Source organism: Juglans regia, chromosome 6, assembly GCF_001411555.2.
Source record: "Juglans regia cultivar Chandler chromosome 6, Walnut 2.0, whole genome shotgun sequence".
Classification (NCBI taxonomy): domain Eukaryota; kingdom Viridiplantae; phylum Streptophyta; class Magnoliopsida; order Fagales; family Juglandaceae; genus Juglans; species Juglans regia.
The window spans coordinates 36,340,476-36,412,564 of NC_049906.1; the positions used below are offsets into that span (position 1 = coordinate 36,340,476).

The 72,089-nt window shown below is 38.2% G+C and overlaps 5 protein-coding genes across 5 annotated transcripts in view; all 5 read left to right on the forward strand.

The window, feature by feature from the left end:
- Positions 1-7,440: 7,440 nt before the first annotated feature.
- Positions 7,441-8,283, forward strand: LOC108982794. The gene has a single exon (XM_018954257.1). It carries the CDS (start codon positions 7,441-7,443, stop codon positions 8,281-8,283), a length of 843 nt encoding a protein of 280 aa, XP_018809802.1.
- Positions 8,284-12,672: 4,389 nt separating this feature from the next.
- LOC108982795 lies at positions 12,673-13,278 on the forward strand. The gene is made up of 2 exons (XM_018954258.1): positions 12,673-12,856; positions 12,944-13,278. The coding sequence occupies exons 1-2, from the start codon at positions 12,673-12,675 to the stop codon at positions 13,276-13,278; spliced, it is 519 nt and encodes a 172-aa protein (XP_018809803.1).
- Positions 13,279-33,356: 20,078 nt separating this feature from the next.
- On the forward strand, positions 33,357-34,521 carry LOC108982796 (probable disease resistance protein RPP1). Its single transcript, XM_018954259.1, has 2 exons — positions 33,357-33,876; positions 34,466-34,521. Exons 1-2 carry the CDS (start codon positions 33,357-33,359, stop codon positions 34,519-34,521), a joined length of 576 nt encoding a protein of 191 aa, XP_018809804.1.
- Positions 34,522-45,327: 10,806 nt separating this feature from the next.
- On the forward strand, positions 45,328-50,460 carry LOC108982797. Its single transcript, XM_035690806.1, has 2 exons — positions 45,328-46,402; positions 50,366-50,460. Exons 1-2 carry the CDS (start codon positions 45,328-45,330, stop codon positions 50,458-50,460), a joined length of 1,170 nt encoding a protein of 389 aa, XP_035546699.1.
- A 19,396-nt stretch (positions 50,461-69,856) lies between these two features.
- LOC109018793 (disease resistance protein RPP2B-like) overlaps positions 69,857-72,089 on the forward strand; it is a 2,994-nt gene continuing 761 nt past the window's right edge. The window contains exons 1-4 of the mRNA XM_019000977.2: positions 69,857-69,965; positions 70,449-70,736; positions 70,826-71,896; positions 72,006-72,089. The exon at positions 72,006-72,089 is cut by the window's right edge and continues 761 nt beyond it. Coding sequence (XP_018856522.2) covers positions 69,864-69,965; positions 70,449-70,736; positions 70,826-71,896; positions 72,006-72,089 — 1,545 coding nt within the window. The 5' untranslated portion in view covers positions 69,857-69,863. The remainder of the gene's footprint in view (positions 69,966-70,448; positions 70,737-70,825; positions 71,897-72,005) is intronic.

A 72,089-nucleotide genomic window follows, 5' to 3' on the forward strand; every position in this document is an offset into this window, starting at 1 on the left:
TAAAAGAATTCCTTCTCTTCACATATCCACTTTTGCAAGCCACTTTGACTTTCAGCCCATACATCACTTGCAGCTGGACATGTCCATAGTACATGACATACCGTTCTTCCTCCATACAGCAAGTTTGGCATGTGGCCACCTCAATAATATTCTTCTGGATCAAGTTCTTCTTCGTAGGCAATATATTGTTCAATGCCTTGTACACAAACTGCTTGGTAGAGTTAGGAACATTAAGCCCCCATAACCCCTCCCATACTTGTTTCTGTTTCTGTCTAATCGAGCATTCACCATGGTCTACTTTTTCCATGTCAGTGCCTAGGTGGTAAGCACTTCTCACAGAAAACTTTCCAACATTAGTGAAACCCCAAAAACTTTTATCATCCTCACCATACCTGCTGAGTGGTAGACTGCAGATCTAAGCAGCCTCTTGCTAAATATTTCACAAATCAGCCTCTCATTCCAGCAATGAATGTCCTAAAAAACAAGAGAACTTACTTTTGCATCAGCAGCTAGGATACTAACTAGTGATCTCACTTGAAAATTTACAGAATTGGGAAGCCACTTATGATTCCAAATTGATATCCTCCTACCATTACCCACACTCCACACCATACCTTCTTTGATCAGATCTTGTGCATCCAATAAACTCTTCCACATAAAAGATGGATTATAACCAAGCTTTGCCTCAATGAATTGGCTTTGCTTGTAATACTTTTCCTGGGAAATTTTTGCTGCCAATGAGTTAACATTCTGTTGAAGCATCCACCCTTGTTTGTTAAGCATAACCTTATTAAAAATATTAACATCCCTAAACCCCATTCCACCTCCCTTTTTGTTTTCACCCATTTTACCCTAGCTCTTCCAATGAATACATTTTCCTTCCTTCTTGTTGCTCCACCCAAACCTTGCTATCATGGAATTAACCTCATTGCTCAGCTTCCTTGGAAATCGAAACACATTCATGGTATAAGTAGGAATAGATTGTAACACCGCCTTGATCAGAACCTCTGTTCCTGCACTTGATAGAAAAGAGTTTTTCCAGCTATGAATTTTCTTCCATATCCTGCCTTTTATGCTTTTAAAAGTTCCATACTTTTATCTCCCAACAATAGTTGGAAGACCAAGGTATTTCCCATAATCTCCACATATCACTGCACCAGCCTCTTGTAAAATATCCCTTTGATTGAGTATACTTGTGTTGGAGCTAAAAATGATAGTTTTTTTTTGTCTATTAAGCATTTGGCTAGAAGAATCTTCATAGACCTTCAGTATATCAAGTATTTTCCTCCAATCCTCTTTACTTGCTCTACTAAAAATCTCACAATCATCTACGAAAAGCAAATGAGTGATTCTGGCCCCTCCTCTAGCAGCAACTACACCCTTCATTTTCCCTCTAGCTTTAGCAAAACTCAGTAGTGAACTAAGACCTTCTGCACATAGAATGAAAAGGTAAGGAGACAAAGGGGTCTCCTTGCCTCAATCCTTTTATTGGGATAAATCTCTCACCCTCCTTTCCATTTATCGAAACTAAGTAAGAAAGAAATTCCACACACTCCATTATCAGTTGGATCCATTTTTCACTAAAACCCAGCCTCCCCATTATTGACTTCAGAAAGTTCCACTCGATTCTGTCATATGCTTTTGACATATCAAGTTTTAATGCCATGCTTCCTTCTCTTCATTTCTTCCTTGTCTTCATAGTGTGTAGTATTTCATATGCCACCATAACAGTCTCAATAATTGATCTACCAGGTACAAAGGCACTTTGGAAACTATAAATTATATGGGGTAATACATGCTTAAGCCTATTTGCTAATACCTTAGCTATAATCTTGCACAAGACATTACATAAAGAGATTGGTCTAAAATCATTCAAAGATATTGCCAAATCAATCTTTGGAATTAAAACAATATTACTTTGATTCAAGGAACTAGGCATACCTCCCCCATTTAGAAGTTCAAACACTGCCTCACACACTTTGGGACCCACAACTTCCCAGTGATGCTGGTAGAAATCTACTCCAAACCCATCTGGGCCAGGAGATTTAAAAGGACCCATTTGTTGTAGGGCATTAAATGCTTCTTCATAGGTGAAGGGAGCCTCTAGGTAAGCATTCATCTCCACTATCACTCTTTTGTCTATGCATTGTAAACATAACTCAATAACAGCTTCCTTTGGATTGGAGGATGTATAAACCTTCTGAAAATGATTCTGGAATGCTAGTGCAATTTCAGCCTCTCCAACTCTCATGCTTCCATTATAATCCTTCACTTTTTTAATAAAATTATGTTTTCTTCTCTTTGTAGCACATGCATGGAAGAATTTGGTGTTCCTATCCCCTTCTTGGTACCAATGCCTTTTTGCCCGTTGCCTCCATATGAGATCCTCTTTATGCAGCAATTCACCCATTTCCTTCTGTAATTGTATTATTTCCGCTTCATTGTGTTGATTTTCTTCATCTTGCTACTGTTTAAGTATCACAGACTTTTCTTTTAGTTCTTTTTCTGAAGCTGATCTGAAGCCTTTACTCCATTTCGCCAAAACCACTCCACTAAGTTTGAGTCTTTGCTGAGTTTCTCTTGCAGGATCTTCACATGTATCCTCCTTCAACCACACCTCACTTACTAATTTCTTACACCCTTCATCCTTGCCCCAAGCCACTTCATATTTGAATGAATTCTTATGCCCTCCTGAGCCTGCAATCTGTTGCCAGTATGGAAAGAACAAAGGTATATGGTCTGAACTTCTAGCAACCAGAGTTTCTAATTTAATTGAGTTAAAGCAGTCCAACCATCCACTATTTGCTAACCTGCTATCCAATCTTTCTAATATAAAAGTTGAATCTTTGTGTCTGTTGCACCAAGTAAAGTTTGAATCAGTCCATCCCAAATCATATAGCTCTCCCTTCTTTAAAACCTGTTTGAACTTGTTCATTTGAGCTACACTTCTCTCATTTCCTCCTCTCTTCTCATCTTGTGTTAATATTTCATTAAAGTCCCCACAAACAAACCAAGGCATGTTATCCCATGATTCTTGCCTCTTACTAACCTTAGGGTGCCCATAAAAACCAGAAAACTACCACTCAAATATCTCCTGATCAGCCTTTATCCTTGCATTAACATGAAATCTAGAGTAGGATTGATTGGTCACCCCTATCTCTTGCTTCCACATTAGAACCAATCCTCCACTTCTTCCCAATGGATTAACCACAAAGCAGCCCTCAAATTTCAATTTTCTCTTAAGATATTCTCATCTATATGAATATACCTTAGTTTCTATCAAGAAAACTAAACCTGGTCTCTTCTCCTTCACTAGGCAGTGAAGGTCATGAACTACACAAGGGTTACCAAGCCCCCGACAGTTCCAACTTAACGTTTTCATTGTTCTTGGCAGCGCTGCTCAATAGCCACCACCAAGTTAACATTTGCAATGGAGCAATCCCCTTCCCCATTGCCTTTAAATCTCTTCTTTCCTTCCTCATTCTCACAACTTTCTTCTTCATTTACTAATCCCCTTTTTTTAGACATGGTAAAAGATTTAGTATAAGTAACCACACCTTTCTCCCTTGCACGTTTCTTCCACCCTCCTTTGTTGCTACGGAGCCTCCTCCCATTGTCCAAAGAGTCATTCTCAACACATGTCTCAGGATGGTTTCCTCCATGACTCAGGCTCTTATGTACCTTCCTTTCATTTCTTAACGTTGCTTTAGACTGAGCAATATTAAGTTGGGCTGATCCCAGGCCCAGGCCCAGGCCTGAGCCCATCTCAAGCTCGGAACAACCTTCCTCGTCAGCCAAATTTAAATTCTGGTTGACACATCCCGATTCCTTCTCCTCAGTATCTCTCATCTATTTTTTACACTTATCTCCAACCCCTTCATCCTTATCTAAACCACTCCTCTTATTTTCCATCATATCATTCCCCTTCTGTTGAGTACACTCTACAAATTCAACACTCTCATCCTCATCCAAACTCAAATTTGAATTAGAATTAGCTCCTTGAATTTCGCCATTTTGTTCGCCCAGAGCAGTTTCTGGTTCCCCCCTCCTCTGGTCTCATCTTCCACCTCTCGCCCCATCCCCATTACTAACCTTTCCACTATAGTAACTCCTCCTTGAATATGTTGCCTCCGCACAAAGCCATGAGCCAAATTGCTGAGTTTTTTCTGCATGCTGAGCCACACTTTCACTTTTTGATGTACAGCCTCCTGCTTCGTGAGCTATATACCCACACATAAAACAGACTTTTGGAAATTTTTCATATTTAATGGGGATCCAGAATTTATCACCATTCACACCAATCATTCTACCTCTGGGCAATGCTTGGTGCAACTTCATTTCAATCTTGATTCATAGGAACTTTCCCCACCCTATCCCATCATCCAGGATATCTACTTCTAATACGTTGCCAATTGTTTTCCCGATCTGCACTCCAGACACTCGATTCATATATGCTATGGCAGATTGTGAAGTTGCACTCAGAACTCTTCACAGTCAAACTTTATTTTATTTGGCTGGTTAAGCCCATCAAATAACTCTAAAGCAAACAAACCATTATCAAACAGCCATGGTTTCCCAGCTAACACCTTATGCTTATCTGTATGTGTAGCATAAGTCACTGTAAAGATATTTGCTCCACACTCATGGAACACTGCCTGCTTACTAATTCTCCAAACCTTATCCATTGTTGAGGAGATCACTTCCTTGCTTACAACGTGATCTGTAAACAACTTCCCCACCAAACTTCGATCACCCTTCTCATTTGTTTTAGTCACCCCTTCTAGTTCCAGATCTAGCACACTCGCCTTACTCTCTGTTAATCGCAAGTTACTCCATCTCTCTTGTATATCATCCATTTTCTATGACTTGAAAATCAGCCCAAGCAATAGATCTCACTAGTTTCCATCTTAAACTCCACCTCATACCCTTAGGGAGAGAACAAGAGAAGACCTTAGAAACCTCAAACCAAACCATAACTTATAATCTTAGTCATGATAGAAACTTCACCGCTCGTTCTAAAACTTTAAGCCAATAAAATAACTTAATTTAATCATTTACATTTATCTTACCACTCATTCTCACGTATGAGCTAAACTCCCCCTAAATAATTGGGTCTAACACGTAGAACATTTAATTAAATAGGTGAAATGTAGAGTTAGGGTTTGAATTTAAAATTTTTTTATTATAATACTAGGCGAAATCACATTCATTCCAAAATGTTAAACTGATTTGAAGATGTAGATTTAATCATGTATATTTGTCTTAACAAAGATTGGGTCAATCATTATATAATTTATACCCAAACAGCACAGACGGTAGGCTGAATTTAAATTCACTTTATAATTTTAAAAAATAAATTAATATATGTACAAATGTGTTTATATGAGATGATAGACGGCTCAGGTATATAAATATAATCTTAAAAATAGAGCTGCCACAATTCGGTATTTAATCTGAAAGCATATTGTTACAAATAATTGAACATTTTATTTTATTTTTATTGGTATTTAATGTAAAGCAAGTATTTGATTTTTACTTTTATTGGCTCCAAGAATGTTGCAGGATCTTTACAGGCTCCAAGAACATTGCTCCAAGAATGAATCAATCGCTCCAAGAACGTTGCTTTCTTCTTGAAAGTTCTTCTTGAGACTTCGTTTCTATTTTTTACGTAAGGATGTATGGCAGCTGCTGAGAACGTAGGTTGACGTCTGTTCGTGGATCTCGTATCAGTGGTTCCTCAGCCTCTTCCAGAATTGTTTGTGGCGAACCGTGTGCCGAAATCCAAGGATGGTGAAATTTTCTTTCAGTTCTCTAAGGAGGAAATTCATCGCTCGGCAGAACCTTTTAGATTTTCCATTGTCTTGAAATTTCTTCGGAACCGTCCTTCCTTGGATGCCATTTGGGAATTTATTCAAAAGCGCTGGAATCTTGATGGCATTCAAGTTGTTTCTAACATGATGCATCCTCCGAACGTGTTTATAAGAATGACTTCGGAAGAAGACTGCATGAAGGCCCTTTCACGTGAAGTTAATGATATTGACGAGATTCCATATCGTCCATTCCACTAGAGTCCAGATTTTAAGGAAGAAGAAGAGCCATCTATTGTACCGGTTTGGATCGTCTTGCCAAGTTTGCCTCCTAACTATTATCATGAGTCTTTTCTTAAAATTCTTACTGCTCCAATAGGTAGATTTATTAGACGTGATAATCCTACTCGTTGTGCCACTCGTACCGACGGTGCCCGTATCTGTGTGGAGATTGATGCTGCAAAAGAGCCATTACCTCATTTTTGGATTGGGACTCCTGGACTGGGGTCTAGCCGCAAACAAGAGATAATTTATGAAACTCTGCCGGCATTCTGTTCCAAGTGCAAAATACAAGGGCATAATGCAAGAACATGTCGTGCTAGGAAAAATATTACGGGAAGAAAGGTATGGGTTCGACAACAAGGACCTGTTTTGGAAGAACCTCTTGTGGAAGAACCGGTTGTGGAAGAATCGAATGAAACTATAAATCTTCCAGTTGTTGCGGAAAAAGAAGTGGAAGCAAATCAGGATTCTAAGGCAAATTTGGAAATAGGTGATTCCTCCACACCTTTGATTGAGGAATTGGAAATGGAAAAAGATCATGGTGAGTCTCCTGTTATTGAGGTTCCTGCGGAGGAAATAAATAATAAGGAGGTGGAGAGAACTGACGTAAGACTAGAAGGTTCTTCTCAGTCGAAGGAGTTGGACACGAATTTGAGGGAGGTGGAAGTAGTTTCTTGTACTGAGGAGAGGGAGGTTGATAAATTGCAGGAGGAAGAGGTTTTCTTGGAAGAGGGGTCAGTGTCTGATCCAGAAATAGAGTTACATGCGGAAGTCTTTCTGCAGGATAAGGAATATCACATGGAAATAGTGGATGAAGTTGGGAAGAGAAAATACCATAAGAGGCAATTTGAGAAAATTAGGAGTTCCAAGAGGGTGATCACTCGTGCCAAAAAGTTATCTCAGTGACAGGGTCAATATTAGTTTGGAATATAAGGGGAATAGGTACTTCTAAGGGACGGTTAAAGAGTCTGCTGAATAAATACAAACCGAAGGTGGCAATGCTGTTGGAATCGTTTCAGCGTGTTGATAAAATTCAGATGTATATGAGGCTGTTTCGTTTTTATAAGGTAATTACTAATGAGGAGTTTAGTGGGAAAATCTGGGTATTTTGGAAAACTGAAATGGACGTGCAGTTGGTCCGAATGGGAACACAGTATTTGTCTTTACGTATAGACGACGGGTCTTCACATATTTTGGGAAATTTTATCTATGCTAAGTGTAATAGATATGAAAGGCAGCTGCTTTGGGAGGAGCTGAGTTCGGCTAGAATGGGTGTGGAGCCTTGTTTGTTTGCTGGAGATTTTAATATAATTCGTTTCGGATGTGGAAAGGTCCAAGGACAAGAGCTGCAATGGATGAATTTAATAGATGGATTCACCAAGGCAGGTTGATTGAAATGAATTCTCAGGGGAGAAAGTTTTCGTGGTGCAATGGTCAACATGAACTATCTAGAGCTTGGGCTAAGTTAAATAGAGTGCTTCTTGATGCAAAGTTGCTGATAGCATTTTTGAATGCACGTTGTTTGTATTTATCAAGGTCAACGTCGGATAATAGTCCCATGTTTATAGAATTCCTGAAAGATCTTTTTACTTATGGTCCCTCTCCATTTAGGTTTCAGCAAATGTGGATTGAGCACCCTGATTTTATGAGCTTTGTACAGATGGTGTGGTATGAACCAATGGTAGGTACGGGTCTCATGAAATTAGCTAGTAAACTTAAAAAGCTTAAGGTGGCTCTACGTGAATGGAACAAGAGGGTGTTTGGGCAAACCAATACTCAGATTGCTATTCTTGAAGAGAAGGTTGAGGGGCTTGAGCACTCGCTGCACAGTAATTGGGATAATGAGGTTGAGAGGGCGCTTGTGAGGTACTCTACTGAGTTGTCTACTTGGAGGCGAAGGGAAGATATAAGATTGGCTCAGATGGCTAAAATTAAGTGGAGAATGGAAGGTGATCGTAACTCAAAATACTTTCATATTTGGTTATCCAATAAAAGGCATAGGAAAATTCATAAGTTGAGATCTACGGATGGGTTAGAGTTCAATTCACCAGAAGAAATTCATCTTGGTGCCGTTGAATATTTTTCAGAGTTCCTACAAAGATCAAATCAGCAAAGAGAGTTGCCGGATTTAAAAAACTTAATTTCACCGGTTATTGAAGAAGAGGATTGTGTCTGGCTTAGTTGTATCCCCTAGTTAGATGAAGTTAAAGAGGCTCTCTCGTCTATTCCTATAAATAGTTCTCCAAGGCCAGATGGTTTTGGTGCGGGATTTTTTATGAGCTACTAGGAGGTGGTAAAAATCGATGTTTTGGGAGCTATCTCAGAATTGTTTCTATCTAAAAGTCTTCCTAGATTTTATTCGGCTTCCTTCATTGTGCTTATTCCGAAGGTAGATGTGCCTTCGGAGTTTGATAAATTTAGGCCGATAAGCCTTGGCTCAGTCTTCTATAAAATTTGCTCTAAAATTATTGTGAATCGTCTGACAAGTTTTCTTCCCAAATTGGTATCTTTTGAGCAATGAGCTTTTATACCTGGGAGGAGTATATTTGAAAATATTAGTCTTACTCAGGAAATGATTCATTCATTGAAGAGAACGTCACAATGTGGTAATATTATGATTAAAGTTGACATGGCAAAATCATATGATCGGGTGGAGTGGAATTTTTTGCTGGAGGTATTGAGGTGTTTTGGTTTCCCTCCTCCTTTTTGTGAACTAATTCATACTTGTATTTCGAATGTATGGTACTCTGTGATACTAAACGGAACAACGAAATGATTTTTTCAAGGGGCTCAGGGACTACGCCAGGGGGATCCCCTATCGCCTTATCTCTTTATTATTCTTCAGGAGGTACTATCTAGACTTTTAAAACATAGCTTTATGACAAAAAAGATTGGAAAATTTTCCCAAGCTAGAGGCACTCCTCATATTTCACATCTTATGTACGCTGATAACATTGTGATTTTTCTGAATGGAGGAAAGAAGTCGGCGAGGGAACTGTTATGGGTGTTTGATAAGTATGAATTTAACACCCCGTATTTTAGTATATTTTTACTAAAGGATTATTTTTATTTATTCAAAAAAATTTATTCTCTTGTTTTAAAATTATTGGATTTTTAATTGGGTTATTTTTATGATTTTTAGTTTACGAAATTATTTTTGAAGTGCTTTCCCTAAATTAATTATTTTTATGCGTTTAAATTTCTCTTCAAATTATATTAACTTATTGTTGGGTTTAATTATTTATTTTCATGTTAATCACTACATTTGAATTATTTTATTTCACTTGCTGTTTTAAAATTGTTTCCATTGGATCATTTTGTGATCCAAGATGTGAGAATTGGACCTCATTTCTTTCCCTATATTTTCTCTTTCTTCTTTTCTTTTCTTCCTTTTTCTTTTCTTCTTTTCTTTTCTTTCTTTTCTTTCCTTTTTCCCTGGTTTCTTCCCGCACGACGCACCTTCTCCACCCAGCGCTGCCGTGAGCCTGCGGTGATCAACACCGCCCAGCCCCCCAGCTCCCCTAGCCACCGGCGACCTCTCCCCTCCAATCTCAACCCTCCTCGCGCCGCCGTTAGCCCCCACGCACCACACCAAGCTGCGACACTCTTTGCGCCGCTTCGCCGCCGTCGCACCACCATTGGCTGACATTTCTTCACCACATCATCCTCGACCTCCTAGCAACCCAATAGACCCAACCCCAGCTCCATCACCGGTGAAACACATCCAACTCCATTTCCGTTTTGGGTACTTTTGCACTTCAACCACCATTTGCGCCGCCACCCACGGCCAACCCTCACCACCACTAGCTTCACTGACATCCCTAGGCCCTACCCTATCAATCTCGGGTCTTCGTTTTCACCAGTTCAAAAGTGGGTATTTGAGACCCACGGCAACAGTGCATTTGACACTGTTCTGCAGCTGCATTTTCACTTCTTGCACCTCCGTGATCCTCCGGAAATTGCTATAAAGCGCTGTAAGTATTTTCCAAAGAATTCTTGTAAATTAATGTATTTTTTCACTAACACATTACACTGTATTTGGACTATTGATTGGTTTTGCCGGACTGAGTCCGAGGAGTACGAGGGTCGGATGGATTGGTGAATGGAGTTGTTTGGTTGGATTTGTTTGGGTTGTTTATTGATGGTTGTTGATTAGTGTTAGTACATGTACATTTCATGATTTCATGCATGATCATGTTTGTAAAGGAAAACTGGGTTTTTGTGTATTGCATTCATGTTCATGTGTTTATTGAAACTGGGTTTCATGTGTGAGAATATTTTTGGGTGCATGTGTATCATGACCACAAGTCGAGATGGGGCATTATCTCGGTGGAGCTCCTCTGGTCACTCGGGAGCGTAATATACTGAGTGACGTCCCCTGGATTGTCGCTGGGCAACAATGGATCGGATGAGATGGCCTCGTGTCGACTCCGTGGTCCTTCTGCTAGCAGGGACTAGAGGACGCTTGGCCACGTATGCGTTGGGCGCGGAACTGGGAGTTGCTCGTTGCGTAGAGGATGCTTGTCCACGTACGCACCGGGCGCGGAACTGGGCATCGCTACGAAGCCAGGGTATGTTGATGACCCATAGGGGAGATCATGGTGCATACATTAAAAATGGACTATTTTCTGGGAAAATAGCGTGTGTTGGATTTTGTGCATACCATTTTTTGGGAAAATGTGTTATGGATATTTTTGGGCCAACTGGGATTTTGGCGTGTGTTGGAAATGTTCATTTTCGAAAAAAATGATATTTTGAGATAAAATGTGTATTTCATCATATGCATGCATATTGGTTGCATTAAATGCATTTATTCTTGAGGGTTGTTTGGTTTATACTTACCCACGGTACCGTGTTTGGTAACGCAAATTTTGATGCAGAGGAGGATGAGGGCGAGCCTGAGGAGACGACTCCTCCCGACGAGTGATCTGGGATCACTTGCTTAGCTATTTTATTTTAATGTATTTTATTTTATTTTTGGATGACTGTATAACTGCTATTTAAACCTCTACTGATACTTAGATTGTTTTTAAATTCTGGTACTTAGTTGACTAATCCGCTGCGTTATTTTTGTACACTGTTGCATGTACACATACTTGGCACTTTCGTTGGGATGCGTGACCGTGTTGTCATCATCCGGGTGTCTCGATCCCCATGTTCCTGTATATGGGGGGTCGGGGGCGCCACAATGAAGATTGGTCATAATAGAAAATTAATAAAGAAAAGACAGCAATATTTTATTCTCCAAAAATTTAGTTGGTCCGAAAGAGAGCTCTTAAAAGGCTAACAGGGTTCTCAGAAGGCTCGTTTCCTTTTAAATATCTAGGGGTTCCATTGTCTTGGGGCGTCTTAAGCATGAGCATCTGAAGGAGATGGTTAACAAAGTCTGGAACAAAATCAGAGGTTGGAAAATGAAAATCCTTTCATCGGGAGGATGGTTGATTCTTCTTCGGCATGTGCTTTCTAGTATGGCTTTACATATATTTGTGGTGTTGCAGGTCCCTCAATCAATTATTAAAGAGTTAAATCGCATGATGAGCACATTGTTTTGGGGTGAGGTGAATGGTAAAGTAAAGAAAAAGTGGGTGGCATGAGATAGTATTTGTAAGCCAATAGAGGAGGGTGGAATGGGTTTGCGTAATTTGGAGGACATGCAAAAAGCATTGCATATGTGGTTTGCATGGAACTTAATTCAATGAGAGTCTCTATGGGCTAGGTTCTTTAAAGGAAAATATGTGGGCTCTTCACCTTGGTGTCTCATTGATAGGAAAAAAGGAACGAGCTTTTGGAAAATGATTGTTAAAAGTATCCTAATGTCCTTAATAATGCAAAATGGAGAGTTAGAGATGTGAACATTTTATTTTGGTACGATAAATGGAGAGATGGGGGTCCATTAATTGATGAGTTCCAGATAGTGGGTAATCCAATGCTTAAAGTTAAAGAGTGCAAGTTGTCCAATAGTTGGGATGTGGAACTGTTGAGTATGATAGTGGGACAGGATAATTTGGAGGAAATTATTGAGGCTTTGGCCGTATGTAAGGAAGGGTCTAATGTATTGATCTGAATGAAGCATGAAAGTGGGAATTTTTCTACTAAATCCGCTTGGGATTGCATTCGAATACAAGGTTCTAGTATGAAGTGGCATCCTTGGATGTGGCATAAGTTGCTCCCACTTAAGATTTCAGTGTTGATGTGGAAAGCATGGAACATGGCTTTGAACGTACATGATCGTCTTCGACGTATTGGAATCCCGATAGTTTCTCATTGTGATTGTTGTGACGAAGGTAAGTATGAAGACCAAAATCACGTACTTTTCGAAGGTGAGTTTGCAAAGGAATTATGGTATTATTATGGAGCTACCTTTGGTCTTCCTCTTGGTCTTACTTGGAGGGAGACGGTAATAATTTGGTTTCGACGTACGTCCTCAGTATCTCAAGTGGGGCTCATAGTGGGGCTTCTACCTTCCATTATTACTTGGCACCTTTGGCATAGAAGATGTATTGCACGCATGGAGGGTAGTATTGAGTCTATTAGTTCGGTCTGGCTTTCTATTAGAAGTTGGATGCGTTTAGTAAGTCGCGATATGAAAAAGGGTAGTAAATGTTCTAGACATGACTTGCAGATTTTACAGATATTGAATATTCCGGCTTTGGTTCCTGATAGGAAGTTTATAAAGCTAGTTGTTTGGCAAAAGCCAGCTCAAGGGTGGTTTAAGTTGAATACAGACGGTAGTAGTCTTGGTAACCCAGGTTCTTCAGGAATGGGTGGTATTATTAGAAATGATCGAGGCCATATGGTTTACGCCTTCAATTCTTATATTGGTTAGGGTTCAAATAATAGAGCTGAATTGTTAGCTGTTCTGCAAGGTCTCAAAGCTTGTAAGGATCTGGGGATTGATTTTGTGGAAATTGAATTAGATTCTCAAGTAGTGATCTCGTGGTGGAATAGGCGAAGGTGTGGGGTGTGGTACCTGGAAGATTTTTGGGAAGAGACTCTAGCATTTATGGATTCTATGGTGTGCATAGTTAGACATGTTTATAGAGAGGGAACTAAAGTTGTTGATTGGTTGGCACGGAGTGGTGCGACTGGATTGAACTCTGAATGGAGACTTCTCAGGGATGTGCCTAGGTTGCTTCGAGGATTAATCCGTTTGGATATACTGGGTTTGCCATCTTTGCGTTGCTGTTAGCGTCAGTAATAGTTTTATGGTTTTATGTGGCTTTTTGGTTGGATTGGTAAGTTTTTATGATTTTATGTTTTTGAGTTAACATTGTTTGTGATTCTTTTATAGGAATGGTTTTCTTGCTAAGTATTTTAGTACGTCTTGTCTTGATGTAGTTTTCTTTCGGTTAGAGGCTTTCAGTAATTTTGGCACCTGGTTTAGGAACTTTCTTGCTTATCTTGTAACTCCAGGTGTCGGTTTGTAACCACAGTTTTCCTCCGCCACAAGTGAGGGTTTATTAATAAAATTTGGGATAGAGTCACTCATAAACAGGTGAACCTTGACTCTTCTATCAAAAAAAAAAAAATAGCACCCATATACACGTTTTTGAGCTTTTGAAGAACGTGCTTACGTAAAACACACGTTCATAAGGAAATGATCATAGCATTAAAGCCCGTAATTTCTTGCATGGTTGTTAACCAGCTGGTTAATTAGCATGGCTGACGTTGTTGCCAAGAAGTTGCCGATCGATAAGTTTCTCTTATTTCTTTGACCCACTTTTGAGATATTTATGGGGAAATTAAGGCCAAATGATAAGACGAGTTAGATGAGAAATCTGTGAATAATAATGAAATAATTTGTGAATAGTAATAAAATTATTTAAGCTAAGATGTTTTATTTGGTTTTGAAAAAATATAGAGAAGAAGTTGAATAAAAAATTATAAAAAAAATATTGTTATAGTAAAATTTTTATTTTGAAATTTGAAAAAACTGAACTTTATGTTTTTTGTATTTTGTTCGGAAGTTTGAGGAAATTGTAATGATTAAATAATAATTATATAAAAAAGTTAAAAATTTAAAAATTTAAAATTAAAAAGTACTTATATTTGAGTTGTGTTTAGATATTGAGATGTGATGAAATAGGTTTAGACCATCTCAACATGAGACGAACAGGGCATTAATGGTGTGTCCTATGGATTAGTACTTCAATTGTGTACATTCCATATTAATTTTCTCCATCCTTAATTCAGACCAAATTGATCAAGTTAATTAGGACCTCCTAAAACATCTTTTTGGGCAAGCCAATAATGTTGTTTCAAGAACACAGAACCCATACAACTTCTTATCCCCTGTAATTTTATTGGCATGAATTCCAACTCAAAGGAACTCAATCTCACATCTTATCCAATGTTACCTAGCAAGTGTTGTTTCATAAATTGACCGTCTAAACATCAACGCTGACCCTTAGGAAGTTGCCATGATGTTCCATTCTATCTTGCGCACTCCACGACTGCAAATCCATTTTTTTTTTTCAAATTTTTCAATTTTTTAGCAGTAGCTAGTGCTAATTTAGTGCTTTCATATCGAACCAATCACATTAAGTGGCATTGAGAGTCACAAAAGAATTATCATTAGGGAACACATGTTCCATATTTTCTATGACCTTTAGACCAAATTGCTCAAGTTTAAGGTCCTACACGAGGAACTTCCTTATAAATTTACTGACAACTAAAAACTCAAAAGGAATTGCATCCCCCGTTCTCACCTTTCTTTGACCCACTCCTCTATAATTGCACCTCTTTCGTGAACATTAATCACGCATATAGAGAAGATGGCCTTACAAGGAGCTTCTTCCTCCCTCTCGTCCTCTTCTTCTTCCATCCGTCCGTGGACTCATGATGTATTCTTGAGTTTTCGAGGTGAAGATGTTCATCAAAAGTTTAATTCTCATCTATGCCATGCTTTGCATCAAAGGGGGATCAACACTTATATAGACAAGAATCTTGACAAAGGAGAAGCAAATTTTGTCAAAACTTTTCAAAGCTATTGAAGGATCAAGGATCTCAATCATCGTCTTCTCTAAAAACCATGCAGAGTCTCGATGGTGTTTAGATGAGCTATTGAAGATCCTTGAATGTAAGGAAATGGTAAAACAAATTACTCTACCCCTGTTCTACGACGTAGATCCATCGGTGGTACGACATCAAAAAGGGAGTTTTGGACATTAAGGATTCGCCAAACTTAGATATAAGCTCAAGGATGAAGTAAATGTTACAAAGTAGGAGGCAGCTTTGGAAAAAGTCGCCAATTTGTCTAGACTCGAATTAGGGGACAAGTATTTTTAATGAGTTGTGCTTATATATAATGTTAAAGAGAAATTTATGGGGAAAATTTAGACAAATCCATGATTTGAGAGTGCAGAATTGATGAAGATCATATGGTGTCATACTAAACTATTTGATATTTATCAATCTTTTCGACATTGAGTTTTATGTATACCATACTTAAATTAGAAATCTTTTCTTACTGAGGGATTTAATATCATACATGTTGAGGAATAAATCTCATATTGTCTGTAGATAAAGTCTTGGGCATGTTTATTATGAATAATCAATCATCTCTTGTAGAACCGGTTTTATGTGATGAGTTAGGCCCATGAATTTCTTCATGGTATCAGAGCCTGCCATAGGACAAATGGGGGCCTACACTACTCACCCCAGGACAAGGACTAGAAAAAAATACTGGCCTACACGTGAGTGAGGGTGTTCAGGAATAAATCTCATATTGCCTATGGATAAGGTCTTGCGCATGCTTATAAGCAATTAGAACCGGTTTTATGAAATCAGTTAGACCCATGAACTTCTTCAGTACTACCACATTAATTTCAAATGAAGTTTATAGGAGAAACAAAATAGAAGAACATGAAAAAATATAAATCAAAATCTTCTCTGTGTTTTTTGTTTTCATTTTGTCCATGTATAATTAAGAAAAAAAATATGGAAATTGTTTATTTTTGGATTCTATAAAGAATAAGCAAAGGCTTTTAAGCATCAATTTGTTTAGAGATAAAGACTAAAAAACACTCTTAGTTATAATTAGTTTCAGAATTAAGGGAGGGACAAATTTGAGAATGGAACAAAAAAGTAGTTAAAATGTTGAATAATTCATATAAAGAATGAAAAATGTCACTCTGAAAAGAGCACGAGGAAGATTCTGGAAGAAGAAAGGCTACCTTTGACATGGTAATCTAATACTGTCATTTTGTCATGGAGAAGAAAAGAGAGGAAAAAACAATATTGTAATTAAATTATCTTTATGTGTGTATTGGAGTGAAAAGTCATAACTCTTTACATTTGTCGTCTTTTGTATTGATAGGAATGAATCAGAGTTTGTTCAGGACATAATCAAATGGGTGGACTCAATAATGATAAATCATACAGTTTTTAATGTTGCTAAGTATCCAGTTGGAATAGAGTCTCATGTACGAGACATTTATCAGCATTTAAGCATGGGAAGGAATGATATTATATGTATGGTAGGGTTATTCGGAACTTGTGGAATTGGTAAGACAACTATTTCAAAATAGCTCTATAACATAATTTCTCATAAATTTGAAGGAAGTTCTCTCATAAATTAGAGAAACTTCAAAACAAGTAGGAGGTTTGGTTCAGCTACAAAATGCACTTCTTTATGAGATCTTGGGAATAAGTTTGGATGTTTGTGATATTGACAGAGGCATTAATGTGATTACCTAATTCTTGATGAGGTAGATGACTTGGTCCAACAATAAACATTAGCTGGAGCTCATGATTTTTTTGGTTCAAGAAGAAGAATCATCATAACAACAAGAGATTGACATTTATTAAATATCTCTAAAGTTGATTCTAAATATGAAGTAAAGAGATTGGACCAAAATGAAGCTCTTGAGCTCTTTAGTTGGCATGCTTTTGAGGAAGATAAACCTATTGAAGATTATGTGGAACTTTCTAAGCAAGTAACACAATATGTTGAGGGCCTTCCACTAGCTTTAACAATGCTAGGCTCAAATTTAGAGGTCAGAGTATAAATCAATGGAGAAGTACATTGGATAAGCATAAAAGAATTCCTAGCAAAAATATTCAAGAAGTACTCTATATAAATTATGATGGATTGGATGATATCGAGAAGGAGATTTTTCTCGATATTGCCTTTTCTTTTTCAATGGACAATGCCTAGGTCATGTCGTTAAAATATTAGACAATTGTGGTTTCTCTCCAGACTATGGTATCAAAAGGCTTAAAGATAAACGTCTCATTACAATTACTATTTACAATACAATGTGGATGCACGACTTGCTACAAGACATAGACTTTCTAAAAGGAATCATGCAAACAACTGGGCGCACATAGTAGATTATGGTTTTATGAAAAGGTTCGCTACGTAATGAAGAAAATGCAGTTAGTTCTTACACTAAATGCTCTTTTAATTGAACACTACCTACTAGTGAAACTTAAATGAAAAGTATTGAATTTCTTTAATAACAAAAATCAAAGAACTGCATATTAAAAAATTTAAATCATAAATGTATTGATAGATAATGTGATCATTTTTTTATATTTCCAACTTAAAGTAATATATTTAAATCATCATACTTAAATGTCCTTCGTCCAACGTCTTTAAATATACATAATGATCCCTTTCCAAAGAAAAGAATGAGTATATTCTCTTGTCTTATATGAATGAATAGTTAATAATGCAAGTAAATTTGAAAAAAGACACATTTTGAAGGTGATTAAATACTTTTGGATAATAATGGATATTATAGTTTTGATATTATAATTTTATTAACTGCTTATAAACAAAGACTTTAATGATCTGATTTTACTGGCACACTTACGAATTGTCTCATCAGGGAACAGACAATGTTGAGGGGATAAAAGTGGATCTACATGAGTGTCGTGGTCATGACATGATAAGCTTGAGTCCCAAAGTATTTGTGAAGATGAAAAGACTCAAATTTTTTATGATGCTATTGAGATATTTGTCATGGGGCAATTAAATTGCAACAAATCCAGAATCTGGCATCGGGAAAATTAGTAAAGATGAAATACCATAGAAAAGGATAAATATTTTATGTTTATTATTATTTTTGGAATTGACCTTTATGCAAAACATAAAAAAATTAATTTACAAATCCTTTCTGGGGATTTAATATCTACTACCACTACCAGTACATTACTTTCACATAAAGTTTATTGAAGAAATAAACGAACATGAAATAAATAAATAAAAATACATATTTTTCTTTCTTTTTTCCCTTTGTGACGTCTTTCAATGAATAGCAAGCAAAAGCAAAGGAATAGATCAGTACTATATATATATATATATATATATATATATATGGAATTTCGTCCATCAATTAACTGTTCAATGAGAGTTGGAAAAAAATAATTAAGAAAAAGGTGGGAATTGCTTATTATTTGGGTCATATAAAGAATAAGATTTGGACTAATGACAAGGAAAAAAAAAAAACAGCTTTAAATAAGTAGTGGTGTTTAGTTTCAATTTGTTTCTCGATATAAAGACTCACAAATACTCTTAAATTATACGTTTCAGATTTAATATTAAAATTAGTTAAAAAATATGCTCTAATTAAATACATACAAAAGAATGAAAATGTAAGTCTGACAATGGCACAAGGTCACGACAAATGCACACTCTAATATGAAAATATTCAAATTTAAGGAAGGAAACATAATATACACTCAAATCATATTCATATGTCATTTATTTGTGAATTGTCTAACTCTTTAAATTTTTTTCTGTTTTTTATTGATAGATGATGAGTCAGAATTTATCAAAATTATCATTCTGTGGGTGAACCCAAAAATAGTAAACCGAACATCTTTAAGCGTTGCCAAGCATCCAATCGGGATAGAATCTCGTATACGAGACATTTAGCAGCGTTTAAGTATCGAAAGGAATGATATTATACTTGTGGTAGGGATATTCGGAACCAGTGGAAATTGGTAAGACAACTATTTCAAACGATATTTATAACCAAAGTTCTTCTCAATTTGAAGGAAGTTGTTTCTTGTGAAATATTAGAGAAACTTCAAAACAAGCGGAAGGTCTGATTCAGCTGCAAAATACACTTCTTTCCGAGATCTTAGGAAGAAAATTGGATATTAATGATGTTGATAGAGGAGTCGGTGTAATTTGGCATAGACTTCAATCTAAAAAGAGTCTACTAATTCTTGATGATATTTATGACATGGTCCAACTAGAAAATTAGCTGGAAATCGAGCTTGGTTTGGTTTCAGAAGTAGAGTCATCATAACAACAAGAGATCAACATATACTAGATAACTCTAAAGTTGATTCAAAATATGAGGGAGGACTTTGGATGACAATGAAGCTCTTCAGATGTTTAGCTTGTATGTTGTCGAGGAAAAAGAACCGTTGAAGGATTACGTTGACCTTTCGAAACAAGTAACAAAATATGTTCAAGGTCTTCAACTAGCTTTTATAGTACTAAGTTCGGATCTAAAAGGTCAAAGTATACATCAATGGAAAAGCGCATTGGATAAGTATAAAAACATTTCCAACCGAAATATTCAGAGAGCACTTCTAATAAGTTATGATAGTTTGGAAGATAGTGAGAAAGACATGTTCCTTGATATTACATTTTTCTTCCAAGGAGTACATTTGGCTAAGGTCATGGAAATATTTGATAGTTGTAGTGTTTTTCCAATTCAAGTATCCAGAAGCTTATAGACAAGTGTCTAATTACTATTAATTATAAATGTATTTGGATGCATGACTTGCTACGTACAAGATATGGGTCGAGAAATTGTTGGAGAAAAATCATCCAAAGAATGCAGCAAATGCAACAGATTGTGGTTTCATGAGGATGTTCATCAAGTGTTCGAAGAAGATATAAGTTCTCTGGCTTTAAAATAGTGTGTAATATTAATTGATAAGCACAGAATACTAGTTGTTGAGAGTTCCAAAGTATTTGAAAGGATTGCTTCGCACGGATAAATTGTCATTACCTTATCTGAGAGGTCTTTGAGTCGTTGGGCTTTTATATCATTGTTGGTTTTTTAGTTTTATTTTGGGGAGTTTTGGGTGTTTTTGTGGCATATTGCTTATTATGTATTTTTTTTCCGATATGCTTGTTTTGTTATCATGGTATTCCTCCGCCACAAGTGAGGGTTTTTATTATTAATAAATTTGAGAAGGGGTCACTCTTGAACATGTGGCCTTAACTCTTGAAAAAAAAAAAAAAAGCAGAGAATACTAGTTTTCGTAAAATATCTTAAGCAACTTCATGGAGTTATATAAAGGGCCAAACAAAATTAAAGGAATACTAGTATATTTACTTGAAGGCGATGAGGATATAAGCTTGCATTCAGAAGCATTTCGACGTATGAAAAGACTTAGAGTCTTTATAAATCGTAATGCATATTTTTCTTGTGCACCCAATTATATCTCGGACAAATTAAGAGTACTAGATTGGTCTAAATATTCTTCACAGTCATTGCTGCATAATTTTCAAAGGGAAGAGTCTCATTGTCTTTAGAATGCAAGATAGCATCATCAATGAATTAGGGGACAGATTCTAGACCAAGGTATGTACAATTATAATCATCAATAATTTTTTTTTTCTTTTACAAAATTTGACAACCATGGCTTTCGAGTTTTGTAGTCACTTAATAGAAATTATGGATCTTTAAAGCACTTCTAATTTGAAGAAATTGACTGTCAAATCTTCTCATAGACAAGTTAAGGTGCATGATTCTGTTGGATCCCTAGAAAACCTTTCTTAGCTGAGTTTTGAGGGATGCTCTAAAATCTGAATTTTTTCAAGAAGCCTCAAGTTGAGATCTTTATGTGTGCTTAATCTTGGGAATTGCTTAAGCCTCCATGATGTTCCTGAAATCGAGTGTAAAAATATAATCTTTAAGGACATTGGTTCTAGTTGGCACTACAGAAGAATAACTACCTTTATCCATCGTGAACCTCATTGGACTTGAGGAATTAAACCTATGGTACTGCAAAAACCATATACGTCTCCCAATTGCTTTGATCTAGTTGCAACATTTACACCAGCTTTGTATTGGTGGTTGTACAAATATTGAAAAGAAGATGAGGGATGATTGGCAATCCCTTGATCTGCCCAATGATTCTACAACAATGGAAGACGAGATATCAAATTAAAGCAATGGGAGCACTACATTACAAGTATCGAATCTTCAAATAATTGTTTCCATTAAGAATCAAATTTCTTTCCACTTATAGTTTATGTACCATGTTTAATTCCTCGGCTAGTTTGCATCTTTTAGATCAATCTCAGACTGAAATTGTTAGCCTTTCCATGAGCATCAAATGATTCATTAAACTAACTGATCTTCACTTTATCTTTTGTCGTAAACTTGAAGAAATACCAGAGCTTCTACCAAATATAAGAGATGGGAATTTTATGGGATGCAAGTCACTAGAAAGATTCGGAGAAATATAAAAAATATTGGAATTCAATGGAAGCCACATCAGATCACTTGGAATAATTGAATTGAAAGGCTGCAACAAAATGCATGTGAATATGTGGAATGATAAAGTGCAAAATCCTTTATTGCGGAAGGTATGTATGTGTGATCTCATTTTTAATAGCATGCATGACTCAAATTGAATTGATGATGATGATGATGAGTACTGATTTAACTGGGAGTGTATGAATATGATGCTACTTTGTTTTCAAAAAATCATAATCCAGACTGGTTAAGTTATGTTTATGAGTTTTTAAAAGATAATGAAATGGTGAAGAAGCCTAATGATGATGTCGGATCGAGGAAAAAAGAAGAGTGGGTAATAGATATGGGAGGGCTACACTATTTGGAGGAGATAAGCGAAATTTACATGTTGTAATATTTTTTAAAGATTCTTGGATAACCATTTCAGGTTGGGGGAGTGATATTGGTGATGTTAAGATATCCAATAACAGATCAAATCGTGTATGTTGTATTCAAGAAGGGGTACAATTGATTAATATGGATTGGTACAAAGGGGAAAATTGGACTTGATATCTTGTATGGGTGGGGTACACCAATTTACTAGTGGTGGGCAGCAGGCAACCCCACTCCGTGCATGCGGGGGTAGGGCCCCCTGCCCTGCATCTAGGGCTCCTAGCGAGGGCAGATGACGGGGAGGGCCCAACCCCGTCCCGCATTTCCCCCGCCCCGCCCCCATTTTTACATATATATATATATATATATATATATATTATATACATATATAAACATAAATATATATTTATATTTTACAAATTGTGTATATATAAATATATATTACAATTTATTATACTTGTTCACAAAATATGTATTGGCAAATTTAAAAATACATAGTTTAAAAACTAATACACTATAATTTATACAAAATATGCGCTAGCAAATTTAAAAATTACATAGTTTTTAAATTATAGTCATATTTTCAAAATTTAAATTTATAATTTAGATCTAAAAATGTATTTTTAATTTCTTTTACACTTGTAAATAATTTTTAAATAAAATAAATGTAGTACTTTTTTTTAAGTGAAAATAGGCGGGGCGGATTGGGAATCCGCCCCGCACCCCTCCCCAGCATCCCTGGGGCGGGGGATGGGGGTGAAAGCCCCACCCCTTGCCCCATGCAGGGTAGGGTGCGGGGAAGGGGTGCCCCTGCCCCGTAGGGGGCGGGTAGCACCCCTACAATTTACAATATTTTCACCTGAAGTATCTCAATCATCATTATGGGATAGTGCCATTTTATGAAAGTTACAGAGCCAAAGTGGTATACAAGAATTAAAGGAGAGCAAAAACTCTAGATCAACAGAAATTCAATTAATGATAATCCCAAGTAAATAAGTGGCCCTGTTCATACTGTGTTTTGGTTGGGATATCTTTCATGTGTGTTTTTGGGAAGAATAATTTTATTTGAAAGTCTTTACATCACCATTCACATAACATAATTTGATTTATAAGATCAAATTTTAATTTTTCATAAAGCTCATATTGTTGTGCCTTTTTTACTTTTTGAAAGTTTCTATTATCAAATCGATGCAGAGAGCACACCATCAAAACATAAATTTTAAATTTTGAACATTACAAATTAAATCTTACCATTTAAGTGATGTAAATTGTATGTTTTACAGACTATCTTGAGATATAATAACTTTTTTTTGGTCTTAGAAAGTAACGGAAAAAAATAATACGCAGAGAGAAGGAACAAAATTAAAATTTGATCTTATAAATCAAATTATGTCATGCGAATGGTATGTGATGTAAAGACTTTCCAATAAAATTATTCTTCCCAAAAACACACATGAAAGATATCCCAACCAAAACACAGTACGAACAAGGCGACTTACTTACTTGGGATTATCATTAATTGAATTTCTGTTGATCATGAGTTTTTCCTCTCCTTTCAGTCTTGTACACCACTTTGGCTCTATAACTTTCATAAAATGACACCATCCATAACGATGATTGGGATAAAAATGAACTTACAAATTGTCCAAAACCGTGAGGTCAAAAGATTGTAAATTGGAGTACCCCACTCATACAAGTTATCCAATCCAAGTTTCCCCATTGTACCAATCTATATTAACCAATTGTACCCCTTCTTGAATACAACATACATGATTTGAGCTTTTACTGAATATATTAACATCACTAATATCACTCTCCCAACCTGAAGTGGTTATCCAAGAATCTTTAAAAAATATTGTGACATATAATACAATTCCGCTTATCTCCTTCAAATAGTGCTGCCCCTTCATATCTATTACTGACTCTTCTTTTTTCCTCGGTCCGACATCATCATTAGGCCCCTTCACCATTTCATTATCTTTCAAAAACTCATAAACATAAATTAACCAGTCTAGAATATGATTTTTCAAAAACAAAGTAGCATCATATTCATACACTACCTGCTAAATCAGTACCATTATCATCATCATCATCATCATGAATTCAGTTTGAGTCATGCATGCTATTAAAAATGAGATCACACATACATACCTTCCACAATAAAGGATTTTGCACCATATCATTCCATATATTCACATGCATTTTGTCGCAGCTGTTCAATTCAATTATTCCAAGCGATCTGATGTGGCTTTCATTGAATTCTAATATTTTTTATACTTCTCCAAATTTTTCTAGTGACTTGCCTCCCATAACATTCACATCTCTTATATTTGGTGGAAGCTCTGGTATTTCTTCAATTTTACGACAAAATCTCAAGTCAAGATTAGTTAGTTTAACGAATCCTTCGATGTTCTTAGGAAGGCTAACAATTTCCTTCTGCGATAGATCTAAGCGAAGCAAACTGGTGGATGAATTAAACATGGTAAAAAAACTATATAGTGGAAGAAATTTGATTCTGAATGGGAACAACTAATTTGAAGATTTGGTACTTGTAATGCAATGCTCCCATTGCTTGAATTTGATATCTCGTCTTCCATTGTTGTAGAATCATTTGGCAGATCAAGGGATTGCCCATCTTCCCTCATCTTCTTTACAATATTTGTACAACCGCCAATACAAAACTAGTGTAAATGTTGCAACTAGATCAAAGCAATTAGGAGAGGCATAAGGTTTTTGCAGTACCATAGATTTAATTCCTCAAGTCCAACGAGGTTCCTGATGGATAAAGGTATTTCTTCTACTACAGTGCCAACTAGAATCAATGCCCTTAAAGATTCCATTTTACACTCGATTTCAGGAAGATCATGGAGGCTTGAGCAATTCCCAAGATTAAGCTCGCATAAAGATCTCAACTTGAGCCTTCTAGAAAAAATTCGAAGTTTAGAGCATCCCTCAAAACTCAGATTAGAAAGGTTTTCTAGGGATCCAACGGAATCATGCACCTTCACTAGTCTGTGATAAGATTTGACAATCAATTTCTTCAAATTAGAAGTGCTTGAAAGATCTAGATTTTTTGTTAAGCAACTACAAAACTCAAAAGTCATGGTTGTCAAATTCTGTAAAAGAAAAGAAAAAAATTTGAATGGAGTTTACTAAATAATTTAAAGAAAAATAATATTATTGATGATTATAATTGTACGTACCTTGGGCTTGTATCCGTCCCCTAATTCCTTGATGATGCTATCATGCATTCTAAAGACAATGAGATTCTTCCCTTGAAAATTACATGGCAATGACAGTGAAGAATATTTAGACCAATCTAGTACTCTTCATTTGTCGGAAAGATAATTGGGTGCACAAGAAAAATGTGCATTACGATTAGAGTCTTTTCATATGTCAAAATGCTTCCGGATGCAAGCTTATCTCCTCATCGCCTTCAGGTAAATCTACTAGTATGCCTTCAAATTTTTTTTGGCCCCTTATGTAAGTGCATGAAGTTGCTTAAGATATTTTAGGAAAAATAGTACTCTATACTTATCAACTAATATTAAACACTATTTTAAAACCCGAGAAATTCTTTTGTAACTCTTACCATATCTTCTTCGAACACTTGATGAAGATCCTCATGAAACCACAATCTGTTGCATTTGCTAGGTTCTTTGAATGATTTTTGTCGAATAATTTCTTGACCCATATCTTGTAGCAAGTCATGCATCCAAATACATTTGTAATTAATAGTAATCAGACACTTGTCTATAACCGCCTCTGGATACCATCAATTGGAGAAAAACCGCAACTATCAAATATTTCTATGACCTTAGCCAAAGGTTCTCCTTGAAAGAAAAATGCAATATCAAGGAACATGTCTTTCTCACTATCTTCCAAACTATCATAACTTATTTGAAGAACTCTCTGAATATTTCGGTTGAGAATGTTTTCATGCTTATCCAATGCGCTTTTTCATTGATATATACTTTGACCTTTTAGATCCGAACCTAGTATTGTTAAAACTAGTGGAAGACCTTGAACATATTTTGTTACTTGTTTCGAAAGGTCCACATAATCCTTCAACGGTTCTTTCTCCACAAAATCATACAAGCTAAACATCTGAAGAGCTTCATTGTCATCCAAAGTCATCACCTCATATTTTGAATCAACTTTAGAGTTATCTAGTATTTTTTGATCTCTTGTTGTTGTGATGACTCTACTTCCTAAGCCAAACCAAGCACGATTTTCTGCTAATTTTTCTAGTTAGACCATGTCATTCACATCATCAAGAATTAGTAAAATCTGTTTAGATAGAAGTCTGTGCCAAATTACACCAACTTCTCTATCAACATCATTAATATCCAATCTTGTTCCTAAGATCTCAGAAATAAGTGTATTTTGTAGCTGAATCAGACTTCCTGCTTGTTTTAAAGTTTCTCTAATATTTCTCAAGAAACAACTTCCTTCAAATTAAGAAGAAATCTGGTTATAAATATTGTTTAAAATAGTTGTCTTACCAATTTCCATCGGTTCCGAATATCCCTACCACAGGTATAATATCATTCCTTTTGATACTTAAACGTTGATAAATGTCTCGTATACGAGATTCTTTCCCAATTAGATCCTATCCTAGAGTGGTCAAGGCATCCTCCCGCTACATTCTTATCGCGAGTGTTACGCGGTCGAGACATCCTCCCGCTACACACTCATTGCCAGAGTTACGTGGTCGAGGCATCCTCCTACTACTCTCTCTTGGCAAGAGTTATGCAGTCGAGGCATCCACCTGCTACACTCCCATGACCAGAGTTACATGGTCGAGGCATCCTCCCGTTACACTCTCATCCGAGACATCCTCTTGCTACACTCTTAGCACTAGAGTCAAGCCGTGGAGGCATCCTCCCGTTATAATCTCATCGCTAGAGTTATGTGGTCGAGACATCCTCCCGCTACAATCTCATTGCCAAGGTTCATATCATACAGTCTCATACCAAAGTTACATGGTTGATGCATCCTCTCACTACACTCCGATTGCCAGAGTTACGCGGTCGAGGCATCCTCTCGCTACACTCTAATCTCCAAAGTTACGCAGTCAAGACATCCTCCCACTACCCTCTGATTGCCAGAGTTACTAGGTCAAGGCATCCTCCTACTACACTTTGATCGCCAGAGTGACGCGATCAAAGCATCCTCCCGCTACATTCCTATCGTGAGAGTTATGCGGTTGAGGTATCTTCTCGCTACACTCTTAATGCCTGAGTCACGCGGTCGAGGCATCCTCTCGATACACTTTGATCACCAGAGTGACGCTGTCCAAGAATCATCCCGCTACACTCTCATTGCCCTAGTGGCGCAGTTAAGACATCCTCTCGCTACACTATTATAGCCAGAGTCACATAGTCAAGGCATCCCCCCGTTACACTCTTATCGTGAGAGTTATGCAGTCAAGGCATCCTCCCAATACACTCTCATCACCAGAGTTATGCGGTTGATGCGTCCTCCTGCTACACTCTCATCGTCAGAGTTACACCGTCAAGGCATCCTCACGTTACACTCTTATCACTAGACTTATGCGGTCGAGGCATCCTCCTGCTACACTCTCAACACCAAAGTTACGCGGTCGAGGCATTCTCCAGCTACACTCTCATCTGAGGCATCCTCTAGCTACACTCTTATCACCAGAGTCACACCGTCGAGGTATCCTCCCGCTACACTCTCATTGCTAGAGTTACATGGTCGAGGCATCTCCTGCAACACTCTCATCGCCAGAGTGACGTGGTTAAGGCATTCTCCTGCTACACTCTCAACACTAGAGTCACGCGGTTGAGACATCCTCCCACTACACTCTCAACACTAGAGTTACACGGTTTAGGCATCCTCCTGCTACAATCTTATCGCTGGAGTTATGCAGTCGAGGCATCCTCATGCTACACTCTCATTGCCAAAGTTACGTAGTTGAGGTATCCTCCTGCTACACTTTTTTCGCCAAAGCTACGTGATCAAAACATTGTCTAGCGACATTCTCATTGCCAATGTAACGCGGTGGATGTATCCTTTCACTACACTCATACCGCCAGAGTCACACAGTCGAGGCATCCTCCCGCTACACTCTTATTGCCAAAGTTACATGGTTGAGGCATCCTTCCGCTATGGTGTTGGTCATGATGTTGTGCACAGGGACAATAGCGAAGGTATTGGAGGACCAGATCTCAGAAACTGAGTAAGTCGATCACTCTCCCTCTTCCGCTTCCTCTATGAAATTCGGTACAGTATTTTCTCAGAAGTACACCTTCACCTCCTCTCTTTTCGATTTTGCGTAACGCATTTTCCGCCATTCCTTCCACTTTTGGATTTTTCAAATACCTGTATGTGGCGCCCCTGACCCCCATGTAAGGGAACACAAGAATTGAGACGCCAGGATAATGACAATACGGTCACGCATCCCAACGAAAGTGCCAAGTGTGTGTGTACATGCAACGGTATACAAAAACAATGTAGCGGATTAGCCAACTATGTACTAGAATTTAAATACAATCTAAACATCAATAAAAGGGTTTAAATAGTTATACAGTCATCCCAAAATAAGGTTTAACACATGTCCCAAATAACAAATGAGTGATCTCAAATCACTCCTCGGGCAGAGCTGACTCCTCAGGCTCACCCTCATCTTCATCTGCATCAAAATCTGCGTTACCATAAAACGGTACCGTAGGTAAGTATAAACCAAACAATCCTCATGAATAAAATGCATTTAATGCAACCAACATGTATGCATATGATAAAATATGCATTATTCTCAAAACATCATTTTCTCCGAAAGTGAATATTTTCCAACACACGCCAAAATCCCAATTGGCCCAAAAATAATCCGTAAAACATTTTCCCAAAAAATGGTTTACACAAAATCCAACACAAACTATTTTCCCAGAAAATAGTCCATTTTTAACGTATGCACAATGATCTCCCCTATGGGTCATCTGCACACCCTGGTTTCGTAGCGATGCCCAGTTCCGCGCCCAGCGTGTTCATGGCCAGACATCCTCTAGTCCCCGCCAGCAGAAGGACCACGGAGTTGGCACGAGACCATCTCGTCCGATCCCATTGTCGCCCAGCGACAATCCAGGGGACGTTACTCAGTATATTCCGCTCCCGAGTAACTAGAGGAGCTCCACCGAGATAATGCTCCATCTCGGCTTGGGGTCATGATACACACGCACCCAAAATCCATTCTCACATGAAAACCCAGTTTTCATAAACACATGAACATAAATGCAATACACGAAAACCCAGTTTTCTTTACAAACATGATCATGCGTGCAAAATGCAATATACATGAACAACACAATATCCAAACCAACAATTACCAACTCAATCAATCACACAAACAACTCCAATCACCAATCCATCCTACCCCCGTATTCCTCGAACTCAGTCCGGCATGTTCAACCAAATACAGTGAAATGAGTTAGTGCAAAAATACATTTAAATCACGAAAGTTCTTTGGAGAAATACTTACAGTGCTATATAGTAATTTCCGAAGAATCACGAAGCTGCAAGAAGTAACTTTTGAGCAACGTAACAGTGCAAAAAGCACTGTGGCCGTGTGTCTCAAATACTCACTTTTCAACGGAGACAAACGAAGACCCAAGAATGATAGGGTAGGGCCTAGGGATGTCGGTGAAGTTAGTGGTGGTGAAGGTTGGCCGTGGGTGGCATGGGCGGCGGTAGAAGACCAAAAACACCCAAATCGGAAATGGGGTTGGAAGTGCTTCACCGGTGACGGATCAGAGCTGGGGTTGGGTCCAATGGGTTGCTAGGAGGTCGAGGATGATGTGGTGAGAAGATGGTGGCCAATGGTGGGGCGACGGCGGCGCAGCAGAGGAAAGAGTGCCGCGACTTGGAGAGGCTCGTGGTGGCTAACGGCGGCGCGAATGGAGTTGAGATCGGAGGGGTAGCGTTGCCGGTGGCTGGGGAAGCTGGGGAGCTGAGCGGTGTCGACCACCACCGGCGCACGGCGGCGGGTTGGGGGAGAGGGGCGATGCACGAGAAGAGAGAGGGAGGGAGTGCGCGCGCCGGAAGGGAAGAACCAGGAAAAGAAAAAGAAAAGAAAGAAAAGAAAGAAGAAAAAGAAAAATGAAGAAAAAGAAAAGAAGAAAGAGAAAATGTAGGAAAAGAAATGAGGTCCAATCCTCACATCTCGGGTCACAAAAATGATCCAACAGAAACGATTTTAAAACAGCAAGTTAAATAAAATAATTTAAACGTAATGGTAAAGTAAAATTAAAATAATTAAATCTCACAGTAATTAATTTAGAATAAAGAGATTCTAAACGTATAATAATAATTAATAATAAGAAAGCACTTCAAAATATAATTTTCACAAAATTAAAAATCATAAATAAACCTACTAAAAATCTAACAATTTTAAAATAAGAGAATAAATTTTTTAAATAAATAAAAATAATTTTTTAATAAAAATATATTAAAATACGGAGCGTTACATTGAGACTTAAACCATCGTCCGTAATTTTATTTTTTCAATCTGGGACTCGATAGGAACAGCTTCTGCGAAAGTTACAGCACAGAACACTGCTCCTCATTTACTGTCTTTGCAGGCTCCATTATTGAGTGCTATTTTTCTTCTTTTTTTTTTTCACCAAGCTTTCGTAACTTTGTCCCCCACGTTTATTGTCTATATTGGTTATGATGACAGAGTACACTAGAGGCTTGAATCATGAATAAACTAATTTGCAAGGCTATGACGTTGTGAGTCTCCACCACTGTGGCATGTTGCAGGCGCGCGCGCACACACACAGAGAGAGAGAGAGAGAAATCCGAACATTTTACCCGCCCCGAAAGGTTCAGATCGGGCCGGAATTTTGTAGTGATTCGGGTCGGGTAAAAAAATGTTGGGCGGGCCAATGTGCAGGCCTAGTTCCAACATATTTCGATCCCTCCACGCCGAACGTCAAAATCAAACACCGGCCATTAAGATTGTTCTATTGAATTTCTTGTATGAGCTTTAGACTTTTGAGATTTCTTGACGTGGGAGCATTGGGGATTTATCACATCAAAGGAAATTAAGAACGTTGGCCCAAAATATTAAATATGATGCTGTAGTAGTACTAACTATGGCCCAAAAAAGGCTCGTTTGTTTTCAAAAGTAAAACTTAAAATTTTAAAAATTTTTTATCTCATCATTATAATTTTTTTAAATTTTTTTATAAAATAAAATAAATAATTTAATTTTTTCAAATTTTAAAATAAAAATAATATTAAAAAATATATTCTAATAATATTTTATTCAACTTTTTAATTTTAATCTCAACTAACCTCAATTCTGAAAATAAATGACCCTAAATATGAGGGAAGTTATCCATTGGTGTTACAATAAGTTTCTATAAGATGCAATCTAACATTGTAAAAAAAGAGAAAAATCACCACTCGTGTGTGTTTAAAATCCTATCAGTCAGAATGGGGAAATGGAAAAGGTGGGGCAGCTTAATGCTTATCCCTCCAATGAAGGGAACTTAAGTATTATACAGCAGGATGAAATTTATATAGATAATAGATATAACTATTCTGCCAGATTCTTGTTTCTGTTTTAGCCTTGCCATTCTTGAGGGCTCATGTGGTTTGTTTTTTTATTTTTTCAAAAACTACTATTTATATTTATAATTTTACGTGTATAATCATATATGCTATCGTGTTAGTTATAAAAATTACAAAGATTTTAAAACTTGAATTAAAAAAAATTGATAATATAGAAGTAGATATTCAATAGGCATAAAATGAAACTACATATATATATATATATATATATATCACTATTTTTTATTTTTTTAATCTGAAAGTACTGCAATGTTCTAATTTAGCTTAGTACGGCCTTACTTTCCCAACTTTAGCTGTCGCCCGGCTGATTTACCGACTCGTGAAGCTTAATTCAGCTGAAAAATACGGAAGATTTGATCTCAATCTTATCGTACAATGTCAAAAGAAAGTGTTACGGTTACAAAAAAATATATATTATATAAAATAATTTTATAAATTGAGGTAATTTTGTGTTATTTATTAAAATTATTTTATTAATATAATAAATCATATCAAGTCATACTAATTTATAAAATTACCTTTGTGTAATCCATTTATGTTTAGAGTATTTCTCATGTCAAAAACAATTGAGTTACCCACGGGTTTGGAATTGCGAAGGTTCAGATTTGTTGTAAAGGGAAATGACTTGTACAGTTTTAAGATGTGTAAATTTCACAACACTTCGTAATTCTTTAAAAAAAGTGGGGCACACTTAGGGGTTGTTCGAAAGATAAGATAGTTTCATCACATTTCATTTAATCTCTTCTCAAAATTACCTAATCATTACAAAATTGTATCCAGCATTTACCATTTCAACAATGATTAATGTCACTACTAAAAATAGGTGAGTAGTATAATTAACACTTTGAAATTAAGTTGATAGGAATAAGTAGTTTTAATAATTTATATTTATCTTAACACTTCATACGCGTGAGCAAATTCTCTCTTAATAAGTAAGCCCAATACATATAATATTTAATTAAATTGATTAAGTATAGAGCTTGAGTTTGAATTCAGGATTTTTGCTCTAATATCATGAAAAATAATCATTCGTTCCAAAAACTTAAGTTAATATGAAGAAGTAAATTTAATCATTTATATTTATCTTAATAAGAACTAGATCAAACATTATATCCAAATAACACAGTCGATGTGCTGAAATTGAGTTAACTTTATTCTTTATAAAAAAATCAATTTATATATGTACAAATATATTGTATGATACATGGCCTAGGTATATACCAATTTATATATGCAACAATTCGGTATTTTATGTGACAGCATATTATTACAAATAATTTAACATTTTATTTTATTGTTGGTAAGTCAACTAGCACCCTATATACACGGTTTTGAGCTTTTTCAAGTACCTTCACACGTTAAAAACATGTTCATAAGGAAATGATCGTATATAGTATGCATAGAGCATTGAAGTGGCCTAGTTAAAGTTAAATTTTGGCCAAATTATAGTAGTTAAGTTGCTTAAAAATCTTCTACACCAAACTCAATAAATGTACAGTATATTTGGCCTTTTCCTTTTTCACGGACCAAATTTGACCAAACCAAATGACTAGCCAAATAATTTTCCTCCACAAAAAATTACTGAATTTTGCTTATAATAATGAATCATGTCACAACAATTGATTGATTTTACTTCTAATAAATATATCATTACCTTTCAAATATATTATTCTTGGATCCACATACGCCGTTTCCGAACAACCATTACTATCAATTTCTAGACTTTAGATTCTTCTTTAACTCAAAAGGAATTACATCCCCAGTTCTTTCACCTTTCTTTGACCCACTTGGTCTCTATATAATTGCACCTCTCTCGTCAACATTAATCACCCATACAAAGAAGATGAGTTCTTCCAAGGCCTTACAAGCTGGATCTTCTTTCTCGCTTTGTTCCTCTTCTTCTTCTTCCATCCGTCCATGGACTCATGATGTATTCTTGAGTTTTAGAGGTGATGATGTTCGCCAAAAATTTATTTCTCATCTATACGCTGCTTTGCATAAAAGGGGAATCAACACTTACATAGACAACAATCTCGAAAAAGGAGAGGAAATTTCACCAGAACTTCTCAAAGCAATTGATGGATCAATGATTTTTATCGTTGTACTTTCTAAGAACTATTCTGATTCCAGTTGGTGTTTAGATGAGTTATTGAAGATCCTTGAGTGTAAGGAAACGGTAGAACAAATTGTTTTACCCCTATTTTACGATGTAGATCCATCAGATGTACGACATCAAAATGAGAGTTTTGGAGAAGCATTCACTAGAGTTGAATACAAGTTCAAGGCTGACAAAGTAAAGCTTACAGAGTGGAAGGCAGCTTTAGAAAAAGTAGCCAATTTTTCTGGATTCGAATTAGGGAAAGGTATTTTTATAAAAATATATCATATATAAATATATATATATATATATATATTATATATGTTTATATATGATGTTCAAGAGAAGTTTATGGAGAAAATTTAGACAAATCTAAGATCTAAGAGTTTACAAATTGTTGAAGATACGGTGCCATGAAAAACTAATTTATATTTATCAGTCTTTTCGGCATTGAATTTTATGCATACTATACTTAAATTAGAAATATTGTCTTACTGAGGGATTTAATATGGTAATACCATGTGATTAATTTCATATGAAGTTTATAGGAGAAAGATAATAGAAGAACTCGCAAAAATACAAATTGAAATCTTTTCAAAATTAAGGGAGGGACAAATTCAAGAATGGAACAAAAAAGTAGTTAAAATGTTTAATGATTCATATAAAGAATGAAAAATGTAAGTCGAAGAAGAGCACAAGGAAGAAGAAAGGTTATCTTTGACATGGTAATCTACTACTATCATTTTGTAATGGAGAGAAAAAGAAAAAACCATATTGTTACTAAATCATCTTTATGTGTGTATTTATGTGAAAATCTTAACTCTTCAAATTTCTTTTGTTTTTTATATTGATAGGAATGAATCAAAGTTTATTCAGGATATCATTAAATGGGTGGACTCAAAAGAGGTAAATCGTACATTTCTTAAGGTTGCTGAGTATCCAGTTAGAATAGAATCTCATGTACGAGACATTTATCAGCATTTAAGTATGGAAAGAAATGATATTGTCTGCATGGTTGGGATATTCAGAACTGGTGGAATTGGTAAGACAACTGGTGGAATTGGAATAAACCGGTTAACAAAGGCTAATTTGAAGTATCGCAGTGGAAATAAACAAAAGAAAATAATAACAATTACACACAAACACCAAGATTTAAGTGGTACAACTCAATGTGAGCCTATGTCTACTGGTAGGGTCAGTATAATGGATTTCACTATTAACAAAGATGGAGTACAGAATATTTAATATAAAACTTCTTCTCAAAGAAGTTAACTCTCGTACGCTCTCAACTCTCAAATATCACTACCACTCAAATAACGATTGAAGACAAAAAATGAAAACGTCGTTTCATATTTATAGTAAATGGCGTGGATCCTAATCTGAGAACATTCTTTCAAGTGAGCATCAAGCAGTGCTCTAGCAAACAATAGGGTTTGGCACCCAGCTCGAGCTGAATGTCGGGTGTTGAGTGAAGTCTCTGATTGACATCCCGCTCAAGCTGACTGTCAAGCAGGTGTCGAGCAAAATCTTTGTTTCCTCGATATTGGTATCCCGCTCAAATTGTTTGGATGCACTCCGCTCGAGTTGAAGAAACACTACTCGAGCGAACATACTGTAGAGGCACTTTTTCAACTAGATTCAAGTCACCTCTCAACAAATCTCCACCGTGGCTTGAACTCTACCAAGCCTTACACAAAATCCTCTGATCATAGATTCGACCCCCTCCACCAAATCCCCTAAGGGAATCACAAATCCCAAACACCAATCAAGTCCAAACATAGTTTGAACTTGTATGCCGCAACTAGCTTAGTCATCATATCTGTTGGATTCTCAGTAGTAGTAATTTTCTAAATCTCTACAATACCATCTGTAACAATATTTCTGAGAAAATGATACCTGACATCAATGTGTTTCATTCTCTCATGATACATTTGATTTTTGGTCAAATGTATTGCACTTTGACTGTCACAAAATACTGAAATCCCATCCTGTTGTATTCCCAAGTCACTTATTAGTCCCTTCAACCAAATGGCCTCCCTAACTGCCTTAGTTGCTGCCATGTACTCTACTTCTGTAGTTGATAAAGCAACAATGGATTATAGTGTTGCTTTCCAACTAATAGCAGACCCACACAAAGTGAAAACATAACCTGTCAATGATCTTCTTTTATCCAAGTCCCCAGCATAATTAGAATCAACATACCCAATAACTCTGGAACTTAAATCAACATCTCTATCAAATATTAAGCCAAAGTCTGAAGTCCCTTTCAAATACTTAAGTATCCATTTCACAGCCTGCCAGTGAGTCATACCTGGATTAGCCATGTACTTGCTTACGACACTTATTGCCCATCGCATACATAATGTTGCCAACTGCACTGGAATAAGGAACACCTGTCATGAACCGTTCCAACTCGTCTGTCTGAGGAGATAGGGAACCCCTGTAGAAAACTGAACCCTACACTATTTTCCAAATACGCAAAGTTCACAAAATTCAAGCTTTTGTATCTTCGGGTCACATAACAAACTTGCTTACTTAGAATAGATATCCCATTTTCACTCATATGTCTCAAATGCATATGCCGCAAACGTGTGATATCTGAGTCTATATTATCTGAAACAGATACTACAGTTCCACCTATCACCGTCTTATCTCCTCTCGTTACAACCATAGCTCCACCTTCACCGGTGTACTTAAAACTCAAAGAATCCAGAGTGCCCAAAGAAATAAGATTCTTTTTCAAATCTGGGATATGTCAGACGTTAGACAATGTCCTGATAATCCCATCAAACATCTTTGTCCTAACTGAACCAATACCAGCAACTTTACAAGCCATATCATTCCCTAACAAAACGAAACCACCGTTGACTGACTCATAATTAATGAACCAATCCTTCCTAGGACACATGTGAAATGTAAAAGTTGAGTCCATGACCCACTTGTCGTTGAAGCCACTTCTGGAGTCACTAATTACAAAGACAATATTTGAGCCATTAGACTTTTCATCAGCATTGCTAACAGCATTAGAGGAATTAGTATCTTACTCTTTGTTTTTCAATTTATTACACTTATTCTTGTAATGGCCAAACTTATGACAGTAATAACATTTAACATTTTCCTTGTTCAACTTTGACTATAAACTACCTTTGGACTTACATCCACTGTTTCGAATCTTGTACCGTACCGGTCGGTACGGCCGATATTCTTCGTACCGGCCGTTTGGCCATACAGGTACCATATCCGTTTCGTATCGGCCAGTACCAGCCTCAATTTTAGCTTGTACCAGCCTATATTTCGGCTTGTACCAGCCGATATTTCGGGCTTTGTTTCATTTTTATTTTTTTTCATTTTTTCAAACCACAACCTTATTTTTTAACCCCCAATTCAGACTAGACTATTTATAATTTATATATATATATATATATGTATTTATATATAATTTATTCATATATCGACTATCTCGAAACGGTACTGGTACCGGTACCGAAATATTTCGTTCCAATGCCTTGACCTGTATAGTGTCCAGTACGGTATTCAAAACATTGCTTACCCCTCTTCTTCTATGAACCCCTATCACTGGATCTACCCCTGCTAGAGGAACCCTTAACAAACAAACCACTGGCTTGTTCATCAGTGCCCTTTACATTCAACTTATTTCTCAATTTCTTAGAATTCAAAGCAGATTTCACATTTGCCAAAAAATAGTGTTTCTACCATATCACATGGAATTCACAAAATTTTCAAATTACATGGGCAATGAACACAAAACAATTAATGCTTGATGTTCTTCTTCAAGCTTAATGTCAATATTCCTCTGATCCATAATAATTTTATTAAATTCATCTAAATGTTCAGAAATATGAGTACCTTCCTTCATTTTTAAAGTGTATAACTGTTGCTTTAAATACAAACAATTGGTGAGAGATTTTTTCATATACAAACTCTCAAGTGCCTTCCAAAGACTAATAGCAGTCTCCTCATCAACAACCTCCCTTAATACACCATCTGATAATGACAAAAGAATAGTATTATATATCTTTTCCTCTTCTTCTTTTGAAGGTGTAGGAGAATCATCATACACCTCTTCTAGTACCTTTGACAAGCCCTATTGTCGTAGTAAAGCCTCCATCTCGATGCGCCATAAACTGAAACTGTTCTGACCGTCAAATTTCTCTACTTCAAACCTCACCATAGCCATCCCTCCAGATCTCGCACAGAGCCACGCTCTGTGTAACACCCCGTATTTTAGTGTATTTTTATTGAAGGATTATTTTTATTTATTCAAAAATTTATTCTCTTATTTTAAAATTGTTGGATTTTTAGTGAGTCTATTTTATGCTTTTTAAATTTGTGAAAATTATATTTTGAAATGCTTTCTTATTATTAATTATTGTTATACGTTTAAAATCTCTTTATCCTAAATTAATTACTGTGGGATTTAATTATTTTAATTTCACTTTTGTGGCGCCACCAATCCCCCTTATATAAATACACGGGGATCGAGATGCCCGAATGGTGACAACACGGTCACACATCCCAACGAAGTGCCAGTGTGTGTACATGCAACAGTGTACAACAAAAATAACGCAGCGGATAGTCTTATAAGTCAACTAAGTACCAGAAATTTAAATACAAGTATCCAAAATAATTTATCTTTAAAAATTTATATAGTCATCCCAAATATATTACAAAAGATAAATATATAAAAGACTAGGATAATAATATCGATACACGAGAGCAATCCCAGATCGCTCTCCCCATGGAGCCAAAACCTAAGACTCATCATCCTCATCTGCATCAAAAGCTGCGATACCATAAAACGGTACCGCAGGTAAGTATAACCCAAAATAACAACGTAATATAAATGCATTAAATGCGACCAACATGCATGCATAAAAAGAATATACATTTCTCTCACAAACATCGTTTTCCCTGAAAACGATTAATTTCAACACACGCCAAAATCTCATTCGGCCCAAATTATCCGTAAAATACTTTTCCAGAAAATGGTTTACGCAGAATCCAACCATTTATCGGACACTGTAGGCGGGACTCACAGGCGGGACTCTACCACCATCCCTACTTACCACCATCCCTACCGCGTGCACCGTAGGTGGGAATCACAGGCGGGACACAACCACCATCCCTGCTTACCACCATCCCTACCGCGTGCACCGTAGGCGGGAATCACAAGCGGGACTCTACCACCGTCCCTGCTTACCACCATCCCTGCAGTTCCTTTCCACACAACGGATACATAACAGAGCACTGTAGGTGGGAATCACAGGCGGGACTCTACCACCGTCCCTGCTTACCACCATCCCTACTGCATGCACCGTAGGTGGGAATCACAGGCAGGACACAACCACCATCTATGTTTACCACCATCCCTACTGCATGCACCGTAGGCGGGAATCGCAGGCGGGACTCTACCACCGTCCCTGCTTACCATCATCCCTACAGTCTCTTTCCCTTTTTTCTCAAATCAATCAATCCAAACAAATCCAATTTCTCACACATGAAATCATAACTTTTCCAAATCACACATGCACATGAATGCAATACACGAAAACTCAATTTTCTTTACAAACATGATCATGCATGAAATATTGATATGTACATGCACCAACACTAATCCATAACAATCAACAACCAATAACCAATTCAATCAAGCAACCAAACAACTCCAATCACAATTCCATCCGACCTCCGAACTCCTTGGACTCAGTCCGGCATGTCAAACAAATACAGTGTAATATGTTAGTGCAAAAATACATTTAAATTACGAAAGTTCTTTGGAGAAATACGTACAATGCAATATTGTAATTTCCGAAGGATCACGGGTGCGCACGAAGTGGAAAAATAGCCGTCGAACAGTGTAAAATACACTGTGGCCGTGGGTCACAGATACCCACTTTTCAACGGTGACAAATGAAGACCCAAATTTGATGGAGTAGGGCCTAGTGAGGTCGGTGAAGCCAATGGTGGTGGTGGTTTGCCGTGGGTGGCGGCGCAAGGGGTGGTTTTAGGCCAAAGATGCACAAATCGGAAATGGACTTGGTGGGGCTTCACCGGTGACGGATCGGAGCTGGGGTTGGGTCCATTGGGTAGCTGGGAGGTCGGGGATGAAGTGGTGAAGAGATGGTGGCCGGTGGTGGCGCGACGGCGGTGGCGCGAGCACAAGGAACGCCGCGGCTTCAAGGGACTCGTGGGGGCTACCGGCGGCGAGTTAGGGGCTGAGATTGGTGGGGGTTGATGACCGGCGAGAGGGGAAGCTGTGGTGGTGGGCGGTGCCGGTCACGGGCGGCTCACGGCGGTGGGCTAGGTGGAGAATGGTGGCACGGCGAGAGAGAGGTTGAGAGAGAAAATCGCGCTGGAAGAGAGAGGGAGAGGAGAGAAAAAGAAAAGAAAAAGAAAAGAAAAGAAAAGAAAAGAAAAGGGAAAAAGATAAATGGAGGGAAAAAAAATGAGGTCCAGTCCTGACATCTTGGGTCACAAAATGATCCAACGGCAACGATTTTAAAACAACAAATCAGTTAAAATAATTTAAACGTAATGATACAATGAAAATAAAATAATTAAATCCGCAATCAATTAATTTAAAAGAAGAACAATTTAAATGTACAACAATAAATAAATATTAAGAAAACATAACAATTTAATTCTCACAATTTAAAGATCATAAAAATAACTCATTTAAAATATCCGATAATTTTAAAACAAGAGAATAAATTTTTGAATAAATAATAATAAATCCTTCAATAAAAATATACTAAAATACTGGGTGTTACAACTTTACCATTACGTTTAAATTATTTTATTTAACTTGTGGTTTTGAAATCGTTTCCGTTGGATCATTTTTGTGACCCAAGTTATGAGGATTGGACCTCATTTCTTTCCCTACATTTTTTCTTTTCCTCTTTTCTTTCTCTTTTCTTTTTCTTTTCTTCTTCTTTTCTTTTCTTTTTCTTTTCTTCTCCTTCCTTACCTCCCGCGCGACCCAGCCCCCTCCCCTCTATAACACCCCGTATTTTAGTGTATTTTTAATGAAATAATTATTTTTATTGATTCAAAATTTATTCTCTTGTTTTATAATTATTAAATTTTATTTGGGTTATTCTTAGGATTTTTAGTTTACAAAAAATTATTTTTTTGAGTGCTTCTTTAAAATTAAGTATTGTTGTGTTAAATTTCTTCTCGAATTAAATTAATTTATTATCGGGTTAAATTATTTATTTTAATTATAACCATTGTGTTTGAAATACTTTATTTCATTAGCTGTTTTAAAATCGTTTCCGTTTGATCATTTTTATGACCCAAGATGTGAGGATTGGATCTCATTTCTTTCCCTACATTTTTCCTTTTTCTTTTTTCTTTTTTTTTTCTCTTTTCTTTTCTTCCTTTTTCTTTTTCTTTTTTTTTCTCTTTTCTTTTCTTCATTTTTCTTTTTCTTCTTCTCTTTTCTTTTTCTTTTTGTGGCACCCCCGACCCCCTTTAAATAAAACACGGGGATCGAGACGCTCGGATGGTGACAACACGGTCACACATCCCAACGAAGTGCCAGTGTGTGTACATGCAACGGTGTACAACAAAAATAACGCAGCGGATAGTCAACTAAGTACCAGAATTTAAGTCCAATGTAAACATCAATAGAGGTTTAAATAATAGTTATACAGTCATCCCAAAATTAAAATACATTGCATTAAAAATAAAGTAGTTAAGCGAGTGATCCCAGATCACTCGTCGGGCGGAGCCGTCTCCTCAGGCTCGCCCTCATCCTCCTCTGCATCAAAATCTGCGTTACCAAACATGGTACCGCAGGTAAGTACAAACCAAACAGTCCTCAGGAATAAAATGCATTTAAGACAACCAACATGCATGCATATGATAAAATATGCAATATTCTCAAAAACGTCATTTTCCCCGAAAATGAATAATTCCAACGCACGCCAAAATCCCAGTTGGCCAAAATACCCGTAAAACATTTTCCCAGAAAATGGTTTACACAAAATCCAACACACGTTGTTTTCCCAGAAAATAGTCCATTTTTAGTGTATGCACCATGAGCTCCCCTATGGATCATCCGCACACTCTGACTTCGTAGCGATGCCCACTTACGCGCCCAACACGTTCGTGGGTACATCCACTACACAACGAGCGATGCCCAGTTCCGCGCCCAGCGCGTACGTGGCCAAGCATCCTCTAGTCCCCACCAGCAGAAGGACCACGGAGTCGGCACGAGACCCTCTCGTTCGATCCCATTGTCGCCCAGCGACAATCCAGGGGACGTCACTCAGTATATTACGTTCCCGAGTGACCAGAGGAGCTCCACCGAGATAATACCCCATCTCGGCTTGGGGTCCGTGATACACACGCACCCAAAAATATTCTCGCATAAAATCATGACCTTTCAAATCACGCATGAGCATGAATGCAATACACGAAAACCCAGTTTTCTTTATAAACATGATTATGCATGAAATAATGATATGAATATGCACCAACACTGATCTAACATCCATCAATGAACAATCCCAACAAATCCAACCAACCCATCAACAACCAATATCCAATTCAACCAAATCAACCAAACAACTCCAATCACAAATCCATCCGACCCTCGAACTCCTCGGACTCAGTCCGGCATGCTAAATAAATGCAGTGAAATGGGTTAGTGCAAAAATACATAAAATTCACGAGAAATCTTTGGAAAATACTTACAGCGCTATAAAATAATTTTCCAAGGATCACGGGTGCGCTTGAAGTGGAAAAATAGCTGTCGAATAGTGTAAAATATACTGTGGCTGTGGGTCACAGATCCCCACTTTTCAACGGTGACAAATGAAGACCCCAATTTGATGGAGTAGGGCCTAGGGAGGTCGGTGAAGCCAATGGTGGTGGTGGTTTGCCGTGGGTGGTGGTGCAAGGGGTGGTTTTAGGCCAAAAATGTCCAAAACGAAAATGGAGTTGGATATGCTTCACCGGTGAAAGATCGGAGCTGGGGTTGGGTCCAATGGGTTGCTAAGAGGTCGAGGATGAAGTGGTGAGAAGATGGTGGCCGGAGGTGGCGCGACGGTGGCGCTGGAGCGAATGGTGGCTGCGGCTTTGAAGGGCTGGTGGTGGTTAACGGCGGCACGGATGGAGGTGGAAATGGAGGGGTGGCGTCGCCGGCGGCAGGGGAAGACGGTGGGATGGGCGGTGTCGACCACCGCCGGCTCACGGCGGCGCTGGGTGGGGGACGAAAAATGGACGGAAGAGACGAGAGAGAGATCGCGCGCGGGAAGGAAGACCAGCAGGAAAAAAAAGAAAAAAAAAAAAGAAAAAAAAGAAAAGAAGAAAAGAAAAAGAAAAGGAAAAGAAAAATAGAGGGAAAAGAAATGAGGTCCAATCCTCATAACTTGGGTCACGAAAATGATCCAACGGAAACGATTTTAAAACAGCTAGTGAAATAAAATATTTCAAACACAGTGGTTAACATGAAATTAAATAATTAAACCCAATAATAAGTTAATTTAATTCGAGAAGAAATTTAAACACATAAAAATAATTAATTTAAAGAAAGCACTTCAAGAATAATTTTCGTAAACTAAAAATCATAAAAATAACCCAATTAAAAATCCAATAATTTTCAAATAAGAAAATAAAATTTTGAATCCATAAAAATAATTATTTCAGTAAAAATACACTAAAATACGGGGTGTTACACTTTTTCTTCTTCTTTCCCTTCCCTCCCGCACGATCTCTCTCTCTCTCTCTCTCTCTCTCTCTCTCTCTCTCTCTCTCTCTCTCTCTCTTTTTCTGTCTGTTGCTCATCACCGCCGTGAGCCGGCAGTGGCCGTCACCGCCCAGTCCGTTCGCCTCCCCTGCCGTTGGCGACCTCACCCCACCAACTTCACCTCCATTCGCGCCGCCGTTAACCACCAGCAGCCCTTCAAAGCTGTGGCGTCACCTTCGCTCCAGCGCCGCCGTCGCGCCACCTTTGGCCACCATCTTCTCACCACTTCATCCTTGACCCCTTAGCTACCCAATGGACCCAACCCCAGCTATGATCCGCCACCGGTGAAGCTCCACCATCCACATTTCCATTTTGGGTATTTTTAGCCTTAAACCACCCCTTGTGCCGCCACCCACGGCCAACCACCACCACCACTAGCTTCACCGACCTCCCTAGACCCTACCCTATCAATCTTGGGTCTTCGTTTGCCTCCGTTTGAAGGTGGGTATTTGTGACCCACGGCCATAGTGTATTTTACACTGTTATGTTGCTCATACGTCACTTCTTGCAGCTTCGTGATCATTCGGAAATTGCTATATTGCACTGTAAGTAATTTCCAAATAACTCTTGTGATTTAAATGTATTTTTGCACTAACACTTTACACTGCATTGGATTATTAACTGTTTTTGCTGGACTGAGTCCGAGGAGTACGGGGGTCGGATGGATTGATGATTGGAGTTGTTTGTGTGATTGATTGGATTGTGTTGACCTTGTTGATTGTTGGATATTGTTGTCGTGTTGTGTTCATTGCAATTGCACGCATCTTCATATTTGTAACTGAAAACTGGGTTTTCACATGATTGCATGCATGTTCATGTGTTTATTTGAAAACGGGGTTTTCATGTGAGAAATGATTTGAATATGCTTGAAATGTTTGGATTGACTGGTTTGAGAAAAAGGGAAAGAGACAGTAGGGATGGTGGTAAGCAGGGACGGTGGTAGAGTCCCGCGTGGGATTCCCGCCTACGGTGCACGCGGTAGGGATGGTGGTAAGCAGGGATGGTGGTTGTGTCCCGCCTACGGTGCACGCGGTAGGGATGGTGGTATAGTCCCGCCTGTGAGTCCCGCCTACAGTGTCCGATAAATGGTTGGGTTTTGTGTAAATCATTTTCTGGGAAAATGTTTTACGGATATTTTGGGCCTAATGGGATTTTGGCGTGTGTTGGAAATAATCATTTTTAGGAAAAATGATGTTTTGAGAGAAATGCATATTTCTTCATATGCATGCAGGTTGGTCGCATTTAATGCATTTTTATTACGTGGTTATTTGGGTTATACTAACATGCGGTACCGTTTTATGGTATCGCAAATTTTGATGCAGATGAGGATGATGAGTCTTAGGCTTTGGCTCCATTGGAAGAGTGATCTGGGATTGCTCTCGTGCATCGAGATTTATTATCCTACTCTTTTATGTATTTACCTTTTGTAATATATTTGGGATGACTGTATAACTTTTTAAAGATAAATTATTTTGGATACCTGTATTTAAATTTCTGGTACTTAGTTAACTTATTATATTATCCGTTGCGACTTTTGTCGTGCACTTTTGTATGTTGCACACACTTGGGCACATTTTGTTGGGATGCGTGACCCATGTTGTCACCATCCTGACGTTTCGATCCTCGTATTTTTATATAAGGGGGGTTGGGGGTGCTACAGGTGGTATCAGAGCAGTTCGGCTCTGGGTAAAACCACGTGTCCCTTAGAATAATACCAGAAAATATATTTTTCTTATTTTGAAATAATTTTTTTTTAAATGTGGTAAGTTAAATTATTTATTTTTGAAATAAGTGTGATATATTATGGGGCTATTGTTATTTATTGTATGTTAATCAATGTTATTTAATTCTATTTTATTTTATTGTATTTTTGGTGTTGCCTTGGGTCTTGTTTGATTATCCGGGGATTAAGCGAGGTTAAGGATTGTTCTGGACAAGAAAATGGTGAGACCAAGGAGGCCAACTGATGTGCCCGAGGATGACCTACCAAGGGGTGATGGAAATTACGCCATGGCCAGGGTGTTAAATAGGATGACGGAGTTCCTCCAACAGAATTTTCGGCCACAGCAAGGAGAACAGTACAGGGTGATGCAGGCCGGGTGCACCTATGAGCGCTTCTTAGCGCATAGGACCCCTACCTTTACTGGTGAAGAGGATCCATTACGGGCTAGAAGGTGGATTCAAGATCTGGAAATAACGTTTGAAGTCTATGGATGCACTGAGGCCCAGATCGTATTATATGGAAGCTATATGCTGCAAGGTGAAGCGCCAAATTGGTGGGAGACTAAGCAGTCACTCTTAGAAATGGAGTTGGGATCCTTGGCTGCTGTGTCTTGGCAGTGTTTTAAGAAAGAATTTGATGACCGATTCTTCCCTGTTTCGGTGAGACGACAAAAGGCTCGGAAGTTCAATAATTTGGTTCAAGGAGACATGACTGTCGAGCAGTATGCATGGAAATTTATGGAGCTTGGACGGTTCGCTCCTCACCTCATTGCTACTGAAGAGATGCGGGCTGAACGTTTCCAAGAAGGGTTGCTCCCTCAAATCCGCAGACAGGTCGCGTGCCTGGAAATCCAGAACTTTCAGAGGTTGGTCAATGTGGCCTCTATTGCTGAGCGAGAGCAAGGTGCTGTGGTAGGCTCCCCTTCGGGTAAGAAACGACTTAACGTTAATGGTGAAGGGAGCAGCTCTGGGTCGCCACAGAAGTTTGTGCAAAGGACTGGGGCCCGAGTGCAGGCAGCCTCCGGCATACGTATGGGGGGCCGAGCTCCAGTTTGTGGCAGATGTAACAGAGCTCACGAGGGTGAGTGCCGTCAGGGTAGGAACCAATGTTTTGAGTGCGGCCAAACGGGACACTTTTATCGTGAGTGCCCTGGTCGGATCCAAGGGAATCAGGGTGGTCATCAAGCTGGTAGAACTAATCAGAGACAAGTAGTTCAAGCTCGGATGTATGCGGTGACTCCTGGTAGTGCTGACGACGAGATTCCAGAGACTCAGGACGCTGGAGTTATGGCAGGTATGGGTCTAATCTTACCTTTTGTAATGGATGCCATGTGTGGTCTATTCTCGGGTTTTGAAAAGTTATACAAGCGGTACCCATGCTCGTTGGGTGTTAGAGGTCGTGTGATTTTATTAAGTGTGTTCTGGTTGCATCTGGTATCCTGTATTAGCGTGATGATTGGCTCTACAAATTTCGAGGACGAAATTTTTATTTAAGGGGGGGAGAATGTAACACCCCGTATTTTAGTGTATTTTTAATGAAGGAATTATTTTTATTAATTCAAAATTGATTCTCTTGTTTTATAATTTTTAAATTTTATTTGGGTTATTCTTAGGATTTTTAGTTTATGAAAAATTATTTGTTTTAGTGCTTCTTTAAAATTAAGTATTGTTGTGTTAAATTTCTTCTCGAATTAAATTAATTTATTATCGGATTAAATTATTTATTTTAATTATAACCATTGTGTTCGAAATATTTTATTTCACTAGCTGTTTTAAAATCGTTTCCGTTGGATCATTTTTGTGACCCAAGATGTGAGGATTGGACCTCATTTCTTTCCCTACATTTTTCCTTTTTCTTTTTTCTTTTTTTTTTTCTCTTTTCTTTTCTTCCCTTTTCTTTTTCTTCTTCTCTTTTCTTTTTCTTTTTCTTCTTCTTTCCCTTCCCTCCCTCGCGATCTCTCTCTCTCTCTCTCTCTCTCTCTCTCTCTCTCTCTCTCTCTCTCTCTCTCTCTTTTTCTGTCTGTTGCTCATCACCGCCGTGAGCCGGCAGTGGCCGTCACCGCCCAGTCCGTTCGCCTCCCCTGCCGTTGGCGACCTCACCCCACCAACTTCACCTCCATTCGCGCCGCCGTTAACCACCAGCAGCCCTTCAAAGCTGTGGCGTCACCTTCGCTCCAGCGCCGCCGTCGCGCCACCTTTGGCCACCATCTTCTCACCACTTCATCCTTGACCCCTTAGCTACCCAATGGACCCAACCCCAGCTATGATCCGCCACCGGTGAAGCTCCACCATCCACATTTCCATTTTGGGTATTTTTAGCCTTAAACCACCCCTTGTGCCGCCACCCACGGCCAACCACCACCACCACTAGCTTCACCGACCTCCCTAGACCCTACCCTATCAATCTTGGGTCTTCGTTTGCCTCCGTTTGAAGGTGGGTATTTGTGACCCACGGCCATAGTGTATTTTACACTGTTATGTTGCTCATACGTCACTTCTTGCAGCTTCGTGATCATTCGGAAATTGCTATATTGCACTGTAAGTAATTTCCAAATAACTCTTGTGATTTAAATGTATTTTTGCACTAACACTTTACACTGCATTGGATTATTAACTGTTTTTGCCGGACAGAGTCCGAGGAGTACGGGGGTCGGATGGATTGATGATTGGAGTTGTTTGTGTGATTGATTGGATTGTGTTTACCTTGTTGATTGTTGGATATTGTTGTTGTGCTGTGTTCATTGCAATTGCACGCATGTTCATGTTTGTAACTGAAAACTGGATTTTCGCATGATTGCATGCATGTTCATGTGTTTATTTGAAAATAGGGTTTTCATGTGAGAAATGATTTAAATATGCTTGAAATGTTTTGTAACGCCCCGACCCCAAGGGTTCGGAGAGTTAGCTCATATCACCTGATAATCAACTCCAATAATACTTTTAAATAAACCAGAGTCTCCATAACATATTAACCTATTTATTTAACACAAATATTCATGTTCCTACTTAAGGGCACATCCGTGGTGTGTCGTGGATATACATAAACTTTTTCCATAAAGACTAGAAATACTCATTACTCAACATACAAAAGTCACATAAAATATCAAAGCTACCAAAAGACCCTTAAAAAATTATTGTACCCTAAGGCACTTGGTCTTCTATGACCCACAAAACTTGCAGGTACCCCCTATTCCTGATTCTCGGCTGTTGCATCAAGATTATCTTAAACATGTTATAGAATTAGGGGTGAGTTATCAACAACTCAGTAAGCAGAGAACATATACTAGTATGTAAACATGGGCATTTACAGATTTCAAAATACAAAACAAAACAATTTTATTTTGTGAATGCGGTGTCATAACATATTATCAAGATTTCAGAGCGAAAGTTCAACAATATTCTTATTTAAAATTTCCTTGGCACAACATAACTGAAATCTCGTATCAGAACAGAATTCCATGTTTAACCCCCGTGGTAGGGTTGTGCTATCCCCGGTGGCCAAACCAGGCAGTATCATATAGTGAACTTCCCCTTTTTCAATCTCGGAGCCTTGAGTGTGCACACAGGAAAGAACACGTAAAAAGACCACTTTGTTTCCAAAGTGGGTGCACTCATATCATATCATATCATGGTGGTACCAACCATATCACGTGAACTAGTATCGTCATATCAGAACCAAATTCAGAACAGATATGTATGCCAAAGCTTTGTCATATCCATATCATACCAAAACACGTGGGAAACATATTTATAACGTTTCCATTTCATCATAAAAAAAAAAAAAAAAAAAAAACAGATTCAAATCATTTCATATCACATGCATAAAAGAATCTCAATGATACTACATTCGCTCTTTGTATATTTCATAAACATGTCAAATATTGCTCATGTCTACACCATGCAGGTTAGAAAATATTTGCTCTTTTTCGTACAGATTTCATGAGTGATGCAAATAAACGACTGAGGTTGATTTTTCTCAAGTTTTCATTTCATCACAAAATATGTAAAGTTTTCAGAAACTCAACCTCAGTCTCAATAGTTCGTATAAAACCTAGCATAGGAATCCCGCTTACCTGGACTTCTTAGCTTTTCGAAAATTTCCTCAACAATGCCGAACAAAATTAATCGTCACCTATAAGATAATTACATAAATTTCCAATCAATCTCATATTTCGATATTCAACCCTACAACTTCTAAATTAATCCATTTTTTTTCCCTCAAACTCAAACTTCTCATTATTCTAAAAAATACCCACATCACTTTCTGAACTCATCAATATCCCACTTCGACTAAACATTTAGTTCTAACTTATTTACGAAAGAGATCTTACTATAATTTATAATACAAAGTGACATAACTATAATAAATTCATTATAATTAGAAATTCATACTTTTGTTTAAATAATAATAAAACAAAGATATTCTTTTTAAAGGATAATTTAAAAGAATCTTTTAAAATATTCTTTTTAAGTGTTACTTATCAGTCTACTTACTAACTATTCCAATAAAATATTAGCCCTTTAAAAAAAATACCCATTTAACAAAATAAATCCATGCGTCTACGCCTAATTAAAACATACTTTACAACCCACGCAATTTACTCATGATTTCAAATCCGAAGTACATAACATAAACTTAATTAAGCTAACACCCTAAACACTAACCTTGGAGGCGTACTATAAGAGGACGGAAAATAAAAACAAAACGATATTATTTCCTATTATTAAGTTAACATAATTTACGTATACATCCGCACATATATATACATATATATATTTACACCAGAAAATTGATTACATCCGCATATATATATACATATATATATTTACACCAGAGAAATGGATTTACGTATACATCCGCATATATATATATATATGCATGTACATAGAAAAAAAAATATTTCACACAGTGCGGCGGAAGCACTTACGGAGAGGTGGGGGGAGCACGACGGCGTGGAGCTGGGGCTGGCTACGGCGGACGAGGGTGGCGCTTGGTCACTAGCTGCGAGAGCAAGAGAAAGAAATGAGAGAGAGAGACACACGGTGAGAGGATGAGGGAGAGACCGAAATGCAAGGACCACCACTGGAAGTGGTGCGAGCTCACCATGGGATGAGGCAGTGTGCGGCTGACCGGGGTGATGGAAGGTCCTCGCCGGTGGTTTCTGTGGGGGCATGGCACGGTGTAGCTCCCGATGGAGCGTGACTGCAGCGGCTTGGATGGTGGCTGAAATGCTCTGTTTTTTGATATCTAAAACAGGGGAAACCGAGACTTGCAATAGAGGTTACGACACGTTGGGCAGTTGCTTCGGGTGGCTGGGCAGTGGGCACGGTGATGATTTTCAGAGTGGCTGAAGAACATGAAGAGGTAGTAGCGGCACTGAAGTTTGGTCAAGGATGCTCAACACAAATATATATATGCTATAAGAAGTAAGGAAATAAAACCTAGAGGAAAAAGGGAGGAACGGACCTGGATGGAAATGGAAATGAGAACGTGAACTTAAACGACGTAAGGCTTGAACCCATGCGACAGTTTATGGAGCTGTGAACCACGTGCATGAGTGTTAGTGGCTAGGTCTCGCATGTTTGGATTGACTGGTTTGAGAAAAAGGGAAAGAGACTATATGGATGTTGGTAAGCAGGGACGGTGGTAGAGTCCCGCCTGTGATTCCCGCCTGCGGTGCACGTGGTAGGGATGGTGGTAAGCAGGGATGGTAGTTGTGTCGCGCTTGTGATTCCCGCCTACGGTGCACACGGTAGGGATGGTGGTATAGTCCCGCCTATGAGTCCCGCCTACAGTGTCCGATAAATGGTTGGGTTTTGTGTAAATCATTTTTTGGGAAAATGTGTTTCAGATATTTTGGGCCTAATGGGATTTTGGCGTGTGTTGGAAATAATCATTTTCGGGAAAAATGATGTTTTGAGAGAAATGCATATTTCTTCATATGCATGCATGTTGGTCGCATTTAATGCATTTTTATTACGTGGTTATTTGGGTTATACTTACCTGTGGTACCGTTTTATGGTATCGCAGATTTTGAGGCAGATGAAGATGATGAGTCTTAGGCTTTGGCTCCATTGGAAGAGCGATCTGGGATTGCTTTCGTGCATCGAGATTTATTATCCTACTCTTTTATGTATTTACCTTTTGTAATATATTTGGGATGACTGTATAACTTTTTAAAGATAAATTATTTTGGATACCTGTATTTAAATTTCAGGTACTTAGTTAACTTATTATATTATCCGCTGCGAATTTTATCGTGCATTTTTGTATGTTGCACGCACTTGAGCACATTTCGTTGGGATGCGTAACCCATGTTGTCACCATCCTGGCGTCTCAATCCCCGTGTTTTTGTATAAGGGGGGTTGGGGGCGCCACACCCTCTCCCTCCGTCCGTTCCTTCGTCAGCCCCTAGCACTGCAGTGCGCCGGCGGTGGTCAACACCGCCCAGCCCAGCCGCTCCCCCACCCACCGGTGACCTTCCCCCACCAATCTCAGCCTCCCATGCGCCATCGTTAGCCTCCACGCGCACCACCAAGCCACGACACCTCTTGTGCTCGCGCGCCGCTGTTGTAACACCCCGTATTTTAGTGTATTTTTACTGAAGGAATTATTTTTATGGATTCAAAAATTTATTCTCTTATTTTAAAATTATTGGATTTTTAATTGGATTATTTTTATGATTTTTAGTTAACGAAAATTATTTTTGAAGTGCTTTCTGTAAATTAATTATTGTTATGTGTTTAAATTTATTCTCGAATTAAATTAACTTATTATTGGGATTAATTATTTATTTTCATGTTAATCACTGCATTTGAAATATTTTATTTCACTAGCTGTTTTAAAATCGTTTCCGATGGATCATTTTTGTGACCCAAGTTATGAGGATTGGACCTCCTTTCTTTCCCTACATTTTTTCTTTTCCTCTTTCTTTTCCTTTTTCTTTTTCTTTCTTCTTTCTTTTCTTTTTCTTTTTTCTTCTTCTTTCTCCTTTCCTTCCCGCGCGCGACGTCTCTCTCTCTCCCCCCCCGTGCATTTTTTCATCCTCCTAGTCCACCGTCGTCGCGCCGCCATGTGTGACATCGCCCGGCCCACCGTCTTCCCCAGCCACTGACGAAGTCAACCCTCCAATCTCAGCCCCCCTTGTGCTGCCGTTAGCCACCACGAGCCTCTCCAAGCCGCGGCGTTCTTTGTGCTCGCGCGCCGCCGTCGCGCCACCTCCGACCACCATCTCTTCACCACATCATCCTTGACCTCTTGGCAACCCATTGGACCCAACCCCACCTCAGATCCGTCACCGGTGAAGCACATCCAACACCATTTTTGTTTTGGGTATTTTTGGCCTTAAAACACCTCTTGCGCCGCCGCCCACGGCCAACCACCACCACCACTAGCTTCACCGACAATCCTAGGCCCTACCCTATCAATCTCGGGTCTTTGTTTGCACCCGTTGAAAAGTGGGTATCTGTGACCCACGGCCACAGTGTATTTTACATTGTCCTGCAGCTGTTTTTCCACTTCTTGCGCATCCGTGATCCTCCAGAAATTATTATGTAGCGCTGTAAGTATTTTTCCAAAGAACTTTCGTAATTTAATGTATTTTTGCACTAATCATTTCACTGTATTTGTTTGACATGCCGGACCGAGTCCGAGGAGTTCGGGGTCAGATGGATTTGTGATTGGAGTTGTTTGGTTGGTTTGATTGAATTGGTTATTGGTTGTTCATGGTTATGGATCACTGTTGGTGCATGTACATATCATTATTTCATGCATGATCAAGTTTGTAAAGAAAACTGGGTTTTCGGGGAGGCCATCCGCATGTCTGGCCACGTGCGGATGGTCCCTAGGGGAGGCCATGGTGCATACGGAATTAATGAACTATTTTTTGGGCGTACGTGGCCAGACATCCTCTAGTCCCCGCCAGCAGAAGGACCACGGAGTCGGCACGAGACCATCTCTTCCGATCCCATTGTCGCCCGGCGACAATCCAGGGGACTTTACTCATTATATTCTACTCCCGAGTAACCAGAGGAGCTCCACCGAGATAATACCCCATCTCGGCTTAGGGTCGTGATACACACGCACCCAAAAAGATTCTCACATAAAATCATAACTTTCCAAATCACACATGAGCATGAATGCAATATATGAAAACCCAGTTTTCTTTACAAACATGATCATGCATGAAATAATGATATGTACATGCACCAACACTGATCCATAACCATCAACAACCAATAACCAATTCAATAAAACCAACCAAACAACTCCAATCACAAATCCATCCAACCCCCGAACTCCTCGGACTCGGTCCGGCATGTCAAACAAATACAGTGAAATGAGTTAGTGTAAAAATACATTAAATTACGAAAGTTCTTTGGAGAAATACTTACAGCGCTATATAATAATTTCTGTAGGATCACGGATGCGCAAGAAGTGGAAAAACAGCTGCAGGACAGTGTAAAATACACTGTGGCCGTGGGTCACAGATACCCACTTTTCAACGGGTGCAAACGAAGACCCGAGATTTATAGGGTAGGGCCTAGGGATGTCGATGAAGCTAGTGGTGGTGGTGGTTGGTCGTGGGTGGCGGCGCAAGAGGTGTTTTAAGGCCAAAAATACCCAAAACGAAAATGGAGTTGGATGTGTCTCACCGGTGATGGATCGGAGGTGGAGTTGGGTCCAATGGGTTGCCAAGAGGTCGAGGATGATGTGGTGAAGGGATGGTGGCCGGAGGTGGCGCGACGGCGGCGCGTGAGCACAAAGAACACCGCGGCTTGGAGAGGCTCGTGGTGGCTAACGACAGCACAAAGGGGGCTGAGATTGGAGGGTTGGCTTCGTTGGCGGCTGGGGAAGACGGTGGGCCGGGCGGTGTCGGGCACGGCGGCGCGACGGCGGTGGACTGGGCGAGAAGGAGAGGAGAAAGAAGAAGAAAAAAGAAAAAGAAAGAAGAAAGAAAAAGAAAAAGGAAAAGAAAGAGGAAAAGAAAAAATGTAGGGAAAGAAATGAGGTCCAATCCTCATAACTTGGGTCACAAAAATGATCCAACGGAAACGATTTTAAAACAGCTAGTGAAATAAAATATTTCAAACGCAGTGATTAACATGAAAATAAATAATTAATCCCAATAAAAAGTTAATTTAATTCGAGAAGAAATTTAAACACAACAATAATTAATTTAAAGAAAGCACTTCAAAAATAATTTTCGTAAACTAAAAATCATAAAAATAATCCAATTAAAAATCCAATAATTTTAAAATAAGAGAATAAATTTTTGAATCCATAAAAATAATTCCTTCAGTAAAAATACACTAAAATACGCGGTGTTACACTCTCCCCCTCTTAAATAAAATTTCGTCCTCGAAATTGGCAAGGTCAACATTAAGACTAAGACAGGAATAAGATTCAACTAAGAGCAGACTTAAGAACATACCGCCAAAATAGTCTGGTAAGGCCACTCTATAAGCAACAAGCCCAACCTTCTCTACGATCTGAAAATGGGTCAACATATCTTGGGTTAAGTTTTCCTTTCTTACCAAAGCGCTTAACGCCTTTCATACGATTTTGCGCTTCCGCCATTTTAGTCCTTATAAACTGAACTTGATCATTCATTTATTGAATTATCTCAGGCCCAAACAATTTGCTCTCGCCAACTTCATCCCGACACAAAGGCGATCTACACTTCCTTCCATACCAAGCTTCATATGGGGCCATCTGAATGGAGGAATGATAATTGTCATTATAAGCAAACTCAAATAGCAGTAGATGATTCTCCCAACTTCCATGAATTTCCATGACACAAGACTGCAACATAACCTCAAGAGCTTGAATAGTATGCACTGATTAACCGTTTGTTTGAGGGTGATACGCAGTACTAAACTTCAACTTAGTGCCTAAGGCTGCCTGCAAACTCTTCCAAAAATGGGACGTAATCCGCGGGTCCCGATCCAACACGATACTCTTGGGTACTCCATGCAAACGCATTATCTCCTTGCCATATAATCGAGTCAACTTATCCAAAGAGTCAGTATTATTAATGGGCAAGAAATGAGCACTCTTGATCAACCGATCAACGGTCACTCAGATTGAGTTCTTCCCACTAGGAGTCCTCGGCAAACCCACAACAAAATTCATAGAAATATCACCCCACTTCCACTCAGGAATAGGGAGAGGTTGAGGTCTACCTTGATACTCAGCCTTAACTTGACGGCACGTGGCACATTCCTCAATGAACATGGCATTATCCAACATACTCATTTTAGTCCCCCAATAACACATCACGACCAGTATTCCTAGAGTGACTGCTATCCAAACTCTCATTTCCTCGAGAACCTTAATACAACATCCAGTAAATTCCGATGATTAATAGCCCTTACAATACTATGTGCCAACCTCAATCAACTCCTATGCTACAACTTCTAACCCTCCATTGAATTCTATTTTTGGTAACCTAATAGCCACTTCCAAAGTTAACCATCAATAACAAATTGTATAACCAAATGATTAATCTCCAATTACAAGTATCTTCTCAAAATTCAAGTCACCATTAATTCCTCAAATCAGCACAATCTGAACTCCTGACTACAACAAAAATACCACGCTTCTTCTGCGTACTCTGATATTCGCCACATGCATAAAACTTATGTTCTCATAAAACTAACACCATCGAGTACAAGGTGGCTCCATTCCTATTAACCAAAACTCTTATCACAATTTGGTAGAAAAATACTCTATCTCCCAAAATCACGAGTTATAACCCAAATTCCTCAATTAACTCCTGCTGCTTTGATCAAAATCAAATTCCATAAAATACATTCATGATCATTGACAGAAAACCAATATCTACCAACCTCAACATCCCAAATTGAAAATAAGCAACCTCAATCCAAAATACATCCATCTCACCTACGATAAGGAGCATACCTTAAAAAGCTCGATTCCAACCCAACCAACCAATAAGAGCGCCTATAAACTTCTACCTGACAACCTAAACCCAAAAGCTCATCACCTACATTCTGAACAACTTCTAATCTAGCGGTGACTAAACTCACTACGAACCACCATTGACTACACCAAAACATTATCAAAACCTTCTTGGTAACTCACCCACCTATTTCTACTCCTATAAGCTAGCATTAACACGACTAGTTCCTTCAATAGCATTTCACTGTTTAAACCTCAATGCTAGCCATACTGCTTAAATATTCAATCTACCAAAAGCCATTGCACATCACCCATGAATCTTAAGGATTTATTGACTCACGTACCTGATTATAATATTCACTGCTAATGCCTAAACTTCAACTTCCAAGACCTCATCATACACTATACACGGCGACCCATCAATCTTTTTTCAAGCTAAATAACAATGTCCGTAATTTAACCAAATGGACGCTCAATCTCCAAAGGTAAGTATAGCCTTAAGATAAAAATAAAATAAAAATGAAATACCTAAGTAACCTCAAGTCACAATTAATTCTTGAAAATAATCACAATAACTATTGTCAACCATGATTCCATTAAGTAACCCACTTGACTACACACTTCGATCAACTCACCAAAAATTCCAAGCCAAGGTTTCTTGAATTAGTACTATTCTGTCGACACATCTTCCACACTTACCAAAGTCACTTTCCCCAAACCAAAATAAGACTAGGACCTATACCCTCCGAAATGCGTACACACACCATTTCTACGCATCAATTTCATGCACCGCCCAGCCCAGCCGCTCCCCCACCCCCCGGCGACCTTCCCCCACCAATCTCAGCCTCCCAAGCGCCACCGTTAGCCTCCAAGCGCACCACCAAGCCGCGGCACCTCTTGTGCTCACGCGCCGCCGTCGTACCACCATTGGCCGCTATTTCTTCACCACATCATCCTCGACCTCTTGGCAACCCATTGGACCCAACCCCACCTCCGATCTGTCACCGGTGAAGCACTTCCAACTCTACTTCCGTTTTGGGTGTTTTTGGTCTTCTACCGCCGCCCAAGGCCAACCTTCATCACCACTAGCTTCACTGACCTCCCTAGGCCCTACCCTATCAATTTTGGGCATTCGTTTGTCACCGTTGAAAAGTGGATCTTTGAGACCCACGGCCACAGTGTATTTGACTCTGTTCTGTTGCTGTGTTGCCGCCTCTTGCAGCTTCGTGATCCTTCGGAAATTGCTATATAGCACTGTAAGTATTTCTCCAAAGAACTTTCGTAATTTAAATGTATTTTTGCACTAACTCATTTCACCGTATTTGGTTGAACATGCCGGACTGGGTCTGAGGAGTTCTGGGGTCGGATGGATTTGTGATTGGAGTTGTTTGGTTGGATTTGATTGGATTGGTTATTGGTTATTGATGGTTGTGGATTAGTGTTGGTACACGTACATCTCATTATTTCAGCATGATCATGTTTGTAAACGAAACTGAGTTTTCGTGTATTGCATTCATGTTCATGTGTTAATGAAAATTGGGTTTTCATGTGTGAGAATATTTTTGGGTGCGTGTGTATCACGACCTCAAGCTGAGATGGGACATTATCTCGGTGGAGCTCCTCTGGTTACTTGGGAGCGGAATATACTGAGTAACGTCCCCTGGATTGTCGCTGGGCGACAATGGGATCGGACGAGATGGTATCATGCCGACTCTGTGGTCCTTCTACTGGCGGGGACTAGAGGATGTCTGGCCACGTACGCGTTGCGTAGTGTGGATGCTTAGCCATGTACCCGCCGGACGCCGAACTGAGCACCGCTAGGAAGCCAGGACGTGCGGATGGTCCCTAGGGGAGACCATGGTGCATATGAAATTAATGAACTATTTTTTGGGAAAATAGTGTGCGTTGGATTTCTGTGTAAAATATTTTTTGGGAAAATGTTTTACGGATATTTTGGGCCAAATGGGATTTTGGCATGTGTTGAAAATAATCATTTTCGGGGAAAATGATGTTTTGAGAAAAATGCATATTTCTTCATGTGCATGCATGTTAGTTGCATTTAATGCATTTTTATTACGTGGTTATTTTGGGTTATACTTACCTGCGATACCATTTTGTGGTAGCGCATATTTTGATGCAGATGAGAAGGATGATGGCGAGCCTGAGGAGACGGCTCCGCCCGAGGAGTGATCTGGGATCACTCGCTTGGTTATTTGAATTTACTGTATTGTATTTTAATTATGGATGACTGTATAACTACTATTTAAACTTTACTGATGTTTTGATTGTAAATAAATTCTGGTACTTAGTTGACTATCCACTGCGTTATTTTTTTGTACACCGTTGCATGTACACACACTGGCACTTCGTTGGGATGCGTAACCGTGTTGTCACCATCCTGGTGTCTCGATCCCCGTGTTTTTATATAAGGGGAATTGGGGGCGCCACACTCTAATACCAGTTTGATGGGATAAACTTATTAACAAAGGCTGATTTGAAGTATTGTAGCGAAAATAAACAAAAGAAAATAATAACAACCACACACAAATACCAAGATTTAAGCAGTTCAGCTCAATATGAGCCTACGTTCACTGGCGGGGTCGGTATCAAGGATTTCCCTATCAACAAAAATGGAGTACAGAAGATTTAATACAAAACTTATTCTCAAAGTAGTTAACTCTCGTATGCTCTCAACTGTTAAATATCACTGCCTCTCAAATAATGATGGAAGACATAAAAAATGAAAACGCAGTTTCATATTTATAGCAAACGACACTGGCCGTAGTCTGAGAACATTCGCTCGAGCGAGTGTCGAGCGGTGCTCAAGTGAACAGTAGGGTTTGGCACCCCGCTCAAACTAAATGTCGAGCGGGTGTCGAGTGAAGTCTCTGTTTCCTTGATATTGGTATCCCATTCGAGCGGGAGTCGAGCGAAATGTTTGGATGCACTCTGCTTTAGCTAAAGAAACACCGCTCGAGCGAACATATTGTAGAGGCCCTTTTTCAACTAGATTCAAGTCACCTCTCAACAATTATTGATGCTGAGATAAGCAGTAACAGCTTAAATCATGTATGTAGAATCGGTAATTTTGATTAATGATTATAGGGAGCTAAGGTTGTATACATTCTAATTTAAAATCATTTAGGGGTAAGGTTTTGTACAATTTGAAGGTTCAATTTTTTCCCACTTTTCAATTTATTATTGTCTCGCACCGTATTATAGAAGTTGGGGAGCCAATGTTATATACAAGCATGATAGTACAGCACATAAAAGAAGAAAAATGGTATAAATTAGTGATTGTCTCTTTTCTTGTTGCTACTATTTCTTTGGAATCTTAGTTGAGATTTTCATTTCATTTTTGTTTGTTCTCTCTAATCTTTAAGACTCCTTTTGGTATTTGCCACTTAAATTAGGTGTTTTCATTTATCGGCTTTGAACTAAAGTCATTTTGCATAAAACAACGTCCAGATCGAATACCCATTAGGATTGTCTTAAATGAATTTCTTGTATGAATTTTAGACTTTTTCAATTTCTTGACGTGTGAGGATTAAAGATTTATCACATCAAGTACCTAATCCAACACATTTCGACCTCTCAACACTAATAATATTGTTTGAAGCACATATAAGGGAATCTGCATAAATCATGTTAATCACATATTTCCCTCTCTGTCAATCAATTTGTATAGCACCTCTCTTTATAGTTGTACATTCCTTAATTAGCCATAGGCTTGTATTAGATTAAGACAAGTTGTAATGCAAATATTCATTGAGCATTCACAAGGTTCTTCTCTAACGAGAATAGAAAGCGTTTCTTGACCCCATGTCGTCTAGTGTTCATTCCACTCCTTCGTTATATGTGCTTAATGGCATTGGTTCAGAGTTTTGAGATATGGTGGCTCCTATTCGCACGCAAGAATCTGCCCTGTCTTTTGCAGAATTACATGATCTATTGATTGGTCATGAACACTACCTCAAATGCATGGATGGAAATGCTTCGACTTTGGTTGTCACAACCAATTCCTCTCAACAGAAGCTGTCTAATGCTTGGTTAAAAAATAGCAAGAATCACTCCAAGCAAAATTCATACAACAAAGGCCCTTCTAAGAAGTGGTTTGTTGTGTGCCAAATCTGTGATCATCCCGATCACACTGCAAAAAATTGTGCGAAAATGTAGTCTTGACCTGCTGCAAATTGTGCTACTTCTTCGGCTCCATCGAATGGAAAATGGCTTCTTGATTTCGCTGCTTGTTATAATATTACGTCTGATTTGGCCAATCTCTCGATTCACTCAGAATATGATGGACAATATGAGGTTGTTCTTGGAGATGGTACAGGTTTGCACATTGATAACATCGGTTCAACCACTATTTCCTCCCTTTCACGCTCTCTTGCTTTAAAAGAAACCCTGCATGTGCCTCTTATTCACAAAAATTTGATCTTCGTTCACAAATTTACTCATGATAACAATGTTATTGTTGAATTTCACCCCAAGCATGCATTACAAATATGATTGGTAAGCCAACTTCAACCACTAATTTACACGGATTTGAACTAAACTCTTTGTGTTTTAGCCTTGAGATTATGGTTAAAAAATGCTATTTATATTTACAATTTTATGTCCATAATCATATATGATGTCGTGTCAGCTATAGAATGGTTCCGCCCAATTTCATCTCTAATAAAACCATTTTTCCTCTCCAAAAACCTTTTGAGATAGGCTTTTTGGGATGAAATTTGGGTTTTTTGAGACAAAATGATTTGTCCCAAAAAATCCAATCTCTTGTAGTGAATGTTGATTTCAGATGAGATGAAGCCAAGAAAAATACATCCCAATTCCCAATTCCCAAAATGCCTCTAACATCATTGATCCCAATCATGAATATGGGGAGTTTATTATTTATCTTGCTGGGGCAAAGATGCTATATATGAAATCTTCTATTTTTCGAATGCGGCATACATGATTTGAGCTATTATTAGTTATTTCAAAGTCACGAATATTTAAGTTAAGTCCCTGTTATACGAATATCATCACAATGAATTTAATTTAAGTCATGCATACATTTAAAAGTGACAAGCTAGCTTGTATGTGAGAGATACATGCATGCTGACTCCGAATAGAATTTAGAATAATTCTAGCGATTAGTTCTAATAGATGATCAACATAAAGAAGACGACATTTGCGGAAAAACATAGAGAAAATGATTCTAATGTTCAATTCAAAATGATCAAAACTCAAGAATGTCGAAATCAACCTACAAGCAAAGCTGTAATAGCTGTAATTCGAAAATGTCATATTTTTACCAAGGATAGAAAAATCCTAATAAACACACCAAAAATAAATACGCAAATATGGCCAGTAAACCAGTTGAATTTTTTATCTGAATTTCCAGCTGGACCATAGCTAAAGTTGGGAAGTATGGTCATACTAAGCTAAATTAAAACATTGCAGTATTTTCAGATTAAGAAAAAAATAGGGCTATAAATTTATTTATTTTTATTATTATTTTTAAGAAGAGCCGGAGGCCACATGTCCAATAGTGACCCCATCCCAAATTTTATTAATAGCCCTCACTTATGGCGGAGGAATACCGTGGTAACAAGACCGACACTAGGGATTTATAGATAAAACACTAAAACCATCCCTAGTATCCAACCAAAATAAAACAACCAAACCAAACCAACTTCTAAACAGGCCTATAAGAAGATAAAAAAAAAAAAAAAAAAAAAAAAAAAAAAATCTAAACACGCCTAGGAAGAAAGAAACACAACCACTTAGGTACAAATGGCCGGAAGGATCACTTTATCAATCTTGACAATGCCCTTTAAAATCCTTGGCAGCTGGTCATAGTTATAATAAATAGAATTAGAGCCCAGCTCGTCTTGTCTAGCAAGAAAATCTGCAGCTTGATTTGCCTCACGGAATTGATGGATTACCCTGAATGTAACCCCTTGAAGTTCAGACATGAGCACTTCCCAATAATCCCATAAATTCCACAACGAACATTTCCTAGCCCGAATCCAAACCACAATAATTTTAGAATCACTTTCTATGACCACTCTAAAGCTTGACAGTCCTTTACATGGCCGAACCCCCTCTATAATAGCCTTTAACTCAGCCCCATTATTAGTACCATTGCCAAAATAACTAGAGAAAGCCCCCTTCATATTACCCTCCGCATCCCTAAGAATACTCCCTCCACCCGAGCTGCCTGAATTGTTATGGCAACTGCCGTCACAATTCAACTTCATCCACCCCGTAGGAGGCTTTGACCAAGCCACGATCTTCTGATTTCTCTTGACAACATTAGGGACGGGTAATTGAAATTCTTCTAAGATATGAGAGTCATGCATAGATAGCGGACAAGTATTGTTGATTTCTCCCGCAAGAATCCCCAGCCACACCTTTAATGACCTCCAAACTTGATCAGTGCTCTCCTTCACACCCTCCATGAGTGCCTTACATCTTCGTTTCCACAAACTCCACGTAATAAGGCAAGGCATAATACCTGTAAGAACACCAATAATTGACGATTTTCTAGCACAAGTGAACCAAGCAATAATTCTTGCCTTCCAAGATCATTGCCGCATACAAGGTATGCCCGAAAAACTACTAGCACAATCCCCAACCTCTTTAGAAAATTGGCTCGTGGCTAGAACATGGTCAATGGTTTCCACATGGCGTAAACTGCAACAATCACACGTCGAGGCAAGTAAAACACCTTTATTCTGCACTCTATCATCCACAGGTAGCCCATTAAACCATGCCTTCCAAATGCACATAGATATCCTCTTAGGTAAAATGCAGTGCCAAAACCTCTCATTCCAAGGTAATAAATCTCCTTTCTTTCGAGTCGCCTCCCATGCTGCAGCAGTGGAAAAATTCCCATCTAGAGATGGCTTCCAAACACACACATCAGGTCCATCATGACCAATAAACCTGGTCTGAATAATTTCATCAGTAGCAGTATTGCCTACTAACTCCTTCAATAGTTCAACATCCCAAGTCTGATCCACCTAGCAATCTTGAATACAAAGTTTTTTATTCTGAATTTCTGTCACCCCTACCGAAAGAGGCCCCGAAGCCAACCAACGGTCATACCAAAAAGAGGAATTGCCACCCCTCATCAGAACTTGAACATTATCCATCATCTCCGGTACAGTAGATAAAACTGACCTCCAAAACCGAGAATCTGAGGGCTGCCGAACATATTGCATAATGTGACCATCTTTTAAGTATTTGGCTCTGAAAAAATCGGCCCACATACTCTTGGAAGTCAGAAGACGGAAAGAAAATTTCATGTGAAGAGAATGCTGAACTTCCATAACATGACTTACTCCCAAACCCCCTTCCTGGGTTGGTTTACAAACTTTCGACCACCCTCGCCAATGCACTTTTTTTTTTCCCATCCACTTCCCCCCATAAAAAATTAGCCAAAATGGAGTTAATACGGGAAATAATAGCCATCGGAATATTAAGCACCGAAATAAGATGAATAGGCATACTAGACAAAACATGTCGAAGTAAGATCAACTGACCTCCTTGAGACAATAGTTTCAATTTCTAGCCAGCCACCTTGTTTCTAATTTTATCAACTAAAGGCTCAAAAACTCGAGAAGTCAATCTTCCCGAAACTAAAGGGGCGACCAAATAAATCACCAGGAATTTTCCTTCCTTAAAACCCATAAGCCACAGCAACCCACGCTTACGAGTTAGAGATATAAGCTTAGAAGGAAATAACGCCAATTTTTCTTTGCTTACTCGCTGACCGGACCATTTTTCATAAGTAGTAATCGTATCAACAAGGTTTCTAATAGATTTCTTCCCACTGTTAGCGAAAAGCAATGTATCATTGGTATACAACAAATGCGAGATCATGGGAGCCCCAACAGGGTGATGAAATTTACCAATCCAACCATCCTCAAAATTTTTCTTCAGCAATCTGGTCAGTACTTCCTCCATTATAATAAATAAATAGGGCGATACTGGATCCCCTTGCCATAGGCCCTGAGAAGAATAGAAAAACCTTTAAAAGTTCCATTCATCATCACAGAAAACCACGGAGATTTCAAACATTCCCCAATTAAATTGCAAAATTTATTCGAAAAGCCAAAAGCATGAAGCACATTATGTAACACCCCGTATTTTAGTATATTTTTATTGAAAGATTTATTATTATTTATTCAAAAATTTATTCTCTTGTTTTAAAATTATCGGATATTTTAAATGGGTTATTTTTACGATCTTTAAATTGTGAGAATTAAATTGTTATGTTTCCTTAATATTTATTTATTGTTGTACATTTAAATTGTTCTTCTTTTAAATTAATTGATTGTGGGATTTAATTATTTTATTTTCATTGTATCATTACGTTTACATTATTTTAATTGATTTGCTGTTTTAAAATCGTTACCGTTGGATCATTTTGTGACCCAAGATGTGAGGATTGGACCTCATTTTTTTTCCCCCATTTTTCTTTTTTCCCTTTTTCTTTTCTTTTTCTTTTCTTTTTCTCTCCTCTCCCTCTCTCTTCCCGCGCGATTTTCTCTCTCTCCCTCTCTCTCTCGCCGTGCCACCATTCCTCACCCAGACCGCCGCCGTCGCACCGCTGTGCGTGACACCGCCCACCCCATCGTGCTCCCCACAGGCCGGCGACCTCACCCCTCCGATCTCAGCCCCCAACTCGCCGCCGGTAGCCCCCACGAGTCCCTTGAAGCCGCGGCGTTCCTTGTGCTCGCGCGCCGCCGTCGCGCCACCACCGGCCTCCATCTCTTCACCACTTCATCCCGACCTCCCAGCTACCCAATGGACCCAACCCCAGCCCCGATCCGTCACCGGTGAAGCCCCACCAAGTCCATTTCCGATTTGTGCATCTTTGGCCTAAAACCCCCCCTTGCGCCGCCACCCACGGCAAACCACCACCACCATTGGCTTCACCGACCTCCCTAGGCCCTACTCCATCAAATTTGGGTCTTCGTTTGTCACCGTTGAAAAGTGGGTATCTGTGACCCACGGCCACAGTGTATTTTACACTGTTCGACGGCTATTTTTCCACTTCGTGCGCACCCGTGATCCTTCGGAAATTGTAATATTGCATCGTAAGTATTTCTCCAAAGAACTTTCGTAATTTAAATGTATTTTTGCACTAACATATTACACTGTATTTGTTTGACATTCCGAGGAGTTCGGGGGTCGGATGGAATTGTGATTGGAGTTGTTTGGTTGCTTGATTGAATTGGTTATTGGTTGTTGATTGTTATGGATCAGTGTTGGTGCATGTACATATCATTATTTCATGCATGTTCATGTTTGTAAAGGAAACTGGGTTTTCGTGTATTACATTCATGTTCATGCATGATTTGGAAAAGTTATGATTTCATGTGTGAGAAATTGGATTTGTTTGAATTGATTGATTTGAGAAAAAAGGGAAAGAGGCTATAGGGATGGTGGTAAGCAGGGACGGTGGTAGAGTCCCGCCTGCGATTCCCGCCTACGGTGCATGCAGTAGGGATGGTGGTAAATAGGGATGGTGGTTGTGTCCCGCCTGTGATTCCCGCGTACGGTGCATGCAGTAGGGATGGTGGTAAGCAGGGACGGTGGTAGAGTCCCGCCTGTGATTCCCGCCTACAGTGCTCTGTTATGTATCCATTGTGTGGAAAGGAACTGTAGGGATGGTGGTAAGCAGGGACGGTGGTAGAGTCTCGCCTGTGATTCCCGCCTACGGTGCATGCGGTAGGGATGGTGATAAGCAGGGATGGTGGTTGTGTCCCGCCTGTGATTCCCGCCTACGGTGCATGCGGTAGGGATGGTGGTAAGCAGGGATGGTGGTAGAGTCCCGCCTGTGAGTCCCGCCTACAGTGTCCGATAAATGGTTGGATTCTGCGTAAACCATTTTCTGGAAAAGTATTTTTCAGATAATTTGGGCCGAATGAGATTTTGGCGTGTGTTGAAATTAATCGTTTTCGGGGAAAACGATGTTTTTGAGAGAGATGTATATTCTTTTTATGCATGCATGTTGGTCGCATGTAATGCATTTATATTACGTTGTTATTTTGGGTTATACTTACCTGCGGTACCGTTTTATGGTATCGCAGCTTTTGATGCAGATGAGGATGATGAGTCTTAGGCTTTGGCTCCATGGGGAGAGCGATCTGGGATTGCTCTCGTGTATCGATATTATTATCCTAGTCTTTTATATATTTATCTTTTGTAATATATTTGAGATGACTGCATAAATTTTTAAAGATAAATTATTTTGGATACTTGTATTTAAATTTCTGGTACTTAGTTGACTTATAATATTACCCGCTGCGAATTTTGTTGTGCACTTTCGTGTGTTGCACACACTTGGGCACATTTCGTTGGGATGCGTGACCGTGTTGTCACCATCCGGGCGACTCGATCCCCGTGTATTTATATAAGGGGGATTGGGGGCGCCACACATTAAGGAGAAATCCCCAATCAACCCTATCATATAACTTGGACATATCAATCTTTATCATCACATTACCACCCATAATCTTTTTAATCAAAGAGTGAACTATTTCGAGTAATATTTTCAAAAATGATCCTCCCTGGGTAATGGCGAGCCCCTAAATACGTAGAACTTTATATACAATATTATACATATTGAATATCTACATCTATTTTATCAAAAAAAAAAAAATTCAAATTTCAAAATGTTCATAACTTTTATAGCTACAAGGCAACATATATGATTATATTTATGCACGTAAAATTTTAATTATAAATAGCATTTTTCAAAAAAAAACAAAAAACAAAAAACAGAAACAAGAATATGGCAGAATACTTATATTTATATAAATTCCATCTTGCTGTAAACTCAAGTTCCCTTCTTTGAAGAATAAGCATTAAGCAGCCACTCCTTTCTATTTCCCCCATTGTCATGCCTGATAGGATTTTAATTAGCACACAGATGAGTGCTGAATTTTCTTTTTTTACAATGCTAGATTGCATCATATAGAAACTTATTGTAACACCAGTGGATAATTTCCCTCTGATCAGATGTAAAAGCAATGGCTTCTTTCGACATCAGCCATAGCTAGTACTGCTACGGCATATATCATATTTAATTTTTTGGGCCAACGTCCTTAATTTCGTTTGATGTGATAAATCTTCAATGCTCCCATGTCAAGAAATCCCAAAAGTCTAAAGTTCATAGAAGAAATTCAATAGAACAATCTTAATGGGTGTTTGATTTTGACGTTTGTTTAATTTACGTGGAAGGACTAATTATTCAATTCAAAATCGTGTAAATGGTATTGCAAGTTGGCTTAGCAAGAAACTTAATTCCCAGGCAACTTCATTAATTAAAACAGATTTGGGTGTCGACAAAGAGCTTTATCCAAAGAATTAAGGTGCATGAGAGAAACTATATAGGAAGTCAAGTTTAGGGGGTGGATTTGTTAAATGGTTATTTGTTTGGATTTGTCGATGCATGATCAAAGTCTTGCCTAGGAATAAAAAGTTCCATAATTTGGGTTAAAAAGTAAACTAGTAGTTGTGGTTTGCCTCTAAGACAAATTAATGAGACAAATTATAAGTGGGTAATTATTCTAAGACAAATTAATGAGACAAATTATAAGTGGGTACGTATTCTAAGACAAATTAATGAGACAAATTATAAGTGGGTACGTATCCTAAGATGAAAGGCTGAGAGCATTGGCATGCAGGTTGTTGCCAACTGCGCGCCAAGAAGTTCCCGAGAAGTTTATAATTGGACCTCTTGGTGAATACTAATCTCGCATACAGATCAGAGGATTAGCACTTCTTCCATGGCCTTTCAATTAGGAGCTTCTTCCTCTCTCTCATTCTCTTCTTCTTCCATTCCTAGATGGACTCACGATGTATTCTTGAGTTTTAGAGGTGAGGATGTTCGCCAAAACTTTATTTCTCATCTATACCATGCTTTGCATCAAAGGGGAATCAACACTTACATAGACAACAATCTTGAAAGAGGAGAGGAAATTTCGTCAGAACTTTTCAAAGCAATTGAAGGATCAATGATTTCCATCATTGTACTCTCTAAGAAGTATGCAGAGTCCCGATGGTGTTTAGATGAGCTATTGAAGATCCTTGAGTGTAAGGACACGGTAAAACAAATTATTCTACCCGTCTTCTACAATGTAGATCCGTCAGAGGTACAACATCAAAAAGGGAGTTTTGGAGAGGCATTCGCCAAACTTAGATATAAGTTGAAGGATGAAGTAAAGGTTACAAAGTGGGAGGCAGCTTTGGAAAAAGTAGCCAATTTGTCCGGACTCAAATTAGGGGACAGGTACTTCTTATGAACTGTGCTTATATATATGTTTATATATGATGTTAAAGAGAAGTTAATGGGGAAAATTTAGACACATCCCGGATCTGAGATTTTGTAAATCTATGAAGATCATATGGTGCCATGCAAAACTATTTGATATTTATTAGTTTTTTCGACATTGAGTTTTATCATGCATACCATACTTAAATTATAAATATTTTCTTATTGAGGGATTTAATATCATACTACCACATTAATTTCACATGAAGTTTATAGGAGAAATAGAATAGAAGAACGTGAAAAAATATAAATTGAAATCTTCTCAAAATTAAGGGAGGGACAAATTCAAGAATGGAACCAAAAAGTATGAAAAATGTAAGTCGGAGAAGAGCACGAGGAAGAAGAAAGGTTATCTTTGACATGGTAACCTACTACTGTCATTCTGTAATGGAGAGAAAAATAAAAAACAATATTGTTACTAAATCATCTTTATGTGTGTATTTATGTGAAAAGTCTTAACTCTTTAAATTTCTTTTGTTTTTTTATGTTGATAGGAATGAATCAAAGTTTATTCAGGATATCATTAAGTGGGTGGATTCAATAATGGTAAATCGTACATTTCTTAAGGTTGCGAAGTATCCAGTTGGAATAGAGTCCCGTGTACGAGACATTTATCGACATTTAAATATGGGAAGGAATGATATTATATGCATGGTAGGGATATTTGGAACCGGTGGAATTGGAAAAACAACTATTTCAAAAGAGATCTATAACAGGATTTCTTATCAATTTGAAGGAAGTTGTTTCTTGAAAAACATTAGAGAAATTTCAAAAGCAGGAGGTTTGATCCAGCTACAAAAAACACTTCTTTATGAGATTTTGAGAATAAGTTTGGAATTTCATGATACTGACAAAGGCATCAATGTAATTAGGCAGAGACTTTGCTTTAAAAGGGTTCTCCTAATTCTTGATGATGTGGATGACTTGGTCCAACTAGAAACATTGGCTGGAGCTCGTGATTGGTTTGGTTTAGGAAGTAAAATCATCATCACAACAAGAGATCAACATTTATTAAATATATCTAAAGTTGATTCAAAATATGAAGTAAAGAGATTGGACCATAATGAAGCTCTTGAGCTCTTTAGTTGGCATGCTTTCGAGGAAAACAAACCTTTTGAAGATTATGTGGAACTCTCTAAGCAAGTAATGCAATATGCTGAGGGCCTTCCACTAGTTTTAACAGTGCTAGGCTCAGATTTAAGGGGTCAGAATATAAATTACTGGAGAAGTACATTGGATAAGTATAAACGAATTCCTAGCAAAAATATTCACAAAGTACTTTGTATAAGTTACTATGGATTGGATGATAACGAGAAGGAGATTTTCCTCGATATTGCCTTTTTTTTCAATGGACAATACCTGGACCATGTTGTTAAAATATTAGACAGCTGTGGTTTCTCTCCGGAGAATGGTATCAAAAGACTTACAGATAAATGTCTCATTACAGTTACTACTTACAATACATTGTGGATGCATGACTTGCTACAGGACATGGGAAGAGAAATTGTCCGAAAGGAATCACCCAAAGAACCAGGCACACGTAGTAGATTATGGTTTCATGAAGATATTCGCCATGTATTAGAGGAAAATACAGTAAGTCCTTAGATTGAAAGCTCTTTCAATTGAACACTTTTTACTGGTGAAACTTACATGAAAAGCGTTGAATTTATTTTCATAGCAAATTATGGTAAATAATTGCATATTAAATAAAATATCATATATGTATTGATAGGTAATGTGGTCTTTCTTTATATTTCCAACCTAAAGTAATGTATTTAACTAATTAGGGGAATCATTAAATCATCATACTTAAATGTCCTTCATCCAACGTCTTTAAAGATATATAATCATCCATTTTCAAAGTCAAGAATTTGTTTGAGTATATTGCCTTGTCTTATATAAATGAATAGTTAATAAGGATGAGTAAATTTGAAAAAAGACAAATTTTGAAGGTCATTAAATACTTTTGGAGAATAGTGGATATTATAGTTATGATATTATAATTTTAATAATTACTTATAAACAAAGACTTTAATGATCTGCTTTTACTGGCACTCTTATGAATTGTCTCATTAGGGAACAAACAATGTTGAGGGGATAAAAGTGGATCTGCCTGAGGGTCATAGTCATGACATGATACACTTGAGTCCCAAAGCATTTGCGAAGATGAAGAGACTCAGATTTTTTATAAGCCGTGGTGCATGCTTTTCTGGAAGATCAATTGATTATCTTTCTAATGAATTAAGAGTGCTTGATTGGTCAAACTGTCCTTTACAATCTTTGCCATCCAATTTCCATGGAGAGAAGCTCTTTGATTTCAAACTATATAGAGGCCGCATCCAGGAGATTACCGGGCAATTTAAGGTACAATTATTACTTTCAATATTTCCTTCTTTAAACTCGTGATGTAAACTTCCTCAGGGTTAATATACATATTTGCTATTTTTCAACAGAACTTGACGAGAATGAAATTTTTTGAGTGCAAGTTCTTAACCAAAATCTCGAATCTTTCGAGTTGCTCAAGTTTAAAGGAATTGGATATTAGGGATTGTGAAAATTTAGTCAAAGTTCATGATTCTGTTGGATTCCTGGATAAGCTTACTCATCTGCGTCTTTCTCAATGCTCCAACATGAAGAGTTTTCCAAGGCATCTCAAGTTGAGATCTCTAGAAGTCCTTACACTTCATAATTGCTCAAAACTTCAAACCTTTCCAGAAATCAAGTGTAAAATGGAATATTTATGTTGCATCTCATTATTCGGCACTCCAATAAAAGAATTGCCTTCATCCATTGGGTACCTCACTCCTGCGCTTAAAGAGTTACTTTTGGGACAATGCACAAAACTTTTGCGTCTCCCTAGTACAATTCATCAGTTGCAAAATCTAAAGGTGTTTTGCTTGAGAGATTGTATTAATGGATGCTTTACTGGGATTGAACCTTTATATATAGAAGGCTGCAAGGACCTAATGCATCTCCCACTCAGCGTTTCTCACTCGCAACCTCAAAAGAGTCTTTCTCTAAATATTTGTCCAAATCTTGCACAAGATGAACAAAGTAATTTATCCTTTGCGTGCCACACTGGGCTTAAAGATTCACACCTAACAACATACAGAATGATTAAGAGGTCGGAACCAGAATTAAGTGCTGAATTACTACGACAACTCTTGTCGTCGCTTTATTGGTATCTTGACGACTTCTCATTTTATTGCACATCCACTTTGCAAGAGTTAGATCTATCTTGCAGTGCTATTGTCAGCCTTCCTCCGAACATCAAAAGATATGTTGAATTGAGAATTCTCAGATTGACAAATTGTGAGAAACTTCAAGAAATTCTACAACTTCCACCAAATATACAAGAGCTATATGCTAGTAATTGTTTCTCCTTGGAAAGATGCCCAAAAATATCAACAAAATTTCAATTCTATACATGTGGCTTGCGAGAGCTAAGATGGATTGACTTGTCCAGTTGCCATAAATTGGTTGCAAATATAGGGAGTCAAGTGCCAAATCCTTCATTTGTTGAGGTATGTCTCTATTTCTCTCTGCTTTCTTTTTTTTCTTTTTTTTTTTTGTAGGTGTTTGTGATTACGAATTGCCTTGTGTTCTTGAAAATATGTGGTACATGTTTAACAGGAACATATTCAAGACCATTCATGTGGTATTATATTTCCAGGGAATAAGATTCCGGATTGGTTTAGCCATACTAAGGAGATTTCG

Bases quoted from the DNA above. Each gene is read 5' to 3' on its own strand.
- LOC108982795 (XM_018954258.1), top strand. From the start codon at position 12,673: ATGAAAAAGGGTAGTAAATGTTCTAGACATGACTTGCAGATTTTACAG. The intron at 12,857-12,943 runs GTATTATTAGAA...CTGAATTGTTAG, and splicing joins AGGTTCTTCAGGAATGGGTG to CTGTTCTGCAAGGTCTCAAA.
- LOC108982796 (XM_018954259.1), top strand. From the start codon at position 33,357: ATGAGTTCTTCCAAGGCCTTACAAGCTGGATCTTCTTTCTCGCTTTGT. The intron at 33,877-34,465 runs GTATTTTTATAA...TTATATTGATAG, and splicing joins TGGATTCGAATTAGGGAAAG to GAATGAATCAAAGTTTATTC.
- LOC108982794 (XM_018954257.1), top strand. From the start codon at position 7,441: ATGGATGAATTTAATAGATGGATTCACCAAGGCAGGTTGATTGAAATG.
- LOC108982797 (XM_035690806.1), top strand. From the start codon at position 45,328: ATGGTGAGACCAAGGAGGCCAACTGATGTGCCCGAGGATGACCTACCA. The intron at 46,403-50,365 runs GTATGGGTCTAA...TATCTAAAACAG, and splicing joins GGACGCTGGAGTTATGGCAG to GGGAAACCGAGACTTGCAAT.